The sequence below is a fragment of the Schistocerca serialis genome, chromosome 2 (genome assembly GCF_023864345.2).
Source record: "Schistocerca serialis cubense isolate TAMUIC-IGC-003099 chromosome 2, iqSchSeri2.2, whole genome shotgun sequence".
Taxonomy (NCBI): domain Eukaryota; kingdom Metazoa; phylum Arthropoda; class Insecta; order Orthoptera; family Acrididae; genus Schistocerca; species Schistocerca serialis.
In genome coordinates, this window is record NC_064639.1 from 479710451 (window position 1) to 479782539 (window position 72089).

General features: G+C 43.6%; 1 protein-coding gene across 1 annotated transcript; it reads right to left on the reverse strand.

Moving 5' to 3' along the window:
- Nucleotides 1-12970: 12970 nt before the first annotated feature.
- LOC126455606 (uncharacterized) lies at nucleotides 12971-47518 on the reverse strand. The gene is made up of 2 exons (XM_050091367.1): nucleotides 47383-47518; nucleotides 12971-13296 (listed from the first exon to the last, which is right to left on the reverse strand). The coding sequence occupies exons 1-2, from the start codon at nucleotides 47516-47518 to the stop codon at nucleotides 12971-12973; spliced, it is 462 nt and encodes a 153-aa protein (XP_049947324.1).
- Between the last annotated feature and the right edge of the window lie 24571 nt (nucleotides 47519-72089).

Consider the following 72089-nt stretch of genomic DNA (forward strand, 5'->3'; position numbering starts at 1 on the left):
ATCATTGACTCGGAATTCGCTGCTGTGGCGTCACCTAAAGAGGACTTGCAATATAGCAGCCGAACTCCCCCGCATGGGGCCTCCCGGCCAACAATGCCATACGATCATTTCATTTCATTATTCTAGGGCCTAGCAGCAGTGCAGAGTAGCATGTGATGGTTTTTGTCATTAGTACTGTGGCAGCAAGACACGAAAGAGTCATGTGCATTGCTTTGTTTTCACACATTATCACTGCTCATGTAGTTTTACACAATTTGTTGACGCCAGTAGATAGTTTTCCAGGATTTGTTGCTATGGATATCAAATAATTTCATGTTTCGTCGTCGCCAAGTAATCGTACAGTATCCAGAATAAAATTATCACTCTGGAACAGAGTATGCGCTGATATGAAAATTCCTGACAGATTAAAACTATATGGCGGACCGAGACTCGTACTCGTGGTCTTTGACTTCCACAGACAAGTGCACTATCGACTGAGCTACGCAAGAACGATTAACGGCATCTCCTTACTTCCGGTATTATCACATCTCTTACGTTCCAAACTTAACGGAAGTTTTCTAGTGAAACTTGTAGGGCCAGCACTCCTGAAAGAGAGAAAATAAGATTTCATTCTGAAAACATCCCTCATGCTGTGGCTAAACCGCAAAATCCTTTCTTCCAGGAGTGTTAGTCCTGCAAGTTTCGGCAAGAGAGCTTCCGTGTTTGAAAGGTAGGAGGTGAGGTACTGCCGAAGTAAATCCGTGAGAAGAGCACCCAGTCGTGCTTGGGTAGCTCAGTCGGTTGAGCACTTGCTCCTGAAATGCGAGAGTTCCGATTCCGCGTCTATATAGTTTCAATCTGCCTTGGAGTATGGTTGTGCCCTTGAGTCTGGTTAGTCTTTACAGTGTGAGGATGTTTGTATGTTCCAGATGCTACTAACACCTCTCATACTTATGTTTGGCTACATCAGGAGAGGAATATTTGGCAGTAAAAAACACACACAGTAAATGAACAAAGAAAATTGCCAATATTTTTATTGTCAGCACAGTTAGCTTGTTTACAATATCACGCAGTACATACGTAACAAGATGTTCGGCGCCGTGCTGTGAGCGGTGCCGGGTATAATGTTACAGGAAGAGTCACTCTAAATTTGCCTACGCTGGCAGCACAACTAGCCTTACTTTGGAAAAAAAGTAAGAGCCGACTTATATCCCCTACAACTTTGTACGGATGTGTTGTTGCGGAGCATGAGACTATAATTAAGGGAAAAACTGGGCGGAAGCTGGAAGCTGCGCTTGTTCAGCCACGTTACGTTATCTGGAGGGGGAAGGAGAGCATTCCGCCGGCTTTTGGTTGCGAAACGAGGGCTACCTGGACGATGACGTCACAGGCCCTCTCGCTGCGGTGGCCAAAGCTGCTGCGTTGCTCTACGCAGCTCCTGGACAGTTCCCTAAGCTTAGGGGCTGCGCCTGCGCGGGAAGATGGAGAGGGAGCCATCGTTAGCCCTGGTCTTCTCCCCGGAATCAAGTGCTGGCATCGCGGCGCGCAGTCTTCGTGTATCGACGTGAGTGCATTCGGAATGACTTCTTCAAAAACTACGCAAAGAAGTCGGTGCAGATTCGAAATTGTATTTAAACTTCGTAAAATAGTGTTTATTCTTATACAGTGCCGTTTCTAATTACCCTCGGATGTATTTGATATGATGCCAAATAAGATAATTATCTTACAGTGCTTCCTAGAAAGAATCGTTGTTTTTGCACTTCGTACGCGTTCTGGTTGAAGCCGGTGACGAAGGTCTCATTACTTTAAGAATGAGGAGTAGAAATGTGTACCTAATAGTCATATTTACTATGCAAAGACTTGTGTATTCAGACTGCTGGGACAAACGTAAGGAAAATCCCTGTAAAGGAAGTTGAGCTGTAAACAATGTGAAATATGTGAAACAGTGAATCAACGACATTTACTTTCACTGTAGTGTAAATATAGATGAGAAATCTATGATGGAAGAATAGTAGTAGATGTCCTCATGTCATGCTTGTGCTACGCATCGAGTTGCTACTTAGCGATTGTTGGACACACGGTGTTCCAAAGAGTTGTACTAGTTCGTTGACTTTTCGTGTCTCACAAAATTTTTCTTTTTTAAAAGTGTAACTGGCTTGATATAGAGTCTGAGGCACGACTGGAACTCTTAGCGGAAAAAAAATTCTGCTGAAATGTGGAAATACGAGAACATAATTATAGTTGATACATCGATGTTTTAGAACTGATATTAACAAGAATGAACTGCGCAATACACAGTTAATCGCATCAGGGACCAATTTAAAGCAGCTGAATATATTGCATGAGGTCCACGAATAATGTTATGGAAAACTGCTGTCATCTATCGGTATCTCAAAAGAAAAACTGCTACTGATCCCCTCATTCAGTCCCCATAATTTTCTGCACGACGAGCTCGTCATCAGAAAGTCAACCGTCCACCGTATATTTAAGAGAGTTTATTGGAAAATTTATACTCCAACATAACTTGATACTGACAACAGAGCTGAGTTTCGTCAGTGGTATCAAGAAAACTGTGCGGGTAGTAGGAAATTCCCAAACAAAACAAACTGGATCGACGAAGCCGTATAATAGCGATGGGTTGTTTTGGAACATTCCTTCGTGAGGTAATTGCCTATCTTGATGTCGGAGGGAGGACTGTAGGCAGGGAATATGTTGAATGCTCGTCGTGTTCACCGAAACTCACGTACATGGTCATTTTTTATGGTAATATTTCAAAGCTAAGGTTTATGCCATTAAGCGAGCGATAAATCTACTAGTTTCAAACATGTCTCATACAAATTATGAATTCACTACTCGGCCTTATCAGCTCTGTCTGACGCAATGATGGTTATCAGTTTAATATTTGTCGAAGAACGTCGTGCAACAGACATGTTTTCTTTGAATAGATAATTCACTTTACGCCTACGTTAACGAACAGTGCGTTTGATACCACTTAAACTATGAATTCGTCGTTTTCTGGAGGAACACCGTGTGTAACTGAAATTGTTCATCCTGTATGACTAGTGTATAATTAGTGTTCAGAATGCAACCGGTGGTAGTAATTATTCCGCTTCTATTAGTACAAAAAATGGGTATCATTTAACCTCCGTGCGAGAGCAGATTGAAATAATCGTTGACGCTCGACATTACAAGAAAATATCACAAAGAGTAAATGTTACCTTGTTCCTTACGTGAAATGAGAAGAAGTGAAAGATACATTTTAACACTAGTCTTGGAATCGTACGAAACAGTAATTTGCTTGTGTATTCAAGTCTAAAGACTTTTCAGAGAATGCTGAAGACCTTACTGCAGAACAGAGATAGGACGGCATCGGTCAACTTGTCATTTCGACCATTCCGTAAAGCCACTGGGAGACAGAAGTAAGCTGTTTCCGCACATAATCACCGGCATATTGCTTTGCGAATCTGTGACTATACGTATAAAACCACTCAGGTTATTGTTAACTTCCTCAAACTCAGATTTAAAACCCTACAACGGTCATTTTTCCATACAACTGAATATTTTGTAATAACTGCATTGTCGTGTTTTAAGCAATGGTACCATGGTTGTCTGAAATACAGTGCGTGGGGGCTTCCTGCTTGTAAGAGTAGTGTGTTGCTTCACCAGTTTAAGTCCGGAAGCGGGGAACAAAGATCGTAGTTTATATGTGATACTTTGAACATCAGTTGGAGGCGATGCATTTAACTGAGGATATTGCCAAATTATGTGACTTCACACATAAATATGTTTGTAAAGGCTGTGCTCTGTTTGTGAAATTGCTTCGTAATCAGTCACTAGTTTTTATTCTTTTACTTACGTCACGTTTCGAAGGATTAGTTCCGTCTGCAGAAAATTTAAAATTTTAGCAGATCAGCAGCTCAGGTGTACAACGTCGTTAATATTAATCACCTAAAATACTGATCACTTTGAATTTGAAAATAACGTATCTCACAGTTCATATGCAGCGCTCTCCAGGATAAATACAGAGAGCGGAGAAACAAATTTCGAAGATGATTAAGTCCAAACCAAACTACTTCAGATAAAGTGCTAGATAAAAATGCTTATTTACTTACCGAAGTTTGAATTTCTAGGATATTAGTAGCAGTATCTGATCGCCAGATTTGATACCAGTGAATTATTTGCTGAAAGGCAGTTGAAGAATTTATTTCAAACAAGTGGGGTCAGTCGAAAATCTCATAGTTCGCCCTTTATCGGTATTACATACTGGCAGCCGTTAAGATCTTTGCGGTAGAACGGTTAAGCTATAAATGTTATATTTCAGTAATAAATAGTTCTCCAAAAGTAGCGCCCCTAGCGTTAGTTCATTTTTCTTTACACCTTTGACATTTAAGTCGCAAGAGAAAAATATTGGGTTTCCGAACCCTACTTTCTCATCTGAAGTAACTTGTTTTAATGCACTTTATTGTATCTAGAGGTCTGTGAAAGGTCTTCCGCACCTCTGCACACAGCACAAGTGGAATAAAACTACAGAAATTCTAACGGCATTGCGTTCCTGAGAACTGCGTCGGCCATTTAAAACAAAGTGACTGATTGAAGAATTCTATTGTTTACTTTAAGGCTGCAAGAATGCTTCACCGTTCGAAATCGTTCCCACAGTTTCCGCAGCGGTATTGGCCGAATAACAACCGCATACAATGGAAACAGATATAATAATAATGCTTTTCTTTTACCCGATTCTTTAGTCATCTTTCAGCACAGAATTTTCCTCCGACGCTGTCTTAAAAACTGGTGATGAAAGTAACAGATTTATAGCGAAATGTTAGGTCAAATAATTATTACCGAATTCGATACAAAGAATCGAACTGTTCATTGCACATTAAAGCCGAAAAAGTTGAGCCAATACTCTGGTGATGACAGCCGGTGTTCCCCCTCTGAGCTACCCGGGAATTCTCAACTCATATTCAATTTCAAGCAATGCTTTTCGTCTAACATCAATCATTTTCTTGCATCTGGTTGCTCTGGTGCAATGGAAAAACTTATGGTGTGACAGCTAAAAATTTAAATATGACACCCTATGAAGTTTCCGGTGAAGTAATCATATTAAACACCCTTATGAGTGAAAAGAGAAAACTAAGGTCCTATTTCTTTTACGTCTCTCGTTCCTGAGACGACTCTTTGAAATCCCTTCTCTATTTGTTTATTTTTATATGACCGTTCGCACGATAATAACTAAAATATAGTTATGGGAAAGTTGTTTGAGAGAAAATCAATATTTCATTCCCCCAGTGGCCACGGTGGTAAAATAAGAGAATTGCGAACTGCATTGAAATGAGAACTAGTAGAAGTTAAGAACTTCGTTAAGCTATTGAGTACTTGCTTCTACTTTCGTTGATCAAAAATTTAGGGAAAAGGCCGTAAAATATACTCTAAGAACTATTGAAATTCTAGTTAGATAATATATAAATTCCGAAGAACTGACGTGACTACATTGGGAGTCCAATACCTCCGCCCGTCTACGAAGACTAAATGCGGCGTAATATGTTGTATAGAGGATCACCGAGTCGGTCAACTTTTGACAGTTGACAATACAGTACATCGATCGTGAGACGCTATCAATGACCGACAAAAATGTGGAGACGACAGAGAAGAGAAAAATGGATTCACATCGTAAGCTTTCTGTCTTTTTATGTGACAGCGCTTCTCAATCAGAGATACAAATCACTATAACGAAATATTGCCCTCAACCACTTAAAGCTTTTGAAGTCATAACGAACTCCTAAGGATCCACCACATTTTTTTTTACTTCAACCATTTCTGAGCCACTGACGAAAACACTTCAGGGAGACTTGGAGCTTACAAATATTTGAGCAGAGCAGAACTGTTCCACGTCCGATATATTGAAATGGAATGTAAGCGAGCGACAGTGAATATCAGTTTCCTGTAGTTGTGGAAATAATGCGACTCTCGCTGACAATAGTCATGAACCCTACCTTTTCGAGTCATGCAAATATGATAAATTACTAAAATACTATGTTTCACAATAGATGAAGAAAGTATACAGGGCTCTCTCCCACATGCAACATAGAGTCGTAACATTTTATAAGCGGTCCGAGATACTGAAACAAGGTTTACGGCTAATGATAGTGGGTAAAAGTGTGACTGTTTGTTGGATAGTTAATTTTCGTAACCTTAATATCTACCGAAATGTTGGAACAACTAAGGTCTTTTCCAAATGAAAGGAATTACATTTTTAACAGCATTCTCTAACTCGTGTCAAAATCCTTTATGAAATATATCGCTAAAATAGTTGGAAGATGTGCTAAGCGAGAGAGATATAATTCTCGCTGAACAAATAAGTCTGAGCCTATCTACTTGTTGCTTATATGAGACCATGCCAGAATAAATCACCCTTCGTTTCACAAATTCCGTGACCATTTCTGCGAAAAGAACCGCAGCTAAAACTGATATCTGCTAAGTCAACGTACTCCTATTCTGAAAAAGTCACTGTTACAGCGTCTGCAGATTTAGAACAGGCTTTTTACAACGTTGACTGCAATACCCTGTTTGACATTCTGAAGTTATCAGCGATATAATAAAGACAGCGAAAAAGTTATATACAGATTGTGCACAAACCAGACGACAGTTATAAGAGAGGAGGGACATGGGAGAATGGCAGTGGTTGAGAAAGAAGTGGGACAGGATCCCAGCTCATCCCATTTTATTCAATTCGTACTTTTTTAAATGAAATAAGGAGATATTTAGGGTAAAGAGGGTTAAAGTTCAGAAGGAAGAAAAAAGCTTTTCGGTTCATCGATGATCTTGTAATATTGTGAGAGGAGGCAAATAAGTTGAAAAATCAATTTGAGCGGAATGGATAATGCCTTGAAAAGAAATAATAAGATAGACATTAAGAAAGGTAAAATAAGGATATGGAGTAAGTCAGATGATACAGGGGGAATCAAACAGGAAAATGAATGCTGCAAGTAGTGGACGAATTTTGCTAGTTGGGCAACGAAATAACGGACTACGACCGAAGTAAAGAGGATGTGAGATACAGATTGGAAATATCAAGACATTATTTCCTGAAAAAGAGAAATGTTAACGTATTTGAGTGTTAGGAAGGTGTCTCTGGGGTGAAGCCTTACATGGTACTGAACCGTCAACGATAAACAGAGCCGGAAAGAAGAGAATCGAGTGTTTTGCGATCTGTGGTGCTGCAGAAGAATGCTGAACATTAAATGGGTAAACCAAATAACAAAAGAAGAGGTACTGAATCGATTTCGAAAACAAAGAGCCTTATGGCACACGTTGACTAAAATAAAAGACAAGTTGATAGGACACATCCTTACGCATCCAGAAACAGTTACCAGGTAATTAAGATAGTGCGTGTTGTTGAGGGAGCCCGAGACTTGTATATAGTAAGCAGATTCGAATGGCTGTAGGTTGCAGTTATTTAAGAAGATTCGAATGGCTGTAGGTTGCAGTTATTTAAGCAGAGATGAAGGGAGTTTAAAATCTTCTGGGATGGTAAGCCGCGTCATATTTCTTCCAAACGATGGACGTTTCAACCTCTCTGCTGGAATTTTCCTCAGGACCTTGTGGTGTCCATTGCTGATTGTTGACTGTTGATTGTTCAGTCAACAGTGGACACCATGAATCCGGAAGAATATCCCAAAGAGAGGTCGAAAGGTCGCTCTTATAGAAGAAATATGATGAGATTTAACATCCTAGAAGAGACTATCTTCAGTGACAACGGCCACGAAAGCCTGCCGACTTACATGAAGAGACATGGGTAGGACAGACAAGAGCTGCATTAAACTTTCTTCAGACTGAAGACTACAATAACAGGCCCCTCTTTTCACTACCTGCACAAATCCATTACAAAAACAATGCGTTTCAACCACAGTTGATTCAATCTCTCGGCAGATGCAAAAGTTACAAATATTGCTTGTAGAGAAAAACGCTTGCTGTTCCGGTAAGCGAAAACCATGTTTCTGTGTCCTGAATATCGTTTGGAATAATAGAGGTCGCAGTCTGCGTTGTACATCCTGTGCCATTGATATCCAGTACCTGACACTTTCTCAGTACTTCCTCCAGAGCCCTTTGGCTTCAAGCGACTTTGAGTCAAACATTTGTAGAAGGACATGGATGGTGGTGTTTGAAACGTCGTTGTTTTTAGAGGGATGATTACAACAACAATCTCTTCTCACTAGTGAAATATGTCCACTGTACAAATTATAAAATATTTAGAATGTATTTTTTCATAAGGTATTGCTTAAAAAAAATCCTCCGTTACATGGAGAGACGAAAATAAATAGAAGGCACTTCGATATTTTGGTTGTGGCAGAGGCACTGTGACTTTTAAATTTAGGACATAATTAAAATTAATTTTTCGAGTAAAAAGTCCACCGTGTTTTTGAAAATCTGAGACATGGCTTATACTTAACCATATTTTCTCACTATGCGAAGCTGTGCCCGAAGAATTCGTTGTTCCATTTCATATGTATTTTTAGGAACTAACCCTTTTTGTACTTTCCTGTTTAGCTGAGCGAAGATTGTAGTCATTTTTACACACTGTTCAGAGTGCTTAACTTGAAACATGGACTATGTCGGTGGGTGTATGCGTAAGGCTTTTCAGCCCGAAAATTGTGCTGCTATAGCCAGTCAGAGCGGACTGTGCCTGGAAGAATAACATTACATTTGGCCGCTACTTGAAGTGTAACGTGACGAAGCTGTTATTTTTCTTATTTTTTTATTCTACTACTTGGGGAGAGAATAATACGGACTATTAAAAGAACAGGTAATGCGTTTGAGGTATTTTCAATGCCGAATGGTCGGGGGGGCAGGGGTTTGCTGACATATAACGTTGTGGCTGTTGGAGTGGGCAACACAGGTAGACTGTTTCAGAGCTTTGTAACGGTGGGTAAAATATCAGTGTGGTGGTTGATGTGACTTGCTTGACGAATAGAAATCGAAATACGTTGATCGATAGTGAATGCTTTCCACTCGCTACCTACTTTATGTAGGAGACAACGCAGTATTTAATTCGTCTTACATGCAGATAAACGAACTGATTTAAAATTCAATCTCACACAATATTTCAGGAATTGAGTTTTGTTTTTGTAGATGCAGACAAACTAAATACAACGTTGTCTGCTAAGTAACGTTTTCAGCCACCAGAAAGCAGTCAGTACTGATTCATATCAGTCGATTTGCTTCGGTTCAACAACTCAGTTCAGCAACCTCACTGAGAATCGACTTAGAGCGCACGTATAATCTCTAGCAGCCATTTGTCACAGCCCGCCTAATTTGACGTTACTCTCAGTCTTAAATTATCCAGAAAACAACAGTTCTGTAGCAGTAGTGATCCCGGCGTGCTATATGGATCTCTGTAGTAGATCCTTTCTGTATCTACCGTTCTCGGCAAATGAGTGCCACACACGCTTTCGTGTTTCTCTGGCGGCTCGTATGGTGCAGCTACCACTGATAATGATTCATCAGAAGAGATGTGGTTAGTGCTCCAGCTCTAGTTTTGCTCCACACCACAAAATAACACAGTGCAATACTTTTGCCTGGCACAAACAGTTCCCTCGGCTGCGCTCAACGTAAGTCATCGGTGGTGGTACGTGTTACGCGCAGTGCACCGAGTGTGGCTCTCTGCAGCGAATGTCTCAGCAACTTGAGATCTGAGGCACGTCGTTCGTATCTCTTTTCCACAAAAAAGTGGAGATTCACTTAATTTGTACCAGCTCAGAAGGCACCAGTTCCCTGTCTGATAAAAATTACTTGTTAGCTGACGCTTTGCGTCTTGCAACCAGTGCGTCCAGTCAGAGCACAGTACGTCACGCGACACTTGTACTCCGTTGCCAGTGCGCGGCGATGAGGCGCTAGTCGAGTTCGAGTAGTGCACAGTAGCCGGAGTGCCACGTCCCGCCCGCTGTCGGGGTTGTCTGTCGCCTACCGCAGCGGCCAATAATTTGGTTCCCCGCGACTAGCTGGTTGCTATTTCAGGCGAGGGGCAGCTGACACGCTGCCTTGGCAACGCCGTGGTGGCACATGACAGACAGCATCGACACTTGCTAATATATTCCGGGCTACGATGCTATAATCGGGAGAATTTGTTGGAAAAACACAACGTTTCGACCCCTTCTGTGCAGGACTTCACAGAGGAGGACGGGGTGGAAGGCATACGCGGCTTCTATGAAGGTTCGGTGCACACCTTGGCTCGCTGCTGACTGAAGTTAATATTTCGATTCCGCGTGCTCCTGAACAGAGGTGTGACGTCATATGTTTTTGAAAACTCGACCGCAATTTGCCGTTGGCAACTCTGTCGTCACATGGTAGACTAGGACATCTACATCACCAGAATCCAGGTGGCGTTCAATTTCACACGCTCCTCCTTCCAATAAAAATTATTATCGTGTTTAATAACATCGACAGCCGCGCGGGATTAGCCGAGCGGTCTTAAGGCGCTGTAGTCCTGGACTGTGCTGCTAGTCCCGGAGGAGGTTCGAGTCCTCCCTCGGGCATGGGTGTGTGTGTTTGTCAAATGGTTCAAATGGTTCTGAGCACTGTGGGACTTAACTTCTGAGGTCATCAGTCCCCTAGAACTTAGAACTACTTAAACCTAACTAACCTAAGGACATCACACACATCCATGCCCTAGGCAGGATTCGAACCTGCGACCGGAGTGGTCGCGCGGTTTCAGACTGTAGCGCCTAGAACCGCTCGGGCACTGCGGTCGGCTTGTGTTTGTCCTTAGGATACTTTAGGTTAAGTAGTGTGTAAGCTTAGGGACTGATGACCTTAGCAGTTAAGACCCACAAGATTTCACACACATTTAAAAATTTTGAACAATAATCTCTACAGAGGTGATAGAGGTTATTGAACACTATATACAAGAATTCGAACGTCCAGTTTCACATCTTCCTTCTTCCGACTAAAATTATCGCACGATATCGGCGATGGGGTTGAATAAACGCGACAATGATTTTACTCGGAAGGACGAGGGTGTGAAACTGAATACTGTCTGGAGTCTGGTGGCGAATAAGATCTATACCAATCTTCTACTGTGGGGCCACTGCAGTAGCGGATGACGCCTGCAACGGGGAACGACTATTTTCGCTCGAGTTTTAAAAACATGTGACGTCTCACTTCGATTGGGGAGCTCGCGGAAACGAAATATTACTTACAAGGAGACGGCACGATCGTGGGGTCGGGGATTTGTCCGAAGTTATGTGTGGTGAAAGAGGACCTCTAACACCTCACGTGGTTAAAATATTAGGACGCACTACACGGAAAATCCCGAGAAAAATCTATCCAAAGTTTCTTAGGTGCCGTATGAGTATAAAATGTTAGTCCATTGCCGAGCCGCCGTCTGGCATAATCAAAAATCGATCCAAAGTTTCTTAGATGCCTTATGAGTATAAAATGTTAGTCCATTGCCGAGCCGCCGTCTGGCATAGACGTTTTTGCCGGCACGATAGTTCAGCGTGTTCGGTCAGAGGGTTAGTTACCCTCTGTAATAAAAAAACTGAGTTAATCGACCAATAACGAAATTAAAACGGATGTCTTACGACGTCCGCCCCAAGCAGATGCAACGAATAAAAGCGAACAAAATGAGATTTAAAAAAAAAATGTTTTGGGCTCGGACTCTTACGCCAGAGGTCTCGGGTTCTATTCCTCCTCTGGCACCTTTTTTTTTCTTCTGTTTCATTTACTTTTGTTATTCCACCAATTATTCAGAAAGTTTCCCAAACCTACATTATCTTTAACAAATTAGTTACATTATTGAATAAAAATTATTTTCTTTTTGTCCAACAACGCAATTCATGGCGGTGGGTTTTCCATTTTTCATTGTAAAGTATATAAGGAGAATCATTGGGTTTTTTATCAGGATAACAAATTGGATTGAGAAACATTCAATTTTTATACATGTAATAATTATAAACAAGAACTGCAGTGGCAATTATCGTAAAAACAAGCAAAGCAATAATTTTTGCGACATCTTACGCAACATGTAAAAGCGGATGTTTTACAATCACAGGGCGTTTGCAATAAATCTGTACAAAAATATCCCCCTTTAACATTTACCAAAATGTTTTGAGTTTCTGATAATTTTGAGGCAAACCAGGCATATTGAATCATGCCTCGGAATATTGCTGACGATAACTGATGGTGAATTTGAATTTTTATACAGTCTTCCTGGGAATTAATTTCACGATTCTCCTGTAACAATGCGCTGCAATTTTGCAAGCAACAGAAGAAAAAAAAAAAAAAAAAAAGGTGGCGGAGGAGGAATCGAACCCGAGACCTCTAGCGCTGGGGTTCGACCGCTAGCCATGTAGGCCAGACGGCGGCTCGGCAGTGGACTAGCAGTTTATACTCATAAGACACCTAAGAAACTTTGGATCGATTTTTCTCGGGATTTTCCGAGTAGTGCGTCCTAATATTTTAACCACGTGAGGTGTTAGGGGTCTTCTTTCACCACACAAAATTTCGGAAAAATCCCGGACCCCACGGTCGTGCCGTCTCCTTGTTAAGTCAGTGGTGAGCCGGGCTGTGAAACGGAACTTTATAGAAGCTAGAAGCTCCGTAACGGGAGACAAAAAGTTGGGTTTCTGCAAGAAATCCATCCGAATACGACACGATAGCCCGAAATAGTTTAGTAAGTGCTCGGATGTATACATTGTACACTCGGTCGGCAACTAACAAGTAATTTTTATCGGAGTATAATTATTGCTTGTCGGCGAGGTGGCAGACATATTATTTTCTGTCCACTGTAGTGCAGATATTGACGTCGATCACTCGCAATCGGCTTCGGGTTCGCAAACTGTCCGAGCAGTGTTCGGTCGTCGAGTGGTGTCCGTTGCCGGGTAGGGAGCGTCGGGTAAGCAGAGAAGCGGCGGAACGCTGCGGCGAGCCGCGCCGGCGGTCAGACGCTGACGGGCGCGCTGACGCTGCGGCGCGGCCTCCCCCCTCCGGCGGGTCGCTATGCGGGCAGCAGCGAGGCGAGCGGGCTGCGGTAGCGCATGATCTTGGACAGCAGCAGCCAGAGCACGGCGGCGACGGCGCACAGCGCCACGCCGCCCCAGCCCAGGTCGACGCTCCAGCCGGGCGCGAAGAGGCGCGCGCGCAGCACGGCCGCGTCCAGGCGCAGCTGGCGCCGCTCCAGCGCCGCGCCGCTCGGCGACACGCCGTCCGTCAGCAGCGACGCCTCGTCCGCGCCCTGGCCCACGCACAGCGAGTCGACGCGCGCCGCGCGCCCCTGCGCCCGCTTGAAGTGCATGATGGTCAGCGTGAACATCGCGAACGTCGCTGCAACAGCACACAGAGTCGCGCGTCACGCTCGGAGGGCCAACTACACTGAAGCGCGAAAGAAACTGGTACAGACACGCGTATTCAAATACACAAATATGTAAATAGGCACAATACGACGCTACGATCCACAAAGCGTATACAGGGTGGTTCATTGATCGTGACCGGGCCAAATATCTCACGAAATAAGCGTCAAACGGAAAAACTACAAAGAACGAAACTTGTCTAGCTTGAAGGGGGAAACCAGATGGCGCTATGGTTGGCCCGCTAGATACCGCTGCCATAGGTCAAACGGATATCAACTGTGTTTTTTTTAAATAGGAATCCCCATTTTTATTACATATTCGTGTAGTACGTAAAGAAATATGAATGTTTCAATTGGACCACTTTTTTCGCTTTGGGATAGATGGCGCTGTAATAGTCACAAAACGTATAAGTACGTGGTATCACGTAACATTCCGCCAGTGCGGACGGTATTTGTTTCGTTATACATTACCCGTGTTAAAATGGACCATTTACCAATCGTGGACAAGGTTGATATCGTGTTGATGTATGGCTATTGTGGTCAAAATGCCCAACGGGCGTGTGCTATGTATGCTGTTCGATATCCTGGACGACATCATCCAAGTGTCCGGACCGTTCACCGGATAGTTACGCTATTTAAGGAAACAGAAAGTGTTCAGCCATATATGAAACGTCAACCACGACCTGGCCCGCATGTTCACCGGATCTGACGTCCTGGATTTCTTTCTGTGGGGAAAGTAGTAAGATGTTTGCTATCATAATCCACCGACAACGCCTGACAACATGCGGTAGCGCATTGCCAATGCATGTGCGAACATTACGGAAGGCGAACTATCCACTGTTGAGAGGAATGTCGTTACGCGTATTGCCAAATGCATTGAGGTTGACGGACATCATTTTGAGCATTTATTGCATTAATGTGGTATTTACAGGTAATCACACTGTAACAGCATGCGTTCTCAGAAATGAAAAGTTCACAAAGGTACATGTATCACATTGGAACAACCGAAATAAAATGTTGAAACGTACCTACGTTCTGTATTTTAAGTTAAGAAACCTACCTGTTACCAACTGTTCGGCTAAAATTGTGAGCCATATGTTTGTGACTATTATAGCGCCATCTATCACAAAGCGAAAAAAGTGGTCCAACTAAAACATTCATATTTCTTTACGTACTACACGAATATGTAATAAAAATTGGGGGTTCCTATTAAAAAAAAAAAAAAAAAAAAACGCAGTTGATATCCGTTTGACCTATGGCAGCGCCATCTAGCGGGCCAACCATAGCGCCGTCTGGTTTCCCCCTTCAAGCTAGACAAGTTTCATTCTTTGCAGATTTTTCGTTTGACGCTTGTTTCGTGAGATATTTGGCCCGGTCACTATCAATGGACCACCCTGTACAAGACAACAAGTATCTGGCGCAGTTGTTACATAGGTTACTGCTGCTGCAACGGCAGGTTATCAAGATATAAGTGACCCTGAACGTGGTGTTATAGTCGGCGACGAGCAATGGGACACAGCATCTTCGAGGGAGGAATGGAGTGGGGATTCTCCGGTATGACAGTTTCACGAGTGTACCGTCAATATCAGGAATCCGATAAAATATCAAATCTCCTACATCACTGCGGCCGGAAAAAGACACTGCAAGAACGGGACCAACGACGACCAAGAGAATCGTTCAATGTAACAGAAGTGCAACCCTTCCGCAAATTGCTGCAGATTTCAATGCTGGGCCATCAACAAGTGTCAGCGTGCGAACCATTCTACGAAATATCATCGATATGGGCTTAAGGAGCCGAAGGCCCACTCGTGTACCCTTGGTGACTGCACGACACCAAGGTTTACGCCAAGCTTGGACCCGTCAACACCGACATGTTAATGACTGGAAACATGTTGCCTGTTGCCTGATCGGACGAGTCTCGTTTCAAATTGTATCGAGCGGATGGACGTGTAAAGGTATGGAGACAACCTCTCCAATCCACGGACTCTGCATGGCAGCAAGTGAGTGTTCAAGCTGCTGGAGATTCTGTAATGGTGTGGAGCGTTTGCAGTTTGAGTGATACGGGGCCCCTGGTACGTCTAGATACGACTCTGACAGGTGACACGTACGTAAGCATCCTATATGATTACCTGTATCCATTCACGTCTACTGAGCATTCCGACGGACTTGGGCAGTTCCAGCAGGACAATGCGACACCCCATGCGTCCAGAATTGCTCCAGAGTGGCTCCAGGAACACTCTTCAGAGTTTAAACACTTTACCCGGCCACCAGACTCACCAGACATGAACATTATTGAGCATATCTGGGATGGCTTTCAACGTGCTATTCAGAAGAGATCTCCACCCTCTCGTACTCTTACGGATTTATGGACAGCCCTGCAGGATTCATGGTGTCAATTCCATGCAGCACTACTTCAGACATTAGTCGTGTCCATACCACGTCCTGTTGCGTCATTTCCGCGTGCTCGCAGGGGCCCTACACGATATTAGGCAGGTGAACCCGTTTCTTTGGCTCTTCGGTGTAATTTCACTGACACGAAATGAATTCACACTCACGGCCATAATAATTATTACTAGATGCAACATGCAGCAAACGTCAAACTGACACGGAGTGCATTACGTGCTTGGGTAGACAAATAATTAGCATTTCAGTGCAAGAGCACAAAGTGTATGGTTGGACAAAAACGTGGAAACACCATGAACATAAGATATCACGACGTCTAATGCGTTGTAGGAAAACCACCGGCCTTCAAAACACCTAGTCTCGGAATGGATATACAAGTTGTTCCCGTAAGTGCATGCAAAAATTCAGCAGGACATAGAGGATGCTCCGCTGAACAATTTGAGATAGGGAACCGGGGTCGGAGAAGCCAACTTAAGGAGATAATAAGAATAAAATCACACTACTGTGTTCCTATTCATTTACATCGGCTACAGTGAACTCCCAAATACCATCACTGACCCAATGAACGTACTATTTGGACTGTATCTTACAACATGTGGTGAAACTGACGGCGATCAACCTCAATGCAAGCATGTCTTCGGCGAAAAAGATTCTGACAAATATCCCTGTTGTGTTTCTAATCACATCACAAATGGTTCAAATGGCTCTGAGCACTATGCAACTTAACTTCTGAGGTCATCAGTCGCCTAGAACTTAGAACTAATTAAACGTAACTAACCTAAGGACATCACAGACATCCATGCCCGAGGCAGGATTCGAACCTGCGACCGTAGCGGTCGCTCGGCTCCAGACTGTAGCGCCTAGAACCGCACGGCCACTCCGGCTGGCAATCACATCACATGGAGCTACAATTCTGCATCTAATTCCACCTCCGTATCCACTGCGGTCTCGTACCCAAGTGACTTTTAAGTTACCCCACAGGAAATAATCTAGAGGGTTCGGGTCAGGTGACCTCGCAGGCCATGGACTAGGACCTCCCCTTCCAGTCCAGCGGCCGGGAAATACTTTTTAGTAACCAGACTAGTCCCCCTCGTTTCCTTGCAGGAAATAAAAAATGTACATTTAAATAAACAGCACAGTATGTGTAAACTTGTACGCATGTCAGTTGTAAATAAGCTCGGAAACAATAATGCTAGAGAAAACAGTAGATCAGTTTACTTCCATATCTGCTTAAGCTGGCTTCCCCAAACCCAGGTTCCCTACCTCAAATTCCTCATTGGAGCATTCTGTATGTCCTGTTACATTTTTGCACGGTCTAACGGGAACACCCTGTATAAGGTCCTGTATGCAAGAATGCAGACTGTCGTGGCGGTAACATTGAGCAAAAAGTTCTCGGGTTTCCAGCCTCGTCAAGTGGTTAAAATTACAAAATCAGAAAAAGACAATGCGTTGCGGTTCCTCGACGTCGTCGTTCGCAGCAAACGAAGTGGTTGCCTTGGCCACTGCGTCTATAGAAAACGTACCCACACCGATCTGTACTTGACCGCCATCAGGCACCGTCACTCAGCACAGAAGCGCACTTACACACGCTGGCACATCGTGCAAGAATAATATCAGATACTGATAACGTGCTTTATGAGCTGAACCACCTACGCAAGATTTTGAGGGACAACAACTATAACGTTCATGAAATAAATGAAGTGATTTCAAGCAAAAATCATAGTGAGACCACCGACGATGAGCAGGAGAAGACACTTGCTTTCTTGCCGTTCTGTGGCTCCGTGTTGGACAAGGTAATCCGCCTGCTGAAAAGTCACAGGACCAAATGCACCTTCAGGCCTCCGATAAAAATCCGTCACTCACTGAGAATAGTTAAAGACGCAGCAGGACTCAGAACACGTGGGATGTGCAAGATTATCTTGCGAGTGTGGCCAGTCCTACATCGGGCGAACAGTACGCACTGTGGAACAACGCAGGAAGAAGCACAAGATGTTTTATCGCCTAGCCTACCCCGATAAATCCGATTTAGCTGAGCATGCTTTAGAAAACGGTCACTAGATAAAATTTTACGAAACCTCTGTCGCGGCTCGCACTGACGGCTTCTGGGATTGTGTAATGAAACAAGCCATCGAAATAAAGATCACCGATAACACACTCAATGGAGACAGTGGCCTGCAGCTCATTGCGGGGTGTGATCCAGCGACTGTGCGGCTTGAAGCTGGCGCATCGAACGCCGAGTCAACGTATGCCCATATATGGAGATGCCACGAACGCCAGTGACGTCTCAGATGGCAGTTAGTGTATTTGTGGGGCGTACTAACAGCCCACTGGCAGTCATATCACTTGACAACGGCCAACGACTGCTTGGCCGAAAGATGTGTAATTTTAGTCACTTGACGCAGATGCAAACCCGAGAAGTTTTTTTTATTCAGGTCGTGTATCTTTCAAACGGGAATGTTATACTATTCTTAGTGCAAAACAGTGGAAAGTTCAGGAAACGGTGATAGTGTACAGTGGATAACGATCAAACATTCTTCTCTCCAAGGATGCCACAAAGGTTCAATAATATTGAGATCTGGTGACTGTAATGGCCAGGGCAGATGCGAAAATTCGTACTCGTGCTCACAAAACCAGTCCTGGACGATGCGAGCTGTGTGAATAGGCGCTCTGTTGCCTTGGAACGCCGCATCACCGTTAGGGACGAAACATTGTAGCATGCGGTGGACCTCATCAGCCAAAATTGTCATATAATCCTTGGCAATAACGCTGCCTTCCAGAGTAACCAAGGGGCTGAAGGAATACCACGATATGGCTGCCAACATCATCACCGAACCCCCACTGTGTTCCGCTCTTGGGATGTAAACTTGGCCAGAAGTTAGAAGCAGTGTGAAACAAGAGTCATCCGACCAAATGACATTCTTCCATTGTTCCATAGTCCAAATTTTATGGCTTTGGCACCACGTTTTCCTTGTACAGGCGCTTGTGTCACTGATGTATGGTTCTGGAATTCCAACTTGTCGCGCAATTCTCCGCTTATGAAGCTCCCTTCGTGTTTTTCCAACGCTGACAGTGTTCACGAGTGCGACATTTACTTATGCGGTGCCTTTTGCAGCTGTCATCTTCTTATTTTTCGTCAAAATTCTCATCAACGACCGTCCTTTACGAACTCTCAACACACACTTTCGTCCGCGTTGTGACCTAGCGCATGATGTTTTCCGCTATCCCTATATAAATCTTCGATACGGTGCCTCTAGAAACGCCAAATACTTCCGCTACCTTGGTTACAGAAGCAACCAACATACAAGCACCAACAATTTGCCTACGTTAGAAGTCCCCTAGCGCCGAAATAACATACTTACGACTGCACAGAACACTGTTTTCAGCACGACTGACACTTGCAACGTATTGAGGACATTACACAGGTCCGTCTGTGGCCATATGCAACAGAGCAATCCGGAGGCTTCGCTAACATATACGTTTATGTCCAAGCACATTTTCATATCTTTGTCGAACTCCAGTAGTTACGGCAGACAATTTCTCATTCAGAAAACGCATTTTATTGTAGTGTGTTCCTGAGAAAATCGTATTGGGCCACTTCTAAGGAGAAGAACGGTCAACCAGCATGTGTCGTAATTCGACTGTACCAGGCTAGTGGGATCTCCACCAGGTCGTATTAAAGGAAGATACTGAAGCAATCCAGGGGTGTGCTGCTACATTTATTACCGTAGGTTCCATCAGCACACTATTATTACAGAGATGTTTCGTGAATTCAAATTGGAATCTCTGGCGGGAAGACGACGTTTTTTTTTCACAAAACACTATTGAGAAAATTTAGGGAACCGACATTTGCAGCTTACTGCAAAAGATTCTTCTGCAGCCGATGGAATTTGACGTAAGTACTACGAAGACAAGACAAATTAGGGCTCGTACGGATGCGAATAGATAGTCGTTTTTCCCTCACGTCATTCGCGAGTGGGCCAGGAAAGAAAATGGTACGATATAATCTCCGCCATGCACCACACAGTGGCTTGCAGAGTATGCAGGGTGATTTTTCAATCATGTACAATCTCTAGGGATTGATCTATGAGAAGATACGGAACAAGAAAGGTCTAATGTACTTACGTCTGCAAATGCATGGATTCCATGCTAGAGACCATTTACTCAGTCTATGTTCTTACGGAGACTGTGGTCTAATACGCGCTGTACCATGCAGCCACAGTTACAGTGGGTGTTGAAAACGGTTTCCATGTGCCTCGACGCATCTTCTGTCTCACACGTTCACATCGGTCACGCTACATCCGAACAGTGTCAAGGCAGCATAAATATGCTGTTGCAGCGTTTCCGCATCTGGAATGGGCTCTTCTGAGATGGTCTCATAACCATCCGAACAAAGGCAGCATGAATAAGCTGCTCCAGTGTCTCCACGTCTGGAATGGGTCCTGCATACATGATACTTTTGAGATGTTATAATAACCACAAATCAGTTTGAGATCCGGTAAACGAACAGGCCATGCAACTGGACCTCCTCGTCCGATCCATCGACCAGGGAATACACGATTGAGATGCGTCCAGACGTTAACTGCGAGGTGGGCTGGAGCAGCGTCATATAGCAGCCACGTAACCCTTCGAATCATGAATGGCACTTCTTCCAGCAGGAGAAGCAAAGTCACCTGCATTAAACGCCAATAGTTCCGGACTGTTAGGCAACATGGAAAAAAGACTGGTTTCAAAATGCGATCGCCAATTATCCCGTCCCACAGATTCCAGCTGCACCGATGCTGATGATTCGCTGTCACCATATTATGAGGGTTCTGCATACTGTCCCACAGATGGCTTACGAAAATTGAAGATACCACTCCGCTTAATGGTGGCCTCGTATGTTAACAGGATGGATAACACAAACCCCGGAATCGTGGTTGCCTGGTAAAGAAACCAGTGACAAAACTGACTAGGACATGATGTATGAGAAACAGTACCACCCTCTAGGAGGAAGCGATGCATTCTGTAGTTGTGGCTGCTGGTACAGCGCATATTAGACTGCAGTCTCTGTAACAAGGTATGATTGAGTAAATGGTCTCTAGCATGGAAATCATGCATTTACGGACATAAGTTCATTAGACCTTTTTTGTTCCGTACCGTCTCGTCGATCAATCCCTACAGTTTGTACTATGTGGGAAAAATCACCCTGAATACTATATGTACATTTAGACTGCTGCTAGTGTTGTCATGCTAATATAGAATTGACACTTGCAGGAGAGCCGTACACAACGCCATGCTATGTCTCAGTGATGATTCGCTGAGACGAATCTGAAAATTAGGTGGACTGATAGCGCAATGAATGAGGAGCTTCTGAGCAGAATCGGAGAGAAAGGGGATTCGCGGAAAACACTGACAAGATGAAAAGACAGGATGATAGGACATCAGTTAAGACATCAGGGAATTGATTCCATTATACTAGAGGGAGCAGTAGAAAGTAAAAGCTGTAGGGGAAGACAGAGACTGGAATAAATCTAGCAAATAATTGAGGACGTAGGCTGCAAGTGCTACTCTTAGATGAAGAGGTTGGCACAGGAGGGGAATCCGGAAAAAAAGGCTGGTCGACTCGTAAACACAGCAGCGTTAGCGGAGAAATCCAGTATGCAGTACAAGTCCAGTAACTGGTGATAATGATTTGTGGTAATCACTGAGTAAACGTGATTCATCATTCCACTAGTTTCGAGTCATCCCTTATCCAGTACCGTCACTCTTTACACCATCTCAATCGTCGCATTGACTACACGAAAGTGTAGCTTATAAGGAGGCGCTCGACCATTGTACTCCACTGTTATTACTGACACTCATTGCAAAATAGTTTGTTGGTTGCGCTTTGAAGCTTACGAGTGACTCCTTACGCTCATTTTTTACAACAACCGACCCTATTGTTCGACGTACCTGTCTTTCAGTACATGAGGTCTGTCTGGTCTCGGTTTAGCTGTGGTTGCTCCATCGCGTTTCCTCTTCACAATCCCGTCACCAACAGTCGACTTGGACAGCTTTAGAAGAGTTTAAATGTCCCAGATGGGTCAGTTAGGTGGCATTCATTGAATAGCCCACGTTCGAAGTTACTGAGCTCTCCGGAACGACCCACTGTGCTGTTAATGCTTCTCTACTGACAACACAACACTTCCCGTCTCCTTTTATACTAGCGGATCCGCATCACGTGACATATAGTGATCAGTTCCACATTACAAAGGGGCGCCCGGTTACGTTTGATCAGATAGAGTACGTACTCGACCCATTTGTGGACCCACTCTCGTAACGCTCTCTGAATTTTGTTGGCTGTCATTAGTTTTGAGAGTCAATATTCTTTACACATTTTTTTGTAATTTTTAGTTTCGTAGTCACATCATTACTATACACTATGTGATCAAAAGTATCCGGACACCCCCAAAAACAATTGTTTTTCATATTAGGTGCATTGTGCAGCCACCTACTGCCAGGTACTCCGTATCAGCGACCTCAATAGTCATTAGACATCGTGAGAGAGGTCCGCCCCGATAGCTGTCAGCGTGACGGATTGCCGTCCGACGGGCCTGGGTTCGATTCCTGGCTGGGTCGGGGATTTTCTCCGTTCAGGGACTGGGTGTTGTGCTGTCGTCATCATCATTTCATCCCCATCCGGCGCGCAGGTCGCCAAATGTGGCGTCGAATGTAATAAGACCTGCACCAAGGCGGCCGGACCTGCCCCGCAAGGGGCAAACGCTCATTCATCGTGAGAGAGCAGATTGGGGCGTTCCGTGGAACTCGCGGACTTCGAACGTGGTCATGTGATTGGGTGTCACTTTGTGTCTTACGTCTGTACCCGAGATTTCCACACTCCTGAACATCCCTAGGTCAACTGTCCCCTATGTGATAGTGAAGTGGAAACATGATGGGACACGTACAGCACAAAAGCGTACAGGCCGACCTCGTATGTTGACTGACAGAGACCGCCGACAGCTGAAAAGGATTGTAATGTGTAATAGGCAGACATCTATCCAAACCATCACACAGGAATTCCAAACTGCATCGGGATCCATTACAAGTACTATGACAGTTAGGCGGGAGGTGAGAAAACTTGGATTTCATGGTCGAGCGACTGCTCATAAGCCACACTTCACGCCGGTAAATGCCAAACGACGCCTCGCTTGGTGTAAGGAGCGTAAACATTAGACGATTCAACAGTGGAAAAACGATGTGTGGAGTGACGTTTCACGGTGCACAATGTGGCGATCCGATAACAGGATGTGGGTATGGCGCCGGCCGCGGTGGTCTCGCGGTTCTAGGCGCTCAGTCCGGAACCGCGCGACTGCTACGGTCGCAGGTTCGAATCCTGCCTCGGGCATGGATGTGTGTGATGTCCTTAGGTTAGCTAGGTTTAAGTGGTTCTAAGTTCTAGGGGACTGATGACCACAGATGTTAAGTCCCATAGTGCTCAGAGCCATTTGAACCATTTTTTTGTGGGTATGGCGAATGCCCGGTGAACCTCATCTGCCAGCGTGTGTAGTGCCAACAGTAAAATTCGGAGGCTATGGTGCTATGGTGACGTCGTGTTTATCATGCAGGGGGCTTGCTACCCTTGTTGTGTTGCGTGGCACTATCACAGCACAAGCCTACATTGATGTTTTAAGCGCCATCTTGCTTCCCACTGTTAAAGAGCAATTCGAGGATGGCGATTGCATCTTTCAGTACGATTGAGCACCTGTTCATAATGCACGGTCTGTGACGGAGTGGTTACACGACAATAACGCCCCTGTAATGGACTGGCCAGCACAGAGTCCTGACATGAATCCTATGGAACACCTTTGGGATGCTTTGGAACGCCGACTTCGTGCCAGGCCTCACCGACCGACATCGGTACCTCTCCTCAGTGCAGCACTCCGTGAAGAATGGGCTGCCATTCCCCAAGAAACCTTCCAGCACCTGACTGAACGTATGCCTGCGAGAGTGGAAGCTGTCACCAAGACTAAGTGTGGGCCAACACCATACTGAATTCCAGCATTAGCGATGCAGGGCGCCACGAACTTGTAAGTCTTTTTCAGCCAGGTGTCTGGATACTTTTGATCACTAATTACTCGCATAGTCAGGTGCTATGGCCGCTGGGGAAGTCAGAAGCATTTTCTAATTACCGTGTAGCACGCCCACCAGCGATGCTTCTTTAAGGCTTCTGGGTCTTCATTTGGTATCTTATGTGTGGAGTTACTGGTATGCAAGCGAACTCTGCCGACTGTCATCACCGTGAATATTTGATTCTGTCCGCAGCTCGTGGTCCAGTGGCTAGAGTTCTGCCTCTGGGTGTCGGGGTCGATTACAGACCGGGTTTGGAATTTTCTCTGCCCGGGGACTGGGTGTTTGTGTTGTCCTCATCATTTCATCATCTTCATCACCATTCGTGACAGTGAATAGATTGGTCTGTGTAGAAAATTGGACTGCGAAAAAATTGGGACTATGTACGGGCGCTGATGACCGCGCAGTGCAGCGCCCTACAAACCAAACATCATCATCAATATTTTATTCTGCTCCTTGTGTAGCAGATGCATGAAAAGCCCATGTTACGGAGTAAAAACCATCGCAACTGTTACGCAGTAGTAGCACTGATCTCACAGTCAGTTTTGTTGTCACAAGTCAGCTGGCTGCTAAGGCAATCAGTTGTGATATATTGCTATGCTAGCCCCAATATTCGGTAACCGCGAAATCTGTAGCTGCGCGAAAGGCCAAGGCCATCGTCTCCGCCTTTAGCAAACGGGCGGCGACTCAATATATCGACCCTTCCTTTGCAGAATGCAAAAGGCCAGCTTGCTAGGTTCGACGAGAGTACTACATCTTGAATACAAATGACAGTTAACGTAAAAAAGAAAGATTTACATCTGCATTCGTAACTACAGAAAAACAACTCTGTAATCGTGCGTTAGTTTCACATTGTTCTTTATTAAGTAACCACTTTGTTTATACTGTTAGGTGTTGTCGGCAAGATATTACAGACACGCATCCAATTGCACAATGTTTGTATCTAGCTGTTTGCTTGATTTTTAAAAATCTTTTTTCAAAAGCGGCTTGCAGCTGCATGACTCCGTGTCTTCATTCAGACTTCCCTTCCAATACAGTGAGAAGCACAGAAATAGAGAAAAAGACCATGAAACGGTACTGGCTTTTGATAACGTCGATTATTTCTGTATGATACAGAGATGACTGCGATGATTGTCCCAATAGATCACGTCGGAGGATAAAGGGTGTGGATATGGGATTGAGCAGGATACCATTTGCAAATAGAATCCGATGTGTTTGCGGGAAGGGTCTGATGATTAGCCTGAAGATTTCTGGAGATTGATTAGCGAGAGTAATGCGGATTGTTGTGTATAGACTTAATAACTGTAAGTAATAACTGCGCAATCTAGTTAGCGCGAGGCGGTGTGTCAAACTTATTTTTGTAAAGGGAGTAGAGGGTGTATAGATTAAAGATGGGAAGACGTGATGGCAGAGGTTTGGCAGCTGGTCGATGTTCACATGGATGGGTGGTATAGTGAGGTGTGAGGACAGAAAGATGTTCTAGGTATTTATGGAGGCATAGAGATTTTGTGAACTGATAAACGCTGTCGTTGGAGCAGGGTTGTTGTTGATGGAACGCAAGCTGTTGTCTGTGTCATTAAAGTTTCAGTGGGGGGTAAGACCTCAGAAGAAAATAGAGTCAAGTAACAACGGTGTAGGTGAGCATGGGACTCAGTGACAGCAGATGATGGTAATGTTCTGCCGGTTAGCAATTCTAACCCGTTATGGGTTATCGTTTGCGTGATGTGTAAGAATACACAGTTAATTTTTGACCGGGTATTAGACATAAAGACATAACCTTTTAGTTTTTCAGTGAGTTAAATTCTGCGGTTATGTATCCTTATGTTTAGAAGTTTCGGAAGCGAAAAGTTCTTTTATTATCCCTCATGATTATTGCCTGACTTACAGCAGCGTTGATGGTTAGGTACCCTTAATTACATGAGGAATTGAAGGTTTTGAGGTCCGCGCGCAGCTGAGTTTTGCAGGTGGGATGGACGGCGAGGAAGTCAGCGTCATCAACACATCGTAGAGGTATTGGTTTCGGGACTACAGCTGTCTACAGAAGGTAAATGAGCGTTGATAGAATGAATCGTCAGGAAAAACGCGAGTTTCGTGAAAGACGTGAAAGTGGACGGTATTTACTGTAAATCACGCTGGCCGGTTAGTGAGATAGGAAGCAGGTGGATGTAAGGTTAGTGAGATAGAAAGCAGATGGATGTAGCTGAATGGTATCACTTAGCAGTGGAGCCCGAATGAGATTCGTGGTCATAGGCTTTTTTAATTTCCACGATCGGGATGCTGTGTTATTGATGCCTACTAGATGCAGAGTTGTTCGTTGCAGGAGATGTTCCATTTCTTAAAAGAATAAGAGGAAGGAGAAGAAGAATAAAAAGCTGTTATTGCATATTAAGCATATGAGCTTCGGGAAAAGGGATGCATACTAAGCAGCTCATAGCACTCGTGGCAGCGATCACGACTTGAAATTCAGCTTGTCCGAAGATCATAAGTCACAAGTGAAGAGAGCATCCTTTTTTCTACTTTTTCCATTTATTTACTGTGTTTACGTGTCCAACGCAAAGGCATAAACTTGTGGTAGCGATCACGACTTGAAATTCAACTTGTCTGAAGATCATAAGTCACAAGTGAAGAGAACATCCTTTTTTCAACTTCTTCTATTTATTTCCTGTGTTTACGTGTCCAACGCAAAGGCATAAATACTACGTCCTTCTACGAGAACAGCATTTTTCAGTATGTTCTACACTTCGTCGAGACAGTTGGTTTCTTTCTGGGGCGTTTTGAATAGCGACATGTTCCCACAGCCTCACAGGAAATTGGCTTTTGCTTAGCCTGCTTCTCCGACCATGGGGAAGGATATGCACTGATAGCCAGAACATTATGACCACCTGTCCGAGCGATAGCAGCGTCACCTGGCGTGGTATGACTGCTAGTCAGACATACGCACGGTGCATGTAGAATCAGTGAATGTACTGTCCGTGTGTGGAATGGGGAAGGCGCACGATCCATCTGATTTTGACTGAGTGCAGATTGTGATGGAACGGAGGCTCGGTACGAGCATTTTGGAAACTGCACGACTTGTCGGGTGTTCAAGGAGTGCTGTGGTGAGTGTCTTCAACACGTGGCGAAACCAAGGTGAAACCACGTCCAGACGTCGCGGGGTTGAGTGCCCACCCCTCATTAGAGGTGTCGGACGTCGTAGGCTAGGCAGACTGGTAAAACAGGAGAGGCGGCGAACTGTGGTGGAACCAACATCAGACTTTAATGCTGGCCAGAGTAGAAGTGTGGGCACGCACTGCACCGAACACTCCTAACATGGGCCTCCGCAGACGACGAACTATGCATATGCCAATGTTAATGCCACGACATCGGCAACTGCAGCTGAAATGGGTACTTGACTTTCCACTGGATGTTGGCGCAGCGGCAGAGTGTCGCATGGTCTGATGAATCCTGATACATTCTTCATCATGCCGATGGGAGTGGTCGAATTCGTCGTCTTCCAGGGGAACAGCTCCTTGACATCTGTACTGCAGGACGGTGACAAACTGGCGGCGGTTCCATTACGTTCTGGGGAACAATCATATGGGCATCCACAGGTCCAGTGGTGTAGGTACCCGTGGTCTAGGCGTAGCGTCTTTGATTCATAATCAAAACGTCTTCGGTCCCGGGTTCGATCCCCGCCACTGCCTAAATTTCGATAAATAATCAGCATTGGCGGCCGAAGACTTCCGGCGTAAGAAGTCAGCCTCATTCTGCCAACGGCCTTGTCAAAGAGGGCGGAGGAGCGGATAGAGGTTCAGGGCACTCTCTTGTCCTAGGGGTGGGAAATTGCCCCTAAAGGCGGAAGAATCAGCAATGATCAACGACATGAGGATGCAGAAGGCAATGGAAACCACTGCATTAAAGACACGTAACGTGTATCCACAGGACATGTGGTCTGTAATTGAAGAAGTGTCATGATGATCTCTCCATTGGCAAAAGATTCCGGAATAGTCCCCCATTCGGATCTCCGGGAGGGGACTGCCAAGGGGGAGGTTACCATGAGAAAAAGATTGAATAATCTACGAAAGGATAACGTTCTACGAATCGGGGCGTGGAATGTCAGAAGCTTGAACGTGGTAGGAAAACTTGAAAATCTGAAAAGGGAAATGCAAAGACTCAATCTAGATATAGTAGGGGTCAGTGAAGTGAAGTGGAAGGAAGACAAGGATTTCTGGTCAGATGAGTATCGGGTAATATCAACAGCAGCAGAAAATGGTACAACAGGTGTAGGATTCGTTATGAATAGGAAGGTAGGACAGAAGGTGTGTTACTGTGAACAGTTCAGTGACCGGGTTGTTCTAATCAGAATCGACAGCAGAACAACACCGACAACGATAGTTCAGGTATACATGCCGACGTCGCAAGCTGAAGATGAACAGATAGAGAACGTGTATGAGGATATTGAAAGGGTAATGCAGTATGTAAAGGGGGACGAAAATCCAATAGTCATGGGCGACTGGAATGCAGTTGTAGGGGAAGGAGTAGAAGAAAAGGTTACAGGAGAATATGGGCTTGGAACAAGGAATGAAAGAGGAGAAAGACTAATTGAGTTCTGTAACAAGTTTCAGGTACTAATTGCGGATACCCTGTTCAAGAATCACAAGAGGAGGAGGTATACTTGGAAAAGGCCGGGAGATACGGGAAGATTTCAATTAGATTACATCATGGTCAGACAGAGATTCCGAAATCAGATACTGGATTGTAAGGCGTACCCAGGAGCAGATATAGACTCAGATCACAATATAGTAGTGATGAAGAGTAGGCTGAAGTTCAAGACATTAGTCAGGAAGAATCAATACGCAAAGAAGTGGGATACGGAAGTACTAAGGAATGACGAGATACGTTTGAAGTTCTCTAACGCTATAGATACAGCAATAAGGAAGAGCGCAGTAGGCAGTACAGTTGAAGAGGAATGGACATCTCTAAAAAGGGCCATCACAGAAGTTGGGAAGGAAAACATAGGTACAAAGAAGGTAGCTGCGAAGAAACCATGGGAAACAGATGAAATACTTCAGTTGATTGATGAAAGGAGGAAGTACAAACATGTTCCGGGAAAATCAGGAATACAGAAATACAAGTCGCTGAGGAATGAAATAAATAGGAAGTGCAGGGAAGCTAAGACGAAATGGCTGCAAGAAAAATGTGAAGACATCGAAAAAGATATGATTGTCGGAAGGACAGACTCAGCATACAGAAAAGTCAAAACAACCTTTGGTGACATTAAAAGCAACGGTGGTAACATTAAGAGTGCAACGGGAATTCCACTGTTAAATGCAGAGGAGAGAGCAGACAGGTGGAAAGAATACATCGAAAGTCTCTATGAGGGTGAAGATTTGTCTAATGTGATAGAAGAAGAAACAGGAGTCGATTTAGAAGAGATAGGGGATCCAGTATTAGAAAGAGCTTTGGAGGACTTACGGTCAAATAAGGCAGAAGGGATAGATAACATTCCATCAGAATTTCTAAAATCATTGGGGGAAGTGGCAACAAAACGACTATTCACGTTGGTGTGTAGAATATATGAGTCTGGCGATATACCATCTGACTTTCGGAAATGCATCATCCACACAATTCCGAAGACGGCAAGAGCTGACAAGTGCGAGAATTATCGCACAATCAGCTTAACAGCTCATGCATCCAAGCTGCTTACAAGAATAATACACAGAAGACTGGAAAAGAAAATTGAGAATGCGCTAGGTGACGATCAGTTTGGCTTTAGGAAAAGTAAAGGAACGAGAGAGGCAATTCTGACGTTACGGCTAATAATGGAAGCAAGGCTAAAGAAAAATCAAGACACTTTCATAAGATTTGTCGACCTGGAAAAAGCGTTCGACATTATAAAATGGTGCAAGCTGTTCGAGATTCTGAAAAAAGTAGGGGTAAGCTATATGGAGAGACGGGTCATATACAATATGTACAACAACCAAGAGGGAATAATAAGAGTGGACGGTCAAGAACGAAGTGCTCGTATTAAGAAGGGTGTAAGACAAGGCTGTAGCCTTTCGCCCCTACTCTTCAATCTGTACATCGAGGAAGCAATGATGGAAATAAAAGAAAGGTTCAGGAGTGGAATTAAAATACAAGGTGAAAGGATATCAATGATACGATTCGCTGATGACATTGCTATCCTGAGTGAAAGTGAAGAAGAATTAAATGATTTGCTGAACGGAATGAACAGTCTAATGAGTACACAGTATGGTTTGAGAGTAAATCGGAGAAAGACGAAGGTAATGAGAAGTAGTAGAAATGAGAACAGCGAGAAACTTAACATCAGGATTGATGGTCACGAAGGCAATGAAGTTAAGGAATTCTGCTACCTAGGCAGTAAAATAACCAATGACGGACGGAGCAAGGAGGACATCAAAAGCAGACTCGCTATGGCAAAAAAGGCATTTCTAGCCAAGAGAAGTCTACTAATATCAAATACCGGCCTTAATTTGAGGAAGAAATTTCTGAGGATGTACGTCTGGAGTACAACATTGTATGGTAGTGAAACATGGGCTGTGGGAAAACCGGAACAGAAGAGAATCGAAGCATTTGAGATGTGGTGCTATAGACGAATGTTGAAAATTAGGTGGACTGATAAGGTAAGGAATGAGGAGGTTCTACGCAGAATCGGAGAGGGAAGGAATATGTGGAAAACACTAACAAGGAGAAGGGACAGGATGATAGGACATCTGCTAAGACGTGAGGGAATGACTTACAGGGTACCAGAAGGAGCTGTAGAGGGCAAAAACTGTAGAGGAAGACAGAGATTGGAATACGTCAAGCAAATAATTGAGGACGTAGGTTGCAAGTGCTACTCTGAGATGAAGAGGTTAGCACAGGAAAGGAATTCGTGGCGGGCCGCATCAAACCAGTCAGTAGACTGATGACCAAAAAAAAAAAAAAAGGTCCAGTGAAGGTGTGCAAGGCTCCAAGATGGCCACGGAATATTTTGCACCAGTTGCAGACCATGTACATCCATTCATGACGATCATATTTCCTGACTACACTGGCATTTCTCAACAAGATAATGCGCCATGTCGCAAGGCCAGGAGTGTGATGGAGTGGTTGCAGGAAAACAGTGGCGAGTTCCAATTTATGTACTAGTCCCCCAACTCACCACATCTGAACCTATCCAGACACATCTGGGATGTGATTGAACGTGGCGTCGTCGTTCATCACCCCCCCCCCCCCCCCCCCCCGTTTCTGCCACCACTCCCCGCACTCCTCAGTGACTTCTGTTTGCAAATATTGTGCCAACTCTCTCCAGCGATCTACCAAGGCCTCACTGCATCCAAGCCACGACGTGTCGTCGCTATTATCCGACCCAAGGGTGGACATACCGACTATTGGGTTGGTGGTTACAAAGTTCTGACTGCAATGTTCTGACTGATCAGTGTACATCCCCCTGTACTCTTGAAACCATTGACCTCATTGTGGGATGTTTGTTGTTGTGGTCTTCAGTCCTGAGACTGGTTTGATGCAGCTCTCCATGCTACTCTATCCTGTGCAAGCTTCTTCATCTCCCAGTACCTACTGCAACCTACATCCTTCTGAATCTGCTTAGTGTAATCATCTCTTGGTCTCCCTCTACGATTTTTACGCTCCACGCTGCCCTTCAATGCTAAATTTGTGATCCCTTGATGCCTCAAAACGTGTCCTACCAACCGATCCCTTCTTCTAGTCAAGTTGTGCCACAAACTTCTCTTCTCCCCAATCCTATTCAATACTTCCTCATTAGTTACGTGATCTGCCCACCTTATCTTGAGCATTCTTCTGTAGCACCACATATCGAAAGCTTCTATTCTCTTCTTGTCCAAACTGGTTATCGTCCATGTTTCACTTCCATACAGGGCTACACTCCATACAAATACTTTCAGAAACGACTTCCTGACACTTAAATCTATACTCGATGTTAGCAAATTTCTCTTCTTCAGAAACGATTTCCTTGCTATTGCCAGTCTACATTTTATATCCTCTCTACATCGACCATCATCAGTTATTTTACTCCCTAAATAGCAAAACTCCTTTACTACTTTAAGTGTCTCATTTCCTAATCTAATCCCCTCAGCATCACCCGATTTAATTTGACTACATTCCATTATCCTCGTTTTGCTTTTGTTGATGTTCATCTTATATCCTCCTTTCAAGACACTGTCCATTCCGTTCAACTGCTCTTCCAAGTCCTTTGCTGTCTCTGACAGAATTACAATGTCATCGGCGAACCTCAAAGTTTTTACTTGTTCTCCATGAATTTTAATACATACTCCGAATTTTTCTTTTGTTTCCTTTACTGCTTGCTCAATATACAGATTGAATAACATCGGGAAGAGGCTACAACCCTGTCTCACTCCTTTCCCAACCACTGCTTTCCTTTCATGCCCCTCGATTCTTATAACTGCCATCTGGTTTCTGTACAAATTGTAAATAGCCTTTCGCTCCATGTATTTGACCCCTGCCACCTTCAGAATTTGAAAGAGAGTATTCCAGATAACGTTGTCAAAAGCTTTCTCTAAGTCTACAAATGCTAGAAACGTAGGTTTGCCTTTTCTTAATCTTTCTTCTAAGATCAGTCGTAAGGTTAGTATTGCCTCACGTGTTCCAACATTTCTACGGAATCAAAACTGATCTTCCCCGAGGTCCGCTTCTACTAGTTTTTCCATTCGTCTGTAAAGAATTCGAGTTAGTATTTTGCAGCTGTGACTTATTAAACTGATAGTTCGGTAATTTTCACATCTGTCAACAAATGCTTTCTTTGGGATTGGAATTACTATATTCTTCTTGAAGTCTGTGGGTATTTGGCCTGTCTCATATATCTTGCTCACCAGATGGTAGAGTTTTGTCATGACTGGCTCTCCCAAGGCCATCAGTAGTTCTAATGGAATGTTGTCTATTCCCGGGGCCTTGTTTCGATTCAGGTCTTTCAGTGCTCTGTCAAACTCCTCACGCAGTATCTTATCTCCCATTTCATCTTCATCTACATCCTCTTCCATTTCCATAATATTGTCCTCAAGTACATCGCCCTTGTATAAACCCTCTATATACTCCTTCCACCTTTCTGCCTTCCCTTCTTTGCTTAGAACTGGGTTGCCATCTGAGCTGTTGATATTCATACAAGTGGTTCTCTTCTCTCCAAAGGTCTCTTTAATTTTCCTGTAGGCAGTATCTATCTTACCCCTAGTGAGACAAGCCTCTACATCCTTACATTTGTCCTCTAGCCATCCCTGCTTAGCCATTTTGCACTTCCTGTCGATCTCATTTTTGAGACGTTTGTATTCCTTTTTGCCTACATCATTTACTGCATTTTTATATTTTCTCCTTTCATCTATCAAATTCAATATTTCTTCTGTTACCCAAGGATTTCTTTTAGCCCTCGTCTTTTTACCTACTTGATCCTCTGCTGCCTTCACTACTTCATCCCTCAAAGCTACCCATTCTTCTTCTACTGTATTTCTTTCCCCCATTCCTGTCAGTTGTTCCCTTATGCTCTCCCTGAAACTCTCTACAACCTCTGGTTCTTTCAGTTTATCCAGGTCCCATCTCCTTAAATTCCCACCTTTTTGCAGTTTCTTCAGTTTCAATCTGCAGTTCATAACCAATATATTGTGGTCAGAATCCACATCTGCCCCTGGAAATGTCTTACAATTTAAAACCTGGTTCCTAAATCTCTGTCTTACCATTATATAATCTATCTGATACCTTTTAGTATCTCCAGGATTCTTCCAGGTATACAACCTTATTTTATGATTCTTGAACCAAGTGTTAGCCATGATTAAGTTATGCTCTGTGCAAAATTCTACAAGGCGGCTTCCTCTTTCATTTCTTCCCCCCAATCCATATTCACCTACTATGTTTCCTTCTCTCCCTTTTCCTACTGACGAATTCCAGTCACCCATGACTATTAAATTTGCGTCTCCCTTCACTACCTGAATAATTTCTTTTATCTCGTCATACATTTCATCAATTTCATCATCATCTGCATTGCTAGTTGGCATATAAACTTGTACTACTGTAGTAGGCATGGGCTTTGTGTCTATGTTGGCCACAATAATGCGTTCACTATGCTGTTTGTAGTAGATAACCCGCACTCCTATCTTTTTATTCATTATTAAACCTACTCCTGCATTACCCCTATTTGATTTTGTATTTATAACCCTGTAATCACCTGACCAAAAGTCTTGTTCCTCCTGCCACCAAACTTCACTAATTCCCACTATATCTAACTTTAACCTATCCATTTCCCTTTTTAAATTTTCTAACCTACCTGCCCGATTAAGGGATCTGACATTCCACGCTCCGATCCGTAGAACGCCAGTTTTCTTTCTCCTGATAACGACGTCCTGTTGAGTAGTCCCCGCCCGGAGATCCGAATGGGGGACTATTTTACCTCCGGAATATTTTACCCAAGAGGACGCCATCATCATTTAATCATACAGTAAAGCTGCATGTCCTTGGGAAAAATTACGGCTGTAGTTTCCCCTTGCTTTCAGCCGTTTGCAGTACCAGCACAGCAAGGCCGTTTTGGTTAATGTTACAAGGCCAGATCAGTCAATCATCCAGACTGTGCCCCTGCAACTACTGAAAAGGCTGCTGCCCCTCTTCAGGAACCACATGTTTGTCTGGCCTCTCAACAGATACCCGTCCGTTGTGGTTGCACCTACGGTACGGCCATCTGTATCGCTGAGGCACGCAAGAAACCCCACCAACAGCAAGGTCCATGGTTCATGGGGGGCATTGTGGGATACTATTGTCTATATGCAGGCACTGAGATGAAAGTTCCATCAGTGGATTTCACAAATGTAGGCCACTTGCCTTTACTGGGATATCTCTCACAAAGTCGAAGGGGCAAAACGCCAGATGAAACAGCAATGGGCAAAAACTTTTTAGATAATCTATAGTTGAACATATATCACCAGAAGAATTAACTCAAAACTGACTGAAGTTAAGGAAAGACAAAAACTAACAGTATCAAAAAAAAGTCAAATACTCTCATGAAGTAGATGACTAGATATTTATTTAGTCCAGAGTGAAGAAAAAGTAAGAGGGCTGTATGAGTACTATCACTCAGAAGACTGAAATAAAAATTCTAAAGTACTGTTATAATGGTGAATTAACAACTCCTATGAAAATCAAAATAATACAAGATATTGTGGGTTATGTGTTAGTTCAAGGATAAGGAGGGAAAGAATTATTTTAAAAACAACTACAAGAAACAATAAACAACAGTTAATAAATGAGAATCTTTAATGATAACAGGCCTTGTAAATGTTAGAACCATAAAGGTAGTAATGCCTAAACTAATTGGATCACATGATGAAAAGTCAGTAAATTGAAATGGGAAACTATTGAAAGACCTTTCCAAGAATAACTGATTCCGTTTTTCCTGAAAAAATATATTTTTTAGAATGTGATACAGAAATGATACTGAATTCAAAATGAAAAACTGAAAAAGGACTTATGAAATGAAAGAAAGTGATAAATTTAAGAAATAGTTCCTGCACTAGTCAAATATTGGACTTTTTTCCCTGGAGATGGTAAACAGCATTACAAGGACCAAACACGTGAGAAGAAGACTAGAAAACATTGAAAACTGAAATTCTCTAAACACACTGATGCATTACTTGCATGAATATATATGGAACAATAGATCAAACAAAAAATATTATATTTAATAAAGATTTAAACAATTGTTACAAACAGGCGCTTGTTAATGAAGGGAAGTCGTGTCACATGTGGTAAGGAGAATGGTGACTTTCACAGAATATCTATGTTTGTTTTGGAGAATGTTAAGAAAAAATGTAAAAATGGAAAATTTTTCTGATCATAACTCAACATTTAACTCATAAAATATGCAGGTTCAAAATGGAAAAAAAAATTGTACAACTGTTGAAAGACATCTAGGGCTCTGGTAAAAATCATGATGTCTGGAGAGTCGGTAACATAATTGATAAACATAAGACAGACAACTGAAAATAATATGAAAATTATATCAATATTGAATACCACCAACAAAGTAATACATATCTATAATTAAATTAAAATTGCTCCAAATGCCAGAAAACATAATATAGAAAGAAAAAATCGATTCACAAAGGAAAATCTTAAATGATGCAATATTCACAATTAAACAATTAATGGAAGGTGCAGAAAGTTACTCATCCTGTTTTTATGGCAATCTTAAATTATATTAGGGCTTATGGTAGTCAACCCATAAATATCGTGGAAAATATTGTACCAGTATAGCAATTTTAATAAATGCCATTAAAATTCTTAATTATAACACATTCACATTCATAGACATTAATAACAATGTATAAATTACTCAAGCCCTTCTACTAGAACATGAGGTTTGTATAATGATCTGTGATGTTCATATCGTGGAATGGAAAGATGGCAGCTTTAAAAGTATAAAGCTAACCCAAAAATAATATCTTATTCACTGAATACTATACATTATTAACAGAAGATCACCCTTAGGTATATTTAGTCACATAAATACAATGTTAAAGCTATTCGGTACAAAAAGTAAGTAGAACAAATGGTATGGCAATAATAGATAAATGAAATAAAAGAGTTAAAATAATGTTTTCAAATGTTATGTTTAAAACATTTTCACACTCAAGATTCTGAAATTTTACTGTATTTGCTCAGAGTCAACAGGACTCAAAGACACTTAGTTTTTCTTAGTAATCTTGATGTTTTCCAAAACTTTTGATGTGCCTCAAAAGTGACACTTCTGTGACCTACAAATAGAGGATCATTGTCATTTTCTGACCACACTAATGAGTAATAATGAAGAAGTATTAACATGCCTTAGTACCTTCTGTTTCGCCTGTATTCACCTTGTAATTTTTTTTCATTCCCTTGACTTCTTCTGTTCCTTCCATATTAACTTGAGTGAAGCGAACATATAGCGAACTAGGCTGCTCCTAAAGTAACTAATAACATTAATGTCTGTAGCGTTTTCTTAATAGCAAAGCCATCAAGAGACTTTAGTCTAACATTGCAGCAAATCACAATGTATTTAAGAAGTTGTAAAAATATTTCGTAGGTAGTACATCTTGTTGTATCATGTTTGATAGACGTTATATTAGAAAACATTAATTAGGTATGCCAGAGAGGTGCCTATTGCATTTTCTGATAATTTACCATTTGCATTAAGAGTAAACCTCTCTGGACATCTAGCATGGTAGGGCCCTGATCTGGTTTTTATCGTTTGCTTTTTGTTGTTACAGTCGTCCACGTAGGGACAACGATACGATTTATTTAACACCTTTCGACATATGACGCAGTTTATTTTCATTAATTCGCTGTTTTTAGCCTGGCTCAAAAAATGCTCAAATGTGTGTGAGTTCTAAGGCACCAAACTGCTGAGGTCATCGGTCGCTAGACTTGCACACTACATAAACTACCTTAAAGTAACAAGAGACACACTCATGCCCGAGGGAGGACTCGAATCTCCGGCGGGAGGGGCCGCGCAATTCGTGACATGGTGCCTCAAACCGCGCGTCCACTCCGCGCGGCTTAGCCTGGCATTAAGCTGCCTAATTCGCGACTGCTTCTAAAATCAAGATTGCTTTTCTAAGATGCCTCAGATGTATGTGTCTTCTGACGATATTCACATTTCTTTAAAAAATTTTCTGATGTTTCCTTACACTTTTATTTTGTGGAATTTCATTTTTACATTATTTTCTTTTAGGTAAGAGTTGAATAAAGTAAATTTACTTAATTTAACCAAGAACTTTCGTTTATGTCGCCCAACTCTTTGGTGTTGCATATTTTCCCTTAATTGTTCAATTCAAATAAAAATACGATGTGTACAATTGCTGACCATTAGTTTGCAATGATTTTGTGAACTGCACAGCGCGCGATATTTTCCCGGCGGTGGCGTACGTTAATGTCCGTTCTCAAATTCAAAAATAGAAATTAAAGTAAGGAAAGAATTTAGTGTGAACAGAGTTTATGAGGTACATTTTGAAATACAGTGTGTCCTGGCTAAATATAATGTAATAACTTGAGAAGGAATTGAGATATTTATTGACGATATGTGTTTTTTAACACATCCAGCATGTTCTCCATTAGTGGCGCTAAAGGCATATAATCTGTATTCCACTTCTCTCCAAGTGTTTTGTAGCACTGCAGGCGTAACATTTGCAATGGCTGCAACAACGCAGATCTGGCAGATCACGAACTGGTGTAGTCACGTTTGATGAAGCCCCACAAAGAAAAATCAAATGGCGTAATGTCCGGGCAGAAGGCGGCCAAACAGACGAAGGATTACCCCTCTAAATCCAGTGATCTGGGAACTCATGATCCAAGCAGTCCCTCGTAATGTTCGCAAAAAGGCAAGGTGCGCCATCTTGTTGAAAGATCACGTCGCGAGGACGTTGTGGCATAACACACAGAACATCTTTTACTGTGCAGTCCACATGACTACTAACGCGCTTTTACGTAAACAAAGCAGTTTGCGCATGCGGACGTTGTGCAAACTGCCGCAATCAAACACGCAAAACATTTTGAGTGACCATACTTTTAAAAGCAAACTGCCAATAAATATCTCAAATGCGTCTCAAGTTATTACATGCGAATGAGCCCATTAAGACTATGTAAAGTACTTAGTGGCGTGCATTTGCCTTTCTTTGTGCCCATACTTCTTTCATTCTTTTGCTGTGGGCTTCTTTTCTTTCTTGAGACCACGTTGTTCAGTCTTCTTCTTTGGTGTCTCCTCTTGGTCAACTTGCCACTTGTGAATTTTGGATCTGTAGATTTCCCTGTTTTGGATATCCTATGGTGTAATTCCTGCTAGTTTCGGTTCTGTTTTGATTTCACCAATCCATTTCATTGGGTCTGTTTTAGATTTACTCCTGTTTTCATAGAATTCAACTATTTCCTTTGTAAGTTTGTCCAGATTCATTCTTTTGATGTGTCCATAGAATCTTAATCTGCGTTTTCTACTGTCACTGTGAGTATTAGAGTATTGTTTGATTTCCTGTTTGCCTCTGAGCCGATACTGTTCATCTACAAGTTTTGGGCCTAAAATTTTTTTATGATCTTCCGTTCCTTTTTCTGAATTTTTTCTGTGTGTGTTTTCCTGTTTAAAATTCGTGTCTCTGATCCGTATAGGCATTCTGGTTTTATGACGGTATTGTAATGTCGTAGTTTTGTGTGCTTGGAGACACATTTTTTACTGTAGATATTTTGAGTGAGTCGATAAGCGGTGCCCATCTTTTGGCATCTGACTTCGTTGGCTTTCGTTTCTGTTCCATTTTCCTGAATCGTTTCACCGACAGATTTAAATTGTGGGACTCTTTTAATTTTGCCATATTTTGCCTCCATGAATTTTGGTGCTTGTTTGTTGAAAGTCATATATTCTGTCTTTTCAAAAGATACTTGCAGGCCGACTTTTTCCGCAGTTTCTTTCAGGAGTTCAATCTGTTTTTTCGATGTTGAAACATCGCGAGTTAAGATGACTAGATCGTCTGAAAATGCTAAGAAATCTACTGTTAAGTTTCCTCTGCCGAGATTAATGGGTTGGTCAATCTTGAGGACTGATTTCAGTTTGTGCCATTCTTGAATCACCTTTTGAAGGACGCAGTTGAACAGTAGTGGAGAAAGTCCATCTCCTTGTCTTACTCCTGTTTTGATTAGAAAAGGTTCAGAGATTTCCCCCATAAATATGACTTTACATTTTGTGTCTATCAATGTCTGTTGTATCATTGCAAGTGTTTTCAGATGCAAACCCTGTTCTTTTAATATTTGATTGACGATCAACTGAATCGTAGACTTTTTTAAAGTCAACAAATGTGCAAACAACACCTTTGCCACTTGTTCTCTGATGTCTTAAGATTAGTTTTAAGTTCAGAATTTGCTCTGGAGATGAACGGCCTGGTATTCTCCAAATTTTGGTTCTATTTGTTGTTGTGCTCTATCGAGAAGGCACTGGGATAGGATTTTATAAGCTACTAATATCGATGAGATTCCCCCATAGTTGCTTACATCCGATCTATCTCCTTTCTTGTGTAGCAGATGAATTAATGCATTTTTCCAGTCGCCCGGAATTCGTTCTGTTCGCCAAATGTCTTGTATTACTTCGGTGATTTCTTTTATAGTATTTGGGCCTGCTGATTCGAGGATTTCCGCTACGATTCCATCTTCACATGCAGCTTTATTGTTTTTGTATCATGATATGTTCAGCCCCAATACCCTTTATACTGGTATAAAACGTTGTATGTATGTGGTGACCAAGAGGAAAACCTAATGCAAAAGTAACAGAGAAACAATACAGTTTTATTCTTTGTTTTCGTCTCTGAAGCCAAATTTTTTAACTACATTATTTTAAACACACAAACTGACGCCAATGTTAGCAACAGTCCTGTATTTTAGAATTAAGTCTGTGGGATGCCTGACTCGTCCGAAACCGTCTTAACAGTTAATAAAACGCGACCTAGACTCTTCTGCTTATTGAATAATAACATTAAACGAGTTTATTGTAACTGATTACACGTTAAACGTAAAATATGTTAAACAGTGCCGCTTTTGCTTCGTATTTAGCATTGTTCCTCTGTTCGATTTCTACATTCATTTATGTGTTCTACCGCTGGTGTTAGTAATGAGCATTTCGTGGAGCTGCATAACGAACAGACAATTGGTTCGAACACTGTTTTTAAAAGCTGACAATAGGCTGCGTGGAGCCGAGTTGTCAGTTACTTTTTGTGGTACGACCCAGCTGGGCGCATTGGATGAATATTGGCAGTGAAAGTTGGACGTACGCCACGACTCACGCGCGACATTAAACCAATAGGGACGCCCGACCTGGGCAGTGAGAGCGAATGACGGCGCACGTGGCGGGAAGTTGGCGTCGGTCCCAGTGGGGCGTCGCGACGCTGCGAGGCGGGTCAGGGACACCGAGGGGGGGTGGGAGGGGCGGGGGGGAGGCGCGCTGTCGATAGGCTCGGTGACGGAGACGGCCTGCTCTGCTCCGTGTCCCATGCTGGAGCAATGGCTGGCGGCCAGCCTTCTTTAGGAACACGTCTTACATCGCTTCCGGCCGAGTAAGTAACAGGTGAAGAGCTCGCGCTCACGATCAATCGCGCATGTCGCTCTCCCTTCATAAGGGGGTAGTGCTCTTTGAAAATTTCAAAAACTCTATACTTTTTTCTGTCTTAGAATGTGCTCTGGAATGTCTACTTTATTGCAGCGTTCATCCCAGTTCGCCAGAAATCCGTTATCGAGTTACAAGGCGATTTGTGAAACAGGATCTCCCAAAACCACCCACAGCGGGGAAAAACAGTCGATATCGTGGCCTGTGTGGTAGCACGTAATTTAAACGACGCCCCAACAGGCATGATGGAAACCATGAACATCCTCGAACTTGAGATTGGACGAGCCTGCTTACAACTTCTGAAAAGAAAAGAAAAAGAAAAAAAAGGACGAAAAGCGTGTCGACCGAGCAGAGTAACAGATAACAGAAGCTGCCAAAGGGGCCCTCAGGACCACCACTTCCATGAGGAAGATGGAGGAGGACCTCCTTTTGGATCTGGAAGGCTTGGTGTATCGGCCAAGGATTGCTGACCAGAGCTATATTTAACTCAACTACTAACAATGTAACCCCAAAACTTAAACGCGTTTTTATCGAAATAGTATTTTACAAATTGGTAGGAAACATAAGTTGGGAACGGCACATTCGATTTTGATCAGAATTTGATGCCAGCAGAATCTGATATCAGCATTCTAAATTGAATTCTCGGTCAGCGTACGCAGCCGTTTTGCTATATCTATTTTTGGTGCAGTCTTTTTTCCTGATTTTGTGGGCGAAGAAAATGACATTTGTTTAAACGTATCACCATTTTGTTAGAACTTAAATTTTTCACTTATCCTGTGTATGCTGATAGGGAATATATTGAAAATGGCTTATAGAAAATTATTTTTTACATGTTCTATGTATGCTGATAGAGAACAAATTGAAAATAACGTGTAGAAAATTATTTTGTTACAGTTCAATAAGAAGGCTTCGGGAATTCCTGTCGATGACCAGTGTTCTCGCTGCAAGGGATTGTTCCACCTAGTGCAGCGGTTACAGGGAGTGTCCAACGTGGACGCAAAGATTATTTTTTAAAGACGAAAGTGCAACGAACAAGACTATGTCATCATATTTAACATTTTATTTTAATTGAAATAATAAAACCCTACTCAAGCTCATAAATGCGCAGCCAGCATTATAAACTCCTGTAAAGTATGTAAAGGCTGGAAAGTCGTTTGGATTTTGTTTAAAAAAGTTGATAGAGGAATCAGATTCAGCTTCCTGTATCACTCTTCTTTTTTATGCTCCTTCTGTCACAGCAGTCAATATAAGGTGGTGACATTCTAGTTTTATACTTCTTATATCAATACAGTCTTGAGCGAGATGACGTTTCTATTTAATACTATCATGGTTCCTTGTCCTAACATTGATTTTTAAACATTGTTCGAGCTTTTGCAACGCCGAGCAACAATATCAGCTGGACACTGTAAATACGGTGAGCCACTGACCGGCTCCCGTTACAGCTGTCTTAAATGCGTACTGCGTGGTCAATAACAGAACCTGCATGTATCCTAAACTACTTACACGAAGTCCGATGTCTTATAAGGCGTCATTGCATTACAAAGCCCTTATAGGCACTGAAATACCGATTCACGGTCACGTGTTATACTGTTAAAAGCGAAACAGCGACCACTGATTACTCCGATTTTTTCCCTAGCTCACGTCGTTAAGATGATTTCGTTCTTTCTTCTTGCTAATAATAAAAAAATTAACATTTTGTTTGAAGTGAAAGAGGAACAACGAAAGTCGCCGTCGAATGGTGGTTTATTTACTGTAGGCCAGAAGTTCCCAGTATGGGAGTAATTACATCCTGAGGGGTAAAATAAAATTTGCTGAGTGGTAAAAACAAAAGGGTTCGGTTGTGTTTTAGTTCAAATAGTTCAAATGGCTGTAAGCACTATGGGACTTAACATCTGAGGTCATCAGTCCCCTAGGCTTAGAACTACTTAAACCTAACTAACCTAAGGACATCACACACATCCATGCCCGAGGCAGAATTCGAACCCGTGACCGTAGCAGCGGTGCGGTTCCGGACTGAAGCGCCTAGAACCGCTCGACCACATCGGCCAATCTGTGTTTTAGTCACGAAACAAATTTTTTTTGAAAGTTCATTAGCATTATCACTGTTTCATACGACTGTAATACTGAGTATGTATTACCAATAATTACAATTTTTCCCTAATACTAACATTAACGCATGATACAGTGGGTGGAGGCGAAACAAATGTATGAACATTTTCCTCATATAGTGCATGCACGGCATTCATACTTTGCACTTTGAACCATGCGTATAGGAAAAAACAAATTGAAACATATACGCCACAAATGCTTATATATATCACAAAAATGTCTTCTCCAAATTAAAATGGCTGCTACATTGCTGTAGGGCCAACACAGTATTATTATTATTGTTAGTGGGAGTGGTCAGACACAAAGCATTTGTAGCTTGAAGTCTTCCAGTTTCAGTCCGTTAAAAAGCGAGGAGTCTAGCGTACAAGTGATTTCCAAGCAATTGAGTATAGTGCACATATTTAAACTTGGTTGATTTGCAGTGGGAGCGCAGGGTGAAGCAAGCATCGCTGCGGGGAGGTGTGGTGCAGAGGACACATGTTTTGTACCAGGTGTCTACCCTCAATGTGCACAGTTAGCTTTCTTTTCTGAGAAGGTGTTCTATGTACCACTTGCGGTGAACTAAGAATTGCTGTGTCATTCTAAAAAAAAAGGTTGTCAGAAATAAGCAGTGCCAACTGTTTCATTGATTCATTGGTTCATGGTTTAACATAGTTTAAGGCAACAACTTCAAAACTAAATATGATTTATCTTTCGTCACCTTAAAAAAATTTGTTACAGAAAATTCTTCTTCATTCTAAAGTATAGGTTGATGACGATGGGGGAATGCGGGGTCATTCGTAATATCTGATTCCAGTCAGAAGGATTGGGAACAACTGCTGTAGACAGAACATCAACCTGCTACTGAACAGAGAACGTGGGGCGTGTCTGTGTCAAAAATAGTTGGAATATACTTTGATACCAGTTAAAATTGCTGATCCAGGAAGGATTGCCGAAAATGAAATTTTATTTATTGTGTGTATACAGTATAAGGAAGAATAGATAATTAAATTTGCAGTGATTTTAATGGCAAACAGTGTGCCAAATTTAGTACATAGACCTGCCACTCCTGGCAGCAACAACGCCTCTAACTCAGCTAGTATTCGAAAAAAGTGAGCTTCGATAAAAGATACAGGTCCGGCATACCATGTTGCTTCAGCTCTATGACTTCACCAATCATAGAGGCTGCAAGTGTTGGCATGCCACTGTCTTGGTAGCCTATGACCAAGTGTTTTCAGTGGGTAAACGATCTGGGGAACGTGTTGGCGGGACAACAGTCGAACATCCTCTGCGTCAAGGTAGATAAGGACAGTAAGGGCAACATGTGGTCTTGGGTTATCTTGTTGAAAACTAACGTCATGGAGGACTTCAATATAGTGCAGTCACAGACCGGCCTTAACGCATCATTAACGTAACGCCTGCTATCCAACTTACCAACTAAGTGCATCAGATATGACATCCTGTGTGCCCACTGGCACCTCATACCATCACAGTGGCGACCAGCTAAGACTACAGAACAGAAGTCTGCTCGTATTGCTTTCGAATCCGTTTTCTTCTTATTTCTACTTATCCATCGAAAACTTGTAGTGATACAAGGAATCAGGTTTATTCGGAAGGAATCAACATAATGATAATCATTTTAGTATACATGTAGCGAGGGACAATCGAGGTAAAATACGGAATCGTGATGTAATGAACAGTTATTTATGTATCCTACATGCTTGCGTGTATCGCACTCATTTCATACTGAGCTCCACCTGTTTTGAACAATGCACACTAACTGCGATACACTCATGAACGTGTCGCCAATAATTGTTCATCACAAATCGTTATTATATTTTGCCATGAATATGCTAGAATAGTTAACATTATTATTATTGTTCTTTTTCGAGTAAATATCATTCGTTGTAGCAATAGAACTTGTTGATGGAAGATAAAAAAAGAAGATGGAATGAGACTCGGGAAGACTGCTGTGACGTTTTATCTGTTAGCACTAAGTTTGCTGCTCACTGGCTGGTACTCTCGTGCGTTATTCAAATGGTTCAAATGGCTCTGAGCACTATGGGACTTAACTGCTGAGGTCATCAGTCACCTAGAACTTAGAACTACTTAAACCTAACTAACCTAAGGACATCACACAGATCCATGCCCGAGGCAGGATTCGAACTTGCGACCGTTTCGGTCGCGCGGTTCCAGACTGAAGCGCCTAGAACCGCTCGTCCACACCGGCCGGCTCGTGCGTTATTCAACAGGACTGTAAAACTTTGAAAGAGCACCATCTGTTACACCTAAGTTGTAAGGTGTCAGGCAAATCCAACACCTTCCATGAAAACCCTGACATGATAAGAAAATCCAGTAGTATGTCACATATTTCCGAATAAATCCTGACATTAAATTAACCAAAGTAATACGAGTAACGAGTGAGCAAATGGAATACCACAGACTAACACAAGAATGCCTAAATGCATGTCATACCTTCCCACCGTGAGACAGACGCAGTTCCGCGGGGAGAAACGAGAACAGAAGCCGAGAACAGAACCGTGTTAAGCTAGAAGGCCCTACGATAAGGGACGGACACCCACGTCACTAGCTAACCACCAGGACCACCCCCCAGCCCATGTTAAAAGATAGAGCCCTCCAGAAGAACAGTATAGATATTACGATAGCACTAAAAGGGCCACACCAGCTGCGAGTTTTAGCGTGAGACTTTTTCGCGTCTCTGTTACGTTGCAAACGTTAAAAACATTGCCGCACCACGAAAAGTATAACATTTCTCATTGGATAGACAGAATTTTTATAGGCGGAGCTTAAGGTTAACATCGAGACCCTGATTGGTCAGATGAAAACACAGCCAGATAGTTTTTTTTTTAAACCAACTTTGGTAAATTGTAGTAAGGAGAAGTTAGGAAAGAGTTGCTTCCGAGACGGCGAGCTGTATGGAGCTGCGCCGGCCGCCGCCCTCTGACGAACACCGACAAGGTAATGAACGCACCCGATGCCGCATTTTTGAGCGCATAATCTGAAACGCGATGATTTTTCTGTTATATAATTATTGAGAAGCCACATCAGCCACTGTAATTTACGACAAGTTAGATAAGTAATTAAAGATAATTGAGGATCACTGTAGACCATTTTGATAGTTTTCTCTTTTATGAAACTTAACTTAAATCTAGATTATAGATGTGATATGGCATAGGTCATCCTTCGATCCATTGTAGAACTTGGAAACCCATTCAGGGAATATTCATTCACATTTTTGTTGAACACAGTTGGTTTTTATCATCCTGAATTAAAATATTTCCTTTTATCAATAGTGCAATTTATAAACAATGTTTTGTGAGTAGAATAAAAATTCCAATGGTAAACTTAACTGCTTTTTCGACGCTATTTTACCAGCTAACTAAAAATAGGAAAGCCTTGAACCCCTTCCACTAAATTTAGTTAGCATTAAGATTCTTTTACAGGGAGTGCAGTGGAGCTGACGCTCAAATCATTAAGTATTTGGTTATATCATCGCTAGTCTCACTGAACTCTACATGTCATGTGTGATCTGGCGTCTCCTTACCAGCAACAGGTCCCAGGTTCAAACTAGTCAATTCCCTAAAAAACACGCTCAGAGCGTCGTTGCGCGAAAGTGGTAGGGAGACACGACTTAGAACAGTCGCAGACACCACGCAGATTGTTAGAAAGTATGTGCTAAAACCACGCGAAAGATGAGCAAAATCGCTGACCCGTTGGACGCATTCTTCCTCTGTGGGTTTGGGACTAACTATGAATTAAATAAATGCTCTATTGCAGAGTACCTTAACAAAGTTCGCACATCTTTTACCCTTCTCAGTCCAGGAACCATCTCAAGAAATTTGTCAGTAAGGTTCAGAGTTAGTGAGTTACAGAGAATGGATTAAAGAACGAAACAGTGAATTTGACAAGGGAAGAATGAGTTGGAGAGAGAAAGACTGAATTAGAGGATGACAGAGTGACGCACAGAGGAAAACTGAATTAGAGAGGGAAAATGGGAGAGAGAGAAGACAAATGAGAAAGAGAGAAGGGGAATGAGTTAGAGGAGGATAATGATGTAGAAAGGGGGGGGGGGGGGGGAAGAGTTAGACAGCGCGAGACAGAGGACGAGTGAGATAGTGAGTTAGACGAACACACACACACACACACACACACACACACACACACACACACACACACACAGAGAGAGAGAGAGAGAGAGAGAGAGAGAGAGAGAGATAGAGAGGGGGAGGAAGAGGGGGAGGGCGAGGGAGGGAGATAATGTCATAGCAGTTGCCCAATCGTTTAGATCAATTTCCACTTCCAGACCATTCTTTCAGGTGGGCAGACACTTGCGAGTGCTTACCGGCGAGCAGGTACATGACGCCGGTGATCAGGACGGCGCTGATCTGGTGTCGCAGGACTCCGAAGGCGCCCACCAGGGCGGCGCTGCCCAACACGATGAGGCAGACCAGAGCGCACGAGATGGACAGGTTCTGCATGCCTGCAACACGCAACACACGCGATTCATTTCAGTTCATTTAGGTTCAGAGCTTTCAACAGAAAGCCGTCTGTTTTAAATCAAGTAAGTAGTGCAGATCATTACGTCCTAGTTTAACTGTGTAGGTGAAGATGGGAATAATTAACGCATTGGGGTCATGAATCAACCGGTAATCACAATTAAAAAGCTGACTGGTATTATTTACATGTAACTCCACTCACCAATTAATTACGAATATCAAAATTGATTTAATAACCTTAATAATTACTGCACAAAAAACTCTGTACATGACCATAGAACAAGATCCAGACTGAACTTACCATGAAAGATGTATCAAAGTACTCACACATCGTTTTATCGGGGGATAAAATTGTACAGTAAATTACTTAAGCATATTACTAAAACACACTTATTCAAAAAGGCTGTTAACAGGTGCCGGTTAGGCACTACAGGGTGTTCGAAAATAGTCTGAATAGCTTGCAAAAGTGTCGCAGGATAGGTCGTGCTGATAAATTATTGTTAAGAAAAAAATTCGGTACACTGCGCCAATTCCGAGTTAGTTAGCACAGTTGCAAGCACAAATTGTAACGGCCAGCTAGTTACAATTACTGGCAGTTGTTCTCATAGAGTAGACGCCTTTGACTAGGATTTGATCCTTACTATATCTACGTATATACTCCGCTAGCCACCAAGCGGTGTGTGGCGGAGGGCACATTTCGCGCCGAAGTCATATTTCCCCCTCTCTGTTCCGCTTGCGGATCGCGCGAGGGAAAAACGACTGTCTGAACGCCTCAGTACGAGCTCTTATTTCCCTTATCTTTGAAGGATGATCATTACGCGATGTGAAAGTTGGTGGTAATAATATATGCTCTACATCCTCGGCGAAGATTGGATTTCGGAATTTAGTGAGCAGCCCCTTCTGTTTAGTGCGTCGTCTATCTGCAAGTGTGTCCCACTTCAAACTTTCTATGAGATTTGTAACGCTCTCGCGATGGTTAAATGTACCAGTCACGAATCTTGCCGCTCTTCTTTGGACATTCTCAATCTCTTGAATCAGACGCAACTGGTAAGGGTCCCATACAGACGAACAATACTCTAAAACTGGACGAACTAACGTATTGTAAGCTATTTCCTTTGTTGAAGGACTGCATCGCTTCAGGACTCTACCAATAAACCGCAGTCTAGAGTTCGCCTTACCCGTTCCTGGTGTAATCTGATCATTCCATTTGAGATCATTTCGAATAGTCACACCCAAATACTTCACTGATGTTACCACTTCCAAAGACTGATCATTTATTTTGTACTCATACATTAATGGAGATTTTCGTCTTTTTATACGCAGTCGGTTACCCTTACTAATGTTGAGAGATAACTGCCAGTCATTACACCACGCATTTATTTTCTGCAAATCTTCATTGATTTGTTCAGAACTTTCGTGTGATACTACTTTCCTGTAGATTACAGCATCATCGGCAAACAGTCTAAAGCCGTTGTCAATACCATCAACCAGATCGTTTATGTAAATCGTAAAAAGCAGAGGACCTATTAAGCTGCCCTGGGACATACCTGAAGTTACTCTGGTTTCTGTTGAAGTTACCCCGTTCAGGACGACATACTGCTCCCTGTCTGTTAGACAGTCCCATGTCAAATTGTTGTATCGTTCTCTTGTGGGAAACCAAACGAAGAACACGTTTGGCACCACCATGACTGGCGTACTACTTGAATTTGCGTGCGCAACGGCCTGATTGGATAGCTTCAGTACTAACTGACTCGGAAACAGCGAAACGTATCGAATTTTTCTTAACAATTATTTCTCAGCACAACTTACCCTGCAACACCCTTACAACCTTTCCAGACTTTTTCTGACCACCCTACATATTCTACACAATGAATGATTACCTAACATTGAATACGTTTGTTTAAAAATGGTAAAAATGTAACAAAAATGGTTCAAATGGCTCTGAGCACTATGGGACTTAACATCTGAGGTCGTCAGTCCCCTAGAACTTAGAACTACTTAAACCTAACTAACCTAAGGACATCACACACATCCATGCCCGAGGCAGGATTCGAACCTGCGACCGTAGCGGTCGCGCGGTTCCGGACTGAAGCGCCTAGAACCGCTCGGCCTCTACGGCCGACAATGTAACAAAAGTAAATAATAATAAAACAATTGTCATTTCACAAAACACTAACTTTTGTCCCGGAAAACATTTCAGTAAAGCTCTGAACCGGATGATGCTAACGTCCTAACCTCTTTTTGAGCTCAATATCTGACCGATTACGGGGAGAGATTCGGCTGTTCAGAGAAGCAAATGGGGAGATGCGGTACGCAAAACGGTAATTAAATGCCGTCGTCAAGATTCGAATGTCTACGCAGCGTGCGTGTCCAGTGGCCGTTGTTGAGAAATGAAAGAACAACTAGCTTTTTACATTATGTGGACGCGCTGAGTTGCCGTTCGGTTTGAGGCGCCATGTGACGGTTTGCGCGGCTCCTCCCGCCGGAGGTTCGAGTCCTCCCTCGGGCATGGGTGTGTGTGTTGTTCTTAGCATAAGTTAGTTTAAGTAGTGTGTAAGTTTAGAGACCGATGACCTTAGCAGTTTGGTTCCCTTAGGAATTCATACACATTTCAACATTATAAAATAACTTCTTTGCAAGAATATACAGGGTGTCCGAGGAGGAACGGTCAGTATTCAGCGATATAACAAGACGATCATTAGAAGCAAAAATGTCTATTAAGTATGGGCCCTACAACACATATCTCAAGAGCTACGAGCCCTTGTTCAGAAGAGCTTTTAAGATGTGCATGTAAGAGCCCATGTTTACGGGGAATTTTTTTCTTATTTATGTCCATATTGCAGCCTCTCAAAACATGAAAAGTAAAGAGCTTGCGGCAGAAGAGTTTTGTTTCACCGTATCGTAGATGAAAAAATATTCATAACACTTAACGTATGCATTACAACGCATATTTTTACCAGTCTTTTTTTGCTTCGAACGGTCGTTCCTGTCATATCTCAGAATATTGACTATTGCTCATGGGACACCCTATACAAACAAAACAGCGTTGTACTGTTAACCGAACGACGATGTGCTGTTTGTAGTAGATTGGTCTTTTATCCTGAAGGATATGTGTTCGAACTTAGATCTTGACATCCTGACTTTGGTTTTCTGTGATTTTCCTATATTACTTGAGGCAAACGGCGAGAAAGTTTCTACCACAAGGCCATGAACGACTTCTTGTTCCACCCTTGTCACACTATATTGTAAGTACGTAATTGGCCTGTACGCCGGATGTCTCTCCTAAAGGTCGTCAGGCGCATTCTCTCTGATGTTTCGGCAGATATTTGCAATACCTTTTTTTCGCTGTGTAGCCATCCCAAACAATTACTGCTCGTCAGTCTTTCATGCGATCCGCAGTATCGACAGAAAGCATCGGTTTGTTTCCTGTTACAAACAAAATATTTTTAAATCGGAATTTTATGTATCAGATCGACAGAGCTCCCATATCAGTCTAGCCCGATATTCGTTTTACCGATAAGTGCTAACAGGGACAGTACAACACGAAGAATAAACTGCAGTCCAGCAGCGACTGAGTAGCGCTGCACCTTGGCGGTGGCAGCGCGGACCAGGGCAGTGCTGTCCCTGCTGGAGTACTTGTTTATTCTTCCAGTTTTACTGTCCCTGTTAGTACTTATCGGTAAAACGAATATCCACTCATAAATTAAGGACAATTCCCATAAATTAAGGACACACGAAACTGGCGCTAATAGCATAGGAACATAGGCAACACACACGACACAGATCTGTAAGTGCACGGTATTGGTGATAAGTTGAGAAAACCGTCCCGAAACACATGTGCTACAAAACGCCACTGTTTCCTGCGCATGTTCCCCGACATCAACATAGGATATGATCACCATGCACATGTACACAGGCCGCACAACGGGTTGGCAACTCTGGATCAGGTGGTCGAGCAGCTGCTGGGGTACAGCCTGCCATTCTTGCACCAGTGCCTGTCGGAGCTCCTGAAGTGTCCCAGGGGTTTGAAGACGTGCAGCGATAATACGTCGACCGAGAGCATCCCAGACGTGTTCCATGGGGTTTAGGTCTGGAGATCAGGCAGGCCACTCCATTTGCCTGATATCTTCTGTTTCAAGGTACTCCTCCACGATGGCAGCTCGGTGGGGCCGTGCGTTATCATCTATCAGGAGGAAGGTGGGACCCACTGCATCTCTGAAAAGGCGGACATACTGGTGCAAAATGACGTCCCGATGCACCTGGCCTGTTACAGTTCCTCTGTCAAAGAGATGCAGGTGTGTACGTGCACCAATCATAATCCCATCCCACACCATCTAACCACGACCTCTAAACTGGTCCCTTTCAAGAACATTAAGGGCTTGGTATCTGGTTTCTGGTTAACGCCAGATGAAAACCTGGCGAGAATCACTGTTCAGACTACACCTCGACTCGTCCGTGAACATAGCCTGGGACCACTGTTCCAATGACCATGTACTGTGTTCTTAACACCAGACTTCACGCCCTCTCCTGTGACCAGGGGTCAGTGGAATGCACCTTGCAGGTCTCTGGGCGAATAAATCATGTCTGTTCTGTCATCTGTAGACTGTGTGTCTGGAGACAACTGTTCCAGTGGCTGCGGTAAGGTCCCGAGCGAGGCTACCTGCAGTACTCCGTGGCCGTCACCGGGCACTGATGGTGAGATATCGGTCTTCTTGTGGTGTTGTACACTGTGGACGTCCCGTACTGTAGCGCCTGGACACATTTCCTGTCTGCTGGAATTGTTGCCATATTCTTGAGATCATACTTTGTGGCACACGGAGGGCCCGTGCTACGACCTGCTGTGTTTGACCAGCCTCCAGTCGACCTGGTATTCTAACCCCCATAACGCCATCAACATGTGTTCTTTGAGCCATTTTCAACACACAGTCACTATTAGCACGTCTGAAGACGTCTGCACACTTACTCGCTGCACCGTACTCTGACATGCACCAACACACCTCTGCGTATCTGGACTGCTGCCAGCGCCCCAGGGAGCCAACCGCAGGCCAAACGCGCTGCATGGTCATATCCCGAGGTGATTTAAACCCGCAAACCGCCCACCAGAGCGTTGTTTCACCATGCATCAGCATTATCCTTAATTTATGAGCATGAATGTCGGACTAGACTAATCTTGGACAGCTTTAAAAATCATTTTGTTTTAATGGGAAATAAACCGACGCTTTCCGTTGTCACTGGGGTTCTTATGAAAGAAGTGATGTGCACTATTTTCTTTTTTTTTTTTGGGGGGGGGGGGGGTCACTCCAGCTACACAACGCTGAAACAAAGTTGCAAATATCCGCTGAAACACCAGAGAAAATGAACCTGGTGATTCATAGAAGAGACCCTGTATGTGAATTATGTTATCTTTTAATATCCCTGTAAAAGTGATCTACAAGTGAATAAAATTACTACTGATGTAATGCCTGTACCTAACGTTTTCCTGACTTTCGTCTTCACGAGTGGCTGGCATTGCCAAAGTTGCACCCTGCATTTCTGGTGGCGGACTGGAGTTGAGCTCGCAGCCGGAGGTTACTTGTACTTGTCGCGCCATCTTGCAAGGGCTTTTCTCCACATTACCACTGTGTTTCTTGTCTAAATACCTTCAACAGTTGTTCGCTGTAGTATCGGAGTGCAGGATCCGCCTACCTTTAAGCTCTCTTCTTTGTTGTCGAAACTATTGTCATGTCAGTGAATTTCTCTTCCAAGGCTACAGTCAACTTATGGTTGTAACATTCGGAATTTATTTGGTAACAGTGGCTGAGCGCAGTGCACAGACAACTTTTGGCATTATCGCGATGTATGACCTGGGACTACGCCCTTCAGCGGTCATATCGTGCATTTGAGCATCACACAATTGCCGGTTCTTCAGCAGAACAAGCTACCGCTTCTACTTGGTATCAGATTTAGTGCCTTTCCGTGATAGGAATCCTCTTCAGGCTCTTATTTATGCCGATGGATTCGTAGCGTGACCTTTACGAGTGCCTAAAATACATGATTTCGTGACAACGAAATTTCGTTTTCCTTCTCTCTTTCCACACAACTGCTTATTCTTTTCCTGTCTGGAAAATATTGATAACCCTTGAGCCCCCTACTTTAGCGATCTAAAGTACTGGCAAGTAGACGCGCGCAGAAAATCACTTCCTGAAGCAATGGTGGCGCGTGTTGAGGATATGTTCACATGATGGTCATACGGCGCATTGTATATTATCCTTCTTACACAAGCGTACGCCTATAGTGATGGTCAACAGTTTCATTGGTCAGCCTCCTATAGTTTGCACACAGCCCTGCAGTCGAGCATGAAGATGGCCGTTCCGATTTCGGGTGCCACTTTCCGAGATGTGTTCCATGCTGCTTTTAGTTGGTTTCTCAAGGCAGACAACCTTATACAGACGAAACTTCCTGGCAGATTAAAACTGTGTGCCCGACCGAGACTCGAACTCGGGACCTTTGCCTTTCGCGGGCAAGTGCTCTACCAACTGAGCTACCGAAGCACGACTCACGGCCGGTGCTCACAGCTTTACTTCTGCCAGTACCTCCTCCTACCGTCTCCTAGGTCCCGAGTTCGAGTCTCGGTCGGGCACACAGTTTTAATCTGCCAGGAAGTTTCATATCAGCGCACACTCCGCTGCAGAGTGAAAATCTCATTCTTATACAGACGAGATGAGACGCCGCGCCATTGCGTCGCCGCCTGCCCAGTGGGTGCGAGTCCGATAATCGTGCAGGTCAGGGCACTTGGCGACCAGCAGGAGCAGGCAACACACCCCATTAAGTTGTATCAGACATCACAGACGTTAACTAGTCATAAATTTCTATTGTATCTGAAAATAAGAGTACGTGCGTAGAAAATATTTCCCTGGAATGAAGGCGAACAAACCGAGAGAATTTAAGCGAGCTGCGGTTTTCCTTAAATCAGAAGATTAGAGGGAACCCAGGTTACTACAAAATACTGTATGTCTCATTGAACATACAAATGTAAATATAGAGAAGTGTAAAAAACGGAACAGAAAAAAAATTATAAAGTTGAGGGGAGAAAAAACAGTGGCATATGAAAACAGCGGTCGAGCAAAACCAATGACCGTTCTAGCATTTACATTGAAAGTAAAAATTGAACAGCTATTAAGGATAATGAAATCCATTTTCAACGTAAAGTAAAACGTAATTTCTAGTTATATATCTAATATTTTATGGGTCCACGTAAATACCAATAGGAAAAGCCGTGATAAAACTGATTGTGGTAATTCTAGCGTAGGGTTTGGGTGGAGTGGACTTCCTACTGGGGGTTGTGCAGTTGTCTGCTTGCTCTGGCAAACATTTTTTTTATTAAACCGAAAATTTCTTTTTTGACAATTAACGAAACAATAATATCGCTTCTGAATGCAATATGCGGCTCAGCTATAGTTCCTGAAGCCCGGGAATAGAACAGCACAGTAAACGAATTTAAACTTAAAACAATGATAAAACAACTTGATATTAACAAGACCACAGTAACAGTAAAATTAGAAGTAACTGCAAGAACAGAAAAGGTTCTCAAAATTCGACTTAATGGTCAAAAATTACAATAACCGTAAAATGAAAATAACTTCCACACACGATCCCTCAGATGTAACTGGGCATTCATACTTAAACTTAAGGCTAGACGTACTAACCACTCTGTTCACAAAAAAAAAAGTGTGTGAAATCTTATGGGACTTAACTGCTAAGGTCATCAGTCCCTAAGTTTGCACACTACTTAACCTAAATTATCCTAACGACAAACACACACACACCTATGCCCGAGGGAGGACTCGAACCTCCGCCCGACCAGTCTCACAGCCCATGACTGCAGCGCGTTAGACGGCTCGGCTACTCCGTTCACAGGCTACTCAGTATTATCAGCGCTAATATCATCCTACTAAAATGCGACCTACGCAAAATTAGCAATTACTATTCCGTGTACAACGGCATGTACCCATAGTGGTCATCACTAGAACGTGTTAATAAAAGACGAGATTAGCGTAGCTCTTGCTTCGAGAAATAGTTGCACGCCCAACACACAAGCAAACACAGTAACCTCAACACAGTCCATGTGGAATATGACTGACAAATAGTTACACTCAGTACATACCGAGTGTAATTACTTTTTACAGTATATGTAAATGACTTGGTAGATAAAGTCGGAAGTTCAGTGAGGCTTCTCGCGGATGATGCTGTTGTATACAGAGAGGTCGCAATGCTAAAAGGAAAAGAATTGTAGCGAAATGCAGGAAGCCTTGCAGAGGGTCGATGCTTGCTGCAGGTACTGGAAATCGGCCCACAACGTAAACAAATGTAACGTATTACGAGCACACAGACAGAAAGACCCTGTATTGTATGATTACACAAATTTCATTTAGTAAGCGTGAAAGCGTTATGGAGCTGCTAAGCCAACTCAGTGGAAGACGCTGCAAGAGAGGCCGTTTCCGAGAGCGTTGTTCCTGGAAGAGACATCCAATATTTTAATATGTTGCTTCCTCCTAGGCATAACTCACGGGAAAATTATGAAGACAAAGCCTTACGCTCAATCTGCGAACCATTCGTGACTCGAACGAAGAAAGGGGAAGTGACATTCTTACACAGAGCACCCTTTGCTACGCACGATAAGGTGGCTTATGGAGTAGAGATGTAGATGTGAATACCGCTTGTGCCTCTAACTATCGATTAAACACAGCTGTTGATCACTAAAGAACGCTCGCGATGTGGAAGGCCCTGACTGCATCTCCTCAGGAATAGCCGTCCTCTCGCCCGGGAAAGACACCGACGGCCCTCTTGACTTATTTGTGTCCACACTGCAGTCACTCACCAGCCGGGGTGGCCGAGCGGTTCTAGGCGCTACAGTCTGGAACCGCGCCTACGCTACGGTCGCAGGTACGAATCCTGCCTCGGGCATGGATGTGTGTCATGTCCTTAGGTTAGTTAGTTTTAAGTAGTTCTATGTTCTAGGGGACTGGTGACCTCAGAAGTTGAGTCCCATAGTGCTCAGAGCCATATTTTATTATTATTATTATTATTTATTTTTTTTATTTTTTTGCAGCCACTCTCCGCGTCGACCGTTTGTCGAGTTACAGTACCGGCTCCTCGGCACACCACCTCTGCAGAAGGCTTCGTACTCGGTGCTGACCACTGACTGTCCGTGTTGACTCCCACTCTCCTCACATCTCTGACTGCCGCAACTGTGACGCCTGCGACCTGCTACACCATTTCAGACGAATCTGGCCAAAGCCCCGCGCCACGCCAGGACTCGTCGGCCTATCATACCAAGGACACCGGTGAAAGCTGTCCTTGATGTCGCCGCATGCTCCCGTTCTGCTATCCACACCCCCAAGAGCAGCCCTCTTCATCGACCTCGGCCGCCGCTCCCAGCTCGGTCACGCACCCCGTTGACCGCCGGCGACACCGCAGGCTTCTCGTCCGCCCCACCACACTGGCACTCGCTTCCGGGAAACGCTACCTCGTTGCGAGCAGCGCAGATGACTGACATCCGAAGTTCGGAGCTCACTGACGGGCAGCGATAGCTGCTGCACAACGGCGCTGACGACGCCAAGCCCTCTGACCAAAGATGCGCGCCAGAACAGCAGCACAACTGCAGCCGGCTGCACGGGCAGGAGTGCGAAGTGCCGTAAATTTTAGACTTACTGCACCTGACACAGAACTGGTTGGGAACAGCGGAAAATAATGGGTCAGGAAAACATTATATTGAGGTAGTGTACAAAGACTGACCCTACGACTTATCTTAGAAAATAGATTAAGGAAAGACAAACCTACGTTTCTAGCACTTGTAGACTTAGAGAAAGCTTTCGACAATGTTGACGGGAATACTCTCTAATTCTGAAGGAGGCAGGGGTAAAATACAGGGAGCGAATGGCTATTTACAATTTGTACAGAAACCAGATGGCAGTTATAAGAGTCGAGGGGCATCAAAGGGAAGCAGTGGTGGGGAAGGAATTGAGACAGGGTTGTAGCTTATCCCCGATGTTATTCAATCTATATTTTGAGCAAGCAGTAAAGGAAACAAAAGAAAAATTCGGAGTAGGAATTAAAATCCACGAAGAAGAAATAAAAACTTTGAGGTTCGCCGATGACATTGTAATTCTGTCAGAGACAGCAAAGGACTTGGAAGAGCTGTTGAACGGAATGGACAGTGTTTTGAAAGGAGAATATAAGATGAACAATCAACAAAAGCAAAACGAGGATAATGGAATGTAGTCGAATAAAGTCGTGTGATGCTGAGGGAATTAGATTAGGTAATGAGACACTTAAAGTAGTAAAGGAGTTTTGCTATTTGGGGAGCAAAATAACTGATGATGGTCGAAGAAGAGGGGATATAAAATTTAGACTGGCAATGGCAAGGAAAGCGTTTCTGAAGAAGAGAAATTTGTTAACATCAAGTATAGATTTAAGTGTCAGGAAGTCGTTTCTGAAAGAATTTTTATGGAGTGTAGCCATGTATGGAAGTGAAACATGGACGATAAATAGTTTAGGCAAGAAGAGAATAGAAACTTTCGAAATGTGGTGCTACAGAAGAATGCTGAAGACTAAATGGGTAGATCACATAACTAATGAGGAGGTATTGAACAGAATTGGAGAGATGAGAAATTTGTGGCACAACTTGATTAGAAGAAGGGATCGGTTGGTAGAGCATATTCTGAAGCATCAAGGGATCACCAATTTGGTATCGAAGGGCAGCTTGGAGGGTAAAAATCATAGAGGGAGACCAAGAGATTAATACACTAAACGGATTCATAAGGATGTAGGTTGCAGTAGGTACTGGGAGATGAAGAAGCTTGCACGGGATAGAGTAGCATGGAGAGCTGCATCAAATCAGTCTCTGGACTGAAGACCACAACAACAACAACAGTGTACAAAGTCGGGGAATCATAAATAGAATCCTCAGTGCGAGAGAACGCTTGTTCTATTCGCAACTACTGCACAAGATGTGGCAAAGATAACTGTGTCGGAAGTTCCATGCGGCTTTTCGCGGATGATGCTATAGTATACAGAGAAGTTGCGGCATTAGAAAATTGTAGCGAAATGCAGGAAGATCTGCAGCGGATAGGCACTTGGTACAGGGAGTGGCAACTGACCCTTAACATAGAAAAATGTAATGTATTGCGAATACATAGAAAGAAGGATCCTTTATTGTATGATTATATGATAGCGGAACAAACACTGGTAGCAGTTACTTCTGTAAAATATCTGGGAGTATGGGTGCGGAACGATTTGAAGTGGAATGATCATATAAAATTAATTGTTGGTAAGGCGGGTATCAGGTTGAGATTCATTGGGAGAGTCCTTAGAAAATGTAGTCCATCAACAAAGGAGGTGGCTTACAAAACACTCGTTCAACCTATACTTGAGTATTGCTCATCAGTGTGGGATCCGTACCAGATCGGGTTGACGGAGGAGATAGAGAAGATCCAAAGAAGAGCGGCGCGTTTCGTCACAGGGTTATTTGGTAAGCGTGATAGCGTTACGGAGACGTTTAGCAAACTCAAGTGGCAGACTCTGCAAGAGAGGCGCTCTGCATCGCGGTGTAGCTTGCTCGCCAGGTTTCGAGAGGGTGCGTTTCTTGATAAGGTATCGAATATATTGCTTCCCCCTACTTGTACTTCCCGAGGAGATCACGAATGTAAAATTAGAGAGATTAGAGCGCGCACGGAGGCTTTCAGACAGTCGTTCTTCCCGCGAACCATAAGCGACTGGAACAGAAAATGGAGGTAATGAGAGTGGCACGTAAAGTGCCCTCCGCCACACACCGTTGGGTGGCTTGCGGAGTATAAATGTAGATGTAGAACCAAAACCACCGCTTTGTGTTGTGGTCGGTATGAGATGACTTGGGATTTAGTAGTAATTGCATTATTTGTGTCCATATAGTAGATGCTGACGTGAAGGGGTTATGATGTGCTTGGAGCTTCGTGCGGTTAGACCACAGCAGTGATGAAACATGTACTGTCCCTCGCAGCACCGTTCTGCCAGCATCGGACATCGTACATCGGACCCCTGTCACAAGACCGCTGATGCTATTTATGTACACAGAACTGCGTCGGCATTGCATCGGTTACTTCGTGGAGCTTAACTTCTATTGTCATTGGGTATATATTCGGTATACACGTCGTCTTTTATGTGAGAGTGTTGTGGCTGCTCCCAACAACTTGCAACTACACTCATGGTCATAAATTAAGGATAATGCTGATACACGGTGAAACAACGCTCTGGCGGGCGGTTTGCGGGTTTAAATCACCTCAGTGTATGGCCATGCGGTGCATTTGACCTGCGGTCGTCAGGGGTGGCGCTGGCAGCAGTCCACATACGCAGAGGTGTGTTGGTGCATGTCAGAGTACGGTGCAGCGATTAAGTGTGCAGACGTTTTCAGACGTGCTAATGGTGACTTTGTGTTGAAAATGGCTCGAAGAACACATATTGATGACGTTATGAGGGGTAGAATACTAGGGCGAATGGAGGCTGGTCAAACACAGCAGATCGTAGCACAGGCCCTCCGTGTGCCACAAAGTGTGATCTCAAGATTATGGCAACGATTCCAGCAGACAGGAAACACGTCCAGGCGCTACAGTACGGGACGTCCACAGTGTACAACACCACAAGAAGACCGATATCTCACCATCAGTGCCCGCAGACGGCCACGGAGTACTGCAGGTATCCTTGCTCGGGACCTTACCGCAGCCACTGCAACAGTTGTCTCCAGACACACAGTCTACAGACGACTGAACAGACATGGTTTATTCGCCAGGAGACCTGCAAGGTGCATTCCACTGATCCCTGGTCACAGGAGAGCCCGTAAATCCTGGTGTTAACACAGGTTATGTTCACGGACGAGTCTCGTCCCGCTGTTTCCTACTTCTGGCTGTTTACGACCCAAGAGTGAAACATGGCCGAAGTACGGTGATGATTTGGGCAGCCAGATTGTGATATTCCATGGCCCTCATGGTTAATCTACAATGTCGCGAATTCTTCTCCTGTGCCAGAGTACGACTTGCAACCTGCGTCCTCAGTTATTTGTTGGATGTATTGCAGTCTGTTTTCCTCTACAGTTTGTACCCCCTACAGTACCCTCTAGTACCATGGAAATTATTCCATTATGTCTTACAGATATCATCTTGTCCCTTCTTCTTGTCAGTTTTCCATACACTCCTTTCCTCGCCAATTCTCCGGAGGACCTCCTCATTCCTTACCTTATGTGTCCACTGATTATTATGTGATCATTTTGGCTGATAAGGTTCGTCCCATGGTACAATGTCTGTTCCCAACTAGTGACGCAGTGTTCGAAGACGACAGGTCCCCTGTTCACACAACTCGCGTCTCCATGACTGGTTTTGTGAGCACGAGGATGAATTGTCGCATCTGTCTTGGTCACCACAGTCACCAGATCTCAATATTATTGAGCCTCTGTGGTCTACCTTGGAGAGAAGGGTGCGTGATCAGTATGCACCTCCATCATCGTTACCTAAACTATTTTGCAGGAAGGACGGTATAAGATACACTTGAAAACCAAAGGGGACCTGTATTTATTCATTCCGAGACGACTGGAAACTTTTTTTTAATGCCTACGCGTTTTGTACATCATATTAGGCAGCGTAATGTGTTTTTAAGGTGTTTCGATATTTTTATCGAACCTCTGTATACCTGACAATTCAAAATTAGGACAGTACTACAGCTCCATGTTCGAAGGTAGAGACACTATTTTGATCCTGCACCCTTTGTCCCACAAGTGATGGCTTTAATTCCTTTGTGCCTTGATTCACAGTAGCAGCAGGGTCAAAAGGATGTCTGATTTTTTTGGATATGTCGGAATGAATTGACACCACATGTATACAACTCAGGCGATAACGGCTACAGATCCCTTAAGTACACACGCACAAAAAACTCGTACTCTTAAGAGAATCTGCGAGATCCCGCGACTAATGAGACTAATGAGTAGGGCCACTACATCAGTATGGTATAAGTTGAGAATTTGGGTCGGATGGGAGGCGTACTAGGATAATCCGTGAGGGTGAGGGGACCACTGTATCTGATTGATGTAGTGGTTAGCGCATCTGCCAAGTAAATAGGAAACCTGTGTTCGAACCCTGCCACACAAATTTTCAACTTGCCCCACTGATGTAAACCACTGCTCACTGGTTCAAATGTTCAAATGTGTGTGAAATCTTATGGGACTTAACTGCTAAGGTCATCATCCCTAAGCTTACACACTACTTAACCTAAATTATCCTAAGGACAAACACACACAGCCATGCCGAGGGAGGACTCGAACCTCCGCTGGGACCAGCCGCACAGTCCATGACTGCAGCGCCATAGACCGCTCGGCTAATCCCGCGCGGCTGCCCACTGGTAACTAATGTTTGCAATTCCTTTGTGTCTTAAGACAGTACTACAGAGTGATCAACTCTCTGTTGTTATATGCAGCAGTCCTTTTACTTAGGATGATAGGACTTGTGAGGCGAAGGATACTGAGAAAGATGTAGGGGCTTCAAAGAACAGGAGCCGGTCAATACAGAACGTGATTGATCTAGAACTGTGTATCAGGATAGAGAGAATGTCAGACATCGTCAGGAAAAGAAGTTCTTCGAACAAATTGCCAGAATTGTCCAGGGGAGATTGTCACATCAGATTTTGAAGTTTTGTTGTGAATAACAGAATCAAAGCACCCTGAATCCAAGAGGTACAGAGGGGTTTAGACGAAATGGGAATAAAGGAAGGAGAGATTTACAACAGGAGAACTTTTAAATTCAAAACTGAGGCAGCCATAGGGTTCCTGAATAGGTTTAGGACAAAATGTACAGAAGAGAGATCGTTTCGAAAGTATGATAATGAAAAAGTACTTGAGAGCAGAACACAGGCAACTGGTGCTAATTAACGGAGAATGCGAAACGAAGAATAAGAAGAAGGCTTCTGACGGAGGTGGAGGGAAGCGTGCGGCGCCGCGGCGGACGAAGCGGGTGCAGCGGGGCGGCGGCAGTAACTGTGTAACGCGGCCCTCTCCAGCGGGGAGGGCCCTCCAGCGCGGTCGGCCGAGTGTTTTTAGACGTGCTCGGCCACGTTGTCGCGCCGCGCCGGCTCGAGAGCGGGCCGTGCCCTGCCTGACCCCTGACCTTCGCGGGCAATTGCCGGCCGTTCTGGCGCGCGGTTGGTCGATACCGCGGCAGCCCGCAGCGCGCACCCTATCAGCGCCCGCTGCACCCCCATCCACACCCCCCACCCTGCACCTAGCTGCCCTGATGTATATTTGGTACCTCTGCGGAGGCACACTGCGGGCTATTTGCCAGGCCTATATATAGCACAGCATGGGAGACACGTTGGAACCACACTCTCTCTCTCTCTCTCCCACCCTCTCTCTCTCTCTCTTTTTTTTTTTTACCATCATCTGGAACGAGCCGCGGAGGACTCAGCAGTTTTTACCTTCCGCATGGCACAGCAAAAGCAGAACTGCAACGTGTGGGCCCATTCTTTAACCTCTTCCGGCTATCCGGATGTAAAGGTAACTTCGGCAGTATACCAAGGGAGTGTTACAGACCGTAAGTGCATAATGTTGTATCTCTACAACATGATTAGTAAAATTGTTTTGTGCGCCTCTAGTGGGGATTTAGTGAACTAATCCGTTTCACAGATGCTACTAAAGCAAGTATGCAAATCCAAATGCAGAAAGACAGTGAATAATTGAACTTCGGATTTTACATCACAGTTTGCGCATGTGCAACACATCAATGGTGAGGGCTGTTTTTCTCTTTTTTTTTTGCGCTGTACGTTTGATTGTGAGGTACAACTATCTGGAAATTGCTTATAATTATTTAGCGATGAGTTTCAGGTTATGAATCGATTATACAATCACTACGATTTTTTGAAGAACGGTGCTGCTGTAAGAGATGTAAGAGTGCTATTAGATTTATCTTCTGGGAGTAATGATGAGCTCAGTGATTTCGTCTCGAATAATTTACATTGTTAAACCAATTGTGAAAATGATTTCTCAGCAGAAGATAAAACAGAAGCTGTTGAATTATTACATTTTTCTTCAATTAGCTCACAAAGGGCTGGGTATGAACATGTTTCTTGTTATCTTATGCCGCTAATCGATCTACGCAGCAGCAAAGCTATCGACTGTACTCACAAGCAACCATACAAGAATGATGAACCTCGAAGCATCAAAGCAAGTAACAGAACCCAACCAGTGTACACAGAAAAGAAAGAATGTTTCCCTCACTGAAGAAGAAACGAAATTTAAAGGGTACTTAAGTATTCTGATGAAATACTTGTCGGGTAGTTTCACTATCTGCTTGTTCAGTCACACATTCCTGGAGCTTTTGTAAGGAAATTCTACTGAAGAAGAAATCTTCGCCGGCCGCTGTGGCTGAGCGGTTCTAGGCGCTTCAGTCCGGAGCCGCGTTGCTGTTACTGTCGCAGATTCGAATCCTGCCTCGGGCATGGATATGTGTGATGTCCTTAGGTTAGTTACGTTTAAGTAGTTCTAAGTCTTGGGGACTGATGACCTCAGATGTTAAGTCCCATAGTGTTTAGAGCCATTTGAACCATTTTTGAAGAAATCTTCTGAGCAATCCTTGAATCAAAAGCAGTTGAGGTTTGATGTGGGCTATGTCTTTTTTTCATACAAAAAACTGGACAAAAAAGACCAAGATCGAGCAATAATATTCAGCAGCAGCTAAAAACAAGAAATAAAATGTGTTCCACGGCTGTTGTCCAACCTCAATCTACACGAAGTGACTCTACTGACTACTGCTCTAAGTAGAATGCCAAAAGAAGACGAAGTATCCTGAATGTGGTGGCTTTACATTTGTTTCTTGCTCAAAATGTGATGTGTACCTTTGTTCCTGCAAAGACAAGAACTATATATGAGGTGTCTGTTCTTTTGATCACATGCAAAAAAACAGACACAGTTTTGATCCTGCAGCCACTATGAATCAGGAAACGAGGAATTTAATGACATTAAGTGCAAATGGGCACTGTTTTAAATCAATGACGAAAGTTGAAAATTTGTGCGGGACTTGGATTTGAACCCGGATCTCTTGCCTACCAGGCAGTGGCGCTGACCGCTGCATCATCCAGGCACAGTGGTTACACTAACTGTATAGACTACCCCGACATGCCTCCTGTCACGTCCAAATTCTCGTCGTATCCACACATCTCTTATGTAGCGCCCCTTGCCCATTATCCCCATTACTCGTGGCATTCTGTTGATTCTCGTAAGAGTTCGACTGCGGTTTGTATCCACACTGAAATGATCAGTTGGTCTTCCCTGACTTAATTAAAGCGCGTGTCTTTTTAGACATGTCTGAAAAAACACACACAATTTTGATTCTGTATCCACTATGACTCATGATACAAAGAAATTAATGATATTAGCTGCAAGTGGGCACTGATTGAAATCAAAGTGGTAAGTTGAAAATTTGTGGTGGCCAGGATTAGAACCTTGGTCTCCTGTTTACTAGGCAGATACGCTGACCACTGCGCCATCCAGACACCGTGGTCATTACAACTCCACGGACTACTCTAGCGCAACTCCCTTCAGTACCAAATTCTCAACTTATCCACACACTACTGATGTAGTACCACTAGCTCATTATCCTCATTACTTGCGCTATTTCACTAGTTCTGTAAGGGTTCGAGCATGGTGTGCGTCTGCACTGAAATAATCGATTGATCATCCTCACCTTGTACAGGCTGAGTCACTGTCACCAAGAATAACTCCGAAAGTCTGTGGGACAAAAGTTGCATGGGACAACGGGGGTCATAATATGACGTTTGTTTTTTGTTGATAAGTGTGGTCCCGTCAGAGATATGAAGGTCAACTTTCTTCTCTTTAAATGGGATGCTATAGTTTGGTACTTATTTTCTGGTAGCGGCTATCGAAACGAACCCAATGATGTGTAACAGTAAGATCTTAGGTCAACGAAGGTCACAAAAGTGGCATGAACGTCCATTCACAGAAGGTGTTCGAAGTGATGGCCATTCGTATCGATGCAGTGCTGCAAACTTCTTATCATGGATTGAGTGGTATTCCTTATCACATTAGCACTTATCGAAGCTCATGCTCTTACAATTCTCTCTTGCATATCTTCAGGTGTAGTTGGAACGTCTTTATAAACAATGTCTTTTACGAATCTCCACAAGAAAAAAGTCTGGCGAATGAGCCGGCGACGACACATTTCCTTCGCGTCCAATTCAACGACTTGGGAATTGTCCCTCAAACTCATTTCTAGCCATCAGCAACAACCCATCGTGTTGTACCACATTCTGTTCCTTGTTTCTAAAGACATTTCTTTCAATAACAGACATAATGTTTCTTGCAGGAATATGGTGTACTTCCTACCATTAAGATTTCCTTCGATGAAGTAGTGGCCTATAATTCTCTCCTCCAGAATCCCACACCATACATTCACCGACCACGGTTTTTGGTGTGCAACTTGCCGCAGCCAACATGGATTTTCAGTTGCCCAATAATGCATGTTATGCAAATTAACATTTCCATGGAACGTGAATCTAGCCTTGTCAGTAAATAAAATCAAATTAATAAATGTGTCATCCCTCTGAATCAGAAGTGAGCCCATCGGCAGAATTCAATGTGACGCATACAATCAAAAATGTTCAAATGTTCAAATGTGTGTGAAATCCTATGGGACTTAAATGCTAAGGTCATCAGTCCCTAAGCTTACACACTACTTAACCTAAATTATCCTAAGGACAACACACACATCCATGCCCGAGGGAGGACTCGAACCTCCGCCGGGAGCATACAATCCGTACCACTTAATTCTTGGTGAAGACTGATATGGTAAGGATGATATTTATGGCGATGCAGAATAAGAACAACACTACTCTGCCTCATGCCAAATTCCCTTGCGATTTAACGCGAACTAACACAAGGATCTCGAACCACAGTGGCAAGAGTACCAATTTCTGTTTCCTCGTTAGTAACTTTCCTTTGCCGGATATGTTTCCGATGCGTTAAAGATCTAGTTGTTGCCAATTTATCATACACACATTTAAATGTAGGGACGTATAGAGTGAGTAAGTTGTGGATATCTTTCAGTGTATAGGTCTGTAGCTCTCACTGAATTTCGTTGGCATTCTCCGTAAATGAGAAACATATCGACTTGTTCTTCGAAGGAATACATCACTCACATTCGCTTGATATGTAACATGTGTTCCACAAACTTTTCAGCTCCTCTCATACTTTCGGCGTTATTCTAGATGGCAGTAGTTAGCGACTTACCCTGTGTATGTGCCGTCTATTCTTTCAGACATATCTGAACAACCCACAGTTTTGATCCTACAGCCACTGTAAATCAAGACACAAACGAATTAATAACATAAGCTGCAAGTGGGCGCCGGCCGAAGTGGCCGTGCGGTTAAAGGCGCTGCAGTCTGGAACCGCAAGCCCGCTACGGTCGCAGGTTCGAATCCTGCCTCGGGCATGGATGTTTGTGATGTCCTTAGGTTAGTTAGGTTTAACTAGTTCTAAGTTCTAGGGGACTAATGACCTCAGCAGTTGAGTCCCATAGTGCTCAGAGCCATTTTTTTGCAAGTGGGCATTGAATTAAATCAATGAGGAAAGTTGAAAACTTGTCCTGGATCAGGATTCGAACGCAGGCCTCCTGCTTACTGGGTAGATGCTCTGATCACTAAGGCATCTGGACATAGTGGTCAGCGCAACTACACCGACTATCCTAGTATGACTCCCATCAGACCCAAATTCTTAACTTATCCACACATTACTGATATAATGCCCCTTGCCCATTGTCCTCCCTGCTAACAGTATTTCGTCCGTTGCCGTAAGAGGTTGAGCATGAAGTAAAAATGTTGAGATCTGTGTGAATTCCTAAGGGACCAAACTGCCGAGGTCATCGTTCCCTAGACTTACACACTACTTAAACTAACTTTCGCTAAAAACAACACACACACCCATGCCCGAGGAAGGACTCGAACCTCCGGGAGTCGCCGCGCAATCCGTGACATGGCTCCTCAAACCGCGCAGTCACACCGTGTGGCTGAGCATGGTGTATCTGCACTGACATGATCGATCATCCTCGCTCCAAAAGAACAGACACGACATGTATAATTAAGACGAGTATGACCAATTGATCATTTCAGTGCCGGTGCACACCACGTTGTAACTCTTATGGAAAATGATGGAATAAGTCAGTAATGAGGGTAATGGCCAAGGGGCCTTACATCAGTAGCAAGTGGCTGAGTTGGGAATTTAAGTCTCGCGGGAGGCATGCTAGAGTAGTCTGTGCAGTAGTCTGTATCTGGATGACACAGTGGTCAGTGCGTCAGCCCAGTAAGCAGAAGAACTGTGTCTGAATCCTGATCTGGCACAAATTTTGAACTTACCCTATTGATTTAAGTCAATGCCTACTTGTAGCTAACGTCATTCATTCCTTTGTGTCTTAAAGACACAAATTTCCACCTGTAACTATAAAATTTTCCTCAGCGCTCTTACTGTGACATTAAAATGTCACAATAGTGATATAGTCTGTGTGTGAGTTCATTGAAATAAATATCTTGGAAAAAATAAAAGAACTGATGTTTCCCCACATTCCATTATGTGGCTCATTGATTGGCAATCATGCGTTTACAAGCGATTTTGCAGATATGTAACATCTAGGGATGTGCTTTTCTTTGGAAAACTAGCAACCCGGGAATGATTTCTATATCTTTCCCTTTTCTACGAACCACTTAAAGACAGTAAAATTAATTTCTTTAAAAAATAAATACGATCTTACGTTAAAGGAACAGGGGCTGGTTTTGCTAAATCAGAACAACCTGCAGGAAACGATCCCTGAGAAGATATGGAGCAAAATTGGTCAGTTGGACATATGGCTGCAAATGCGTTTCAAGGAAGGTACACCCACTTGAAGGTGGAAACAAAAGACTTCACAGTGACCCCGACATCAGCATCAGGTAGGTGGCCCGCCAGCATGGGGTAGTCCAGACAACAGTGTGAAACAAACACTTTCCACCACAACGGCTGCTATCCATACCACTTTCAATACATGCAGGGCCTTATTACTGCGCAATGTTTTTATCGCTGGTTTGTCACAGATGAGGTCACGATGGGTGGTACCACAACCTTCAGAACGCCCACCTGTGGGCTATGTATGAACCTGTAATATGGTGGCAGTGAACAATCAGCACTGGTTCAGTTTCAATGTGTGGGTGGGGTTCATTGGTGACTGCTTTTTGTGGGACCAATCATCCTTCCACAACTCTTGACAGGTGAGGTATATCTGCTATTCATCGGGTAATCCTGCCTCCCCTGCTAGAAGATGTGCCTTTGGAGTTATGAAGTGTTATGTGCCTACTACATGGTGGCGCTACAGCTCATTGCCCTCTTGATTGTGGAGCTAAAACGCTAGCACAGACAGATCATCCCCACCTGCCTGCAGTGTACTCATGTGTGATTTCAGTCATTCAAACCTATACTGCCAAAGATGTACTCGTGTGTGGCTTCGACCATTCAAACCTATACTGTCAAAGATCTTTTATATTCACCTTCAGGTGGGTGCACCTCCCTCGAAACGCGTTTCCAGTGGTATGTCAATGAGAGTTCTTTGCAGCTTATCCTCTCAGCGATTGTTCCCTTAACGAAACAGCTTCATATGAAAACGGTCAAGAAGAAAACGTAGGAAGCTTTGTGAGGCGTTCGCAGACCATGCTGTCTATAGGAACGGTGCAATGCCAGAAGACTGTAGTGAAATGCGAAAGACCTTGAGCATCGACTACTGGTTGAGAGACTGCAGTTGTAACGCGTTGCACATAAAGAAGGAGAGAAAATAATCACTTTTTGATTACCCTTAAGGTGATAAATGACTAGAAAAAGCAACAAATATAAAATACGCAATACACGGTTCAGTCGTATTAACATGGCCATCTGTCAGCAGCGTGAATCTTTTGCAGCCTGAGATTTTTTGAAGGTACCGACAGGGATGTGGAACCATGCCAACTCCTTTGCTGTCACTAGCTGCATTAGGTTTCTTGATTGAGTAATCAGAGCGCGAACAGCCCACTCAATGTGGTCTCACAGATTCTCGATTGAGTTTGTTGGCCAGGGGAATATTGTAAACTTATACTGGTGCTCTTCGAACAACACATGTGCACTGTGAGCACCATCACACGTTGCATTGTTAAGTTGGTAGATGCCCTCATGTCAAAGGAGGAAAAAAACTGCATGAAGGAGTGGAATTGGCCGATAAGGATAGATGCACACTTGTGTTGGTCCATCTTGCCGCCCAGAATGAATGAGATCACCCAGGGGATGCCATGAAAACATTTCCCAGACCATAACACTTCCTCTTCCAACCAGGACCCTTCAGACAATTGTTCCAGTGCTGTACACGCCAGCAGCTGTCTGTCCAATGGATCATAAAACACGATTCACCTGAAAAGGCCACCTGTCGTCACCACCTGTCATCATTCAGTAGACTTCCATTTACGATTCTGGCGTACAAATTCCAGCCACTGTAGCCAATGAGCAGCAGTCAGCATGGATGCATGAACCAGGCGCCTGCTCTGCAGGCCCATATGCAGAAACATTCGCTGAGCTGTCATTGAGAAAACACTATTGGTAAACCATTGGTTCATTAGGGTGGTCAGTTGCTCAACAGTCGCACGTCTGTTAGCCTGTACACATCTCCAAAGGCGGCTTTCATCTCAATCATCTATAGCCCATTGTACACCACAGTTGCCTCGGCGCCAGTTTCCAGTAGTGAAATTTTGCCATGCACAGCGGCATGCGAACAGTTTACAAACTTTATCATTTCGGAGATGCTTCCACCTTTGGCCCGAGAGCCAATGATCATGCCCTGTTGGACGTCAGATAAATCTCTCCATTTTCACATAACGATAACGACTGCACTTTTTTTGGAGTCTCGCCAACACGCTTTATATACCTCTATTGCTAATGCTGATACTGCGATCTGTGACTGGTTATTGTATGTTGACGTCGAATGCGACTGGAGCGTGTAGTAAGCGTCCTGAGTGACCTAAAGTGGACTGACATCAGGAAAAGCAGATGCCAGACCACACTACTGGCCATTAAAATTGCTACACCAAGAAGAAATTCAGAAGATAAACGGGTATTCATTGGACAAATATATTATACTAGAACTGACATGTGATTACATTTTCACACAATTTGAGTGCTTAGATCCTGAGAAATCAAAACCCAGAACAACCACCTCTGGCCGTAATAACGGCCTTGATACGCCTGGGCATTGGCTCAAACAGAGCTTGGATGGCGTGTACAGGTACAGCTGCCCATGCAGCTTCAACACGATACTACAGTTCATCAAGAGTAGTGACTGGCGTATTGTGATGAGCCAGTTGCTCGTCCACCATTGATTAGTTGTTTTCAATTGGTGAGAGATCTGTACAATGTGCTGGCCAGGGCAGCAGTCGAACATTTTCTGTATCCAGAAAGGCCCGTACAGGGCCTGCAACATGCGGTCGTGCATTATCCTGCTGAAATGTAGGGTTTTGCAGGGATCGAATGAATGGTAGCCACGGGTCGTAACACATCTGAAATGTAACGTCCACTGTTCAAAGTGACGTCAGTGCGAACAAGAGGCGACCGAGACGCGTAAGCAATGGCACCCCATACCATCACGCCGGGTGATACGCCAGTATGGCGATGACGAATACGCACTTCCAATGTGCGTTCACCGCGATTTCGCCAAACACGGATGCCACCATCATGATGCTGTAAACAGAACCTGGATTCATCCGAAAATATGATGTTTTGCATTCGTGCGACCAGGTTCGTCGTTGAGTACACCATCGCAGGCGCTCCTGTCTGTGATGCAGCGTCAAGGGTAACCGCAGGCGTGGTCTCCGAGCTGATAGTCCATGCTGCTGCAAATGTCGTCGAACTGTTCGTGCAGAGGGTTGTTGTCTTGTAAACGTCCCCATCTGTTGACTCAGGGATCGAGACGTGGCTGCACGTTCCGTTACAGCCATGCGGATAAGATGCCTGTCATCTTGACTGCTAGTGGTACGAGGCCGTTGGGATTCAGCACTGCGTTCCGTGTTACCCTCCTGAACCCACCGATTCCATATTCTGCTAACAGTCATTGGATCTTGACTAACGCGAGCAACAATGTCGCGATACGATAAACCGCAATCGCGATAGGCTACAATCCGACCTTTATCATAGTCGGAAACGTGAAGGTACGCATTTCTCCTCCTTACACGAAGCATCACAACAACGTTTCAATAGGCAACGCTGGTCAACTGCTATTTGTGTATGACAAATCGGTTGGAAACTTTCCTCATGTCAGCACGTGGTAGGTGTCGCCACCGGCGCCAACCTTGTGTGAATGCTCTGAAAATCTAATCATTCGCATATCACAGCATCTTATTCTTGTCGGTTAAATTTCGCGTCTGTAGCACGTCATCTTGGTGGTGTAGCAATTTTAATGGCCAGTAGTGTATTTCACTGGAAGAATCGTAAGGAAACATAATTCATCCACGA

What these genes read in the sequence shown, in the direction of transcription:
- LOC126455606 (XM_050091367.1), bottom strand. Translation starts at nt 47,518, where the DNA reads ATGCAGAACCTGTCCATCTCGTGCGCTCTGGTCTGCCTCATCGTGTTG. An exon ending in CGTCATGTACCTGCTCGCCG is followed by an intron (nt 13,297 to 47,382) that starts GTAAGCACTCGC and finishes GTGCTGTTGCAG; the next exon opens with CGACGTTCGCGATGTTCACG.